Source organism: Papaver somniferum, chromosome 10, assembly GCF_003573695.1.
Source record: "Papaver somniferum cultivar HN1 chromosome 10, ASM357369v1, whole genome shotgun sequence".
Taxonomy (NCBI): Eukaryota; Viridiplantae; Streptophyta; class Magnoliopsida; order Ranunculales; family Papaveraceae; genus Papaver; species Papaver somniferum.
This window is the reverse complement of record NC_039367.1, coordinates 161495916-161568004: the sequence shown is the minus strand read 5'-3', so window position 1 is coordinate 161568004 and position 72089 is coordinate 161495916. Positions and strand designations below refer to the sequence as shown.

The window sequence follows — 72089 nt, the reverse complement described above, 5'->3', positions numbered from 1 at the left end:
TAATTACTAAGGGGTGACCCATTTCCAGACAGCTGCTAAAGGGACAACGGAGTGGATAGGGGGCACCCTTCTTCTTCACGTTTAAAACAGAATTTTGGCGGGAAATTGGTTTTCAACTCTGGCAGTTTAGGGTTCGAATTGTTGGACGTGTTTTATGGAGATTCAATTGCCAAACTCGATTGGGATGGACTTTAGTGGACCAAACAGGGTTTATGTGTGCGTTTGGGTCGAGCATATTGGGCTGAATCGTCGATATCAAGCAAAACAGAGGTGATGTTTTCACGGGTCTGCTGTGGAGATAATTTTGGAGATTACGTGGAGGATTAGGGAAGATATCTTCTCTTATTCGATTCCCTTATATCTTGGGAAAGTTTTGTAACAACAGAAGACGCGTACGAGAGTTTGGAAAGGGTCAGCAGCCGTGTAGAAAAGAAAAACCGTAACTTGGCAGGGAGAAAAAAAGAAAAATTTCTCGAGATTTATGGATCTGGGTAGTATATAAAGGAGGATACAAGTCTCATAAAGGGGGATGAAGAGTTAGGGGTCGATTGGGAGGCCAGCAGAGAGGCGCAGGAGGAGTTGCAGGAATTGTACCTGCTGCTGCTGCTGCCATTAACAAACCTTGAAGAACACGAAGAACGGACTGCTCAGAGCAGTCTTATTTTCTGCAGCGTCAACAGCAGCGATGGGTGTCGTTGTTTTACTGCAGCTCACTGGTATCGTTTCTTTCTGGACGAATTTTGTGGGTCACAGAACCACTGTTTTATATTTTTCACTCTTTTAATCATATTTTGAGCATCAAGTATGTATTTTGAGAACATGATTATTATGAGTAGCTAAACCCCAATACTGGGATGATGGAGGAAACCATTCTTTATGCATGAGTAATTTTATTTAATTCTTTTATGACTATTTGCACTATTATGAATGGAATTATGAATTTTATTGATTATTTTGATTTTGTCTGATGATGTATGCTTAATCCATGAGATTCTTGATGCATCATGCTTATGATTTACATATAATACTTACAAAATCTATTTTTGGCAAAGTAAGAGTCGATATTTGTTATCAATATAAGCTTTAATTGTCTAGAATTAATAATTGAATCGCATGAGTATAAGAATTGGTGAAATCCTGAGTCCCGGTATCTCTTGATCCTGTGACAATTTTGTATATATTTTTTTAAATCTATTCAAGACCGAGCATCGAATCCTTATTTACCGCAATCGAATACTACAACAAAATGGCGCCGCGACGCGGACTTGTATATAGATTTGTTTTTAGGTTTATTATTTTATTTATTTTTTTACTATTATTTGTTCCTTTTTACGTTTCTTTTTGTGTCTTTGATTTACAGGTTCGAAGTGGAATACTAAGGACTTGGGAACAAAAAGCTTAAAGCTAAAAGTTAAAAGCTAAAAGAGAAGAAGAAAAAGACATAATTTTTTTTTAGGATTTAATTTTTATTATTATTATTTTTTTTGTATATAGCTTTTATTTATTTATTTTAGAATTTGTAAATAGGCTTTATTTTTCATAATTTTTGTAATTTTGGACTTTTTATTTGGACTTTATTCTGGACTTTGGACATTATTTTTAAAACCCTACGGAAGGGTTAAAATAAAAAAAAATTAAAAAAAAAAATTAAATACAAACTGTTTGCAGGGAAGGACGACGATTACTATATCGTCTCGGCCCCTCGGGTTCGCACACGTCATAGGAGTCGTGGCCCGAGTCGACGATAACGGTTCATCGCCCGTCTGGTACGGGAGGTAAGTCCAATCGAAACACCCGCGAATCTCCTGCAAGCGGGTTACTGTCTGCCTTAAGGTGATAATTGTTTGAGGACGAACCGGACTGTTTTATTTTCCTAGTAAAGGGCAAGGCCTGGCCTAAACAAGATAAGGACTCGGATTTCATCACCGTTTCCTTTTGCCCGCCTTAGGAAAACGAAACCAAACGCGAACCTAAGCCTAAAATTTTGAATAGAACGAGACCAATAGGGTAACGAGCTTAATAGGAAACTCGTTCGAAAAATATTGGTTGCTCTTTAAGCACATTTCAAAGTTCATGATGGTTTCTGTGAGTTGAATGCGTGACTGCGCCGCCTTGTGATAGCGGTGAGGCCTTGGGTATCAAAGCTCCACTGAGCTTCCCTCGCCTCGATTCAACTTACATTAGCTCGGATTGATTCCAGAGGGGTGTGCTCAAATTGTAACGAATTCCTTTTCGAAGGAATAGAAGCTGGTCTAGAAAACAATCTAAGTGGAGCCATCATGCTTTTTGTTTGCTAGATTCTATAGGTTTGATTTGGTCGAGTCGGACTTGTTTGTGATTGCGTAGAATTCCCCTGCAATTAAGAATGTCGAACTGGTATGATAGAACCAATACAATGAATATCGACCTGAATTTGAATATGGACATCATCAGTATTATGACCATAGTGAGAATAGTGACTGGGGACGCCAACCTTTTCAAGGTTATGGTTCATACCATGGTGAGCCCAATTACTATCCGCACGCGCATCAGTCATACGAGCAAGAAGATTATAATACTAGTTCTTCGTCTTTAGAGGATACAATCAAACTTTTGAAAAGTAGTCCTTATTATGATCCTTCAGTTCCTATTCCTTCTCTAGAAGAGACTCTCAGGAATTTAGCTAAGTCATCACGTCAGTTAGCTGAATCGACGTATAAATTAGATGAGGTGAATAATGTAGTTATGGACGAAAGAACTGCAACAACAACTGAATCTGTAGAAGATATCCTCAATAGATTAACTCAAAACTTAGATCCTACACTAAGGGAACTTTCTTTGGAAGAGACCCTTGAGAGGATAGCTGAGTCGACACGTAGACTTGAGTTAGAGACGAATGAAAGTATTGCTCGAAATAACTTGAATTGCCAATATAGTGTATCCAATAATACCCTTGAGAATGAAGATACTTTTTCACATAATCAAGATAACGAGGTTATAATTGGTAACACTACTTATTTAGATAAGGTTCAATCATCTTCGTACTATTATGATGATGAGGATAGTAGTGATGAAGAATCTGAAACATGTAGGCATAGTAATCAGGAATCTAGTAATCCAATTGAGCTTTATAGTGATTATATTATTTCTACTTCAAATCCAAATAATTTTTATGATTATTCACCTATTCAAAAGGACGAGGATTTGATTAGGGATACCACCGTTTTAGACGATGTAGTTTTTCCTTTTGATTACGAAGCCGATAGTGGTTTAGAGGAACGGGTTCATTTCGAAAATACTGTTTTAGAGTCTAGCGACTTAGAAACAATAGTCTTGGAAGAAGAAGATAGACCCGTAGAGATGAGTAAAGATGCACTACCTGATAATAACTTAGAAGAATCTCTTGAATATTTTAAGGACTCTGAAGATACGGAAATTCAAGAAAAAATTAGAGGTCTATCTAGAGAAACTGAAAACTCTAAGTTTGGGGGTGATTATCACTTCCCTAGTGCCTTACCTTTAACTCTCAGAAAGTCCCCACACTTAGGACTTGACATCAATGCCTCAACCATTTTACAAGATTACTTTCATACTCGTTTTCCTGAACCTAGTGATGTCCATAAGGAAGTTCAGTTGTTAGAAACCCATCCTCTGGTTGATGAGGTTAGACCAGGCTATGATACTACGATCGACTTTGTTTTCCCACCAAATATTTTTCAAACAATTGTGGGAACGTATAAATTTCAAATGTGTCAATTATTAAGTTCTGAGACTAAACCTAATTACTTTAGGATATTAGAATCGACACATTTTCTTAAGAATGACCACTACTCTCACTGTGGTCAATTATGTAAGTCAAACCTGATTGACTTAGAGGATCCTCAATTATTTAGGTTATTATTTTGTGCTTCTAAGTTCTTATTTAAGTACTTACAGACTCTAGGACCTAATAATTCGGATCTCAATTTTGAGGAGTTGCATCCTAAAGAAATATATTTAGACCCTTTTATAGAACCTGAACCTGAACCACAATTAGATATAGATATCTTAATCAGGAAACTAGGTAAGGGCATGCTAGTCTTGTACATTTTCTTGGTTCACTGCAGTTTCCTTTTGTCAGCTCTTTTTGGTGTTAAAGACCCACAGTTATTCCGGCTACTGTTATACGGTTCGAGTTGACTAATACTTTTCTTAGTCTGGCTGAAGACTTTAAACTTAGCACTTCTTGGGAGGTAACCCAATCTCATGCAACCAGGTAATATCCTTCCGTAACTCTTTCATTTCAAATGGTAACAGTTTCTCCTTGTTCATGCTTTTAATTTCATCTTTAGAACATTGAGGACAATGTTAGGTTTAAGTTTGGGGGTATGGGAGAAACTTTTTAGTATGAATAAATAAACTCCAGAGCTTAGAAATTTATGCCTATTGAGGATTGCACTAACTAATCTAAGTGGATGGAAGCATTTTGATTGTAGGAGTTTGAGGAACCAATCTGATTAGATGGAAACATCTAAAGAGTCTATTCATAAAAGCACAGAGCTCAGGTGTTAGAAATAACATGATAGTTTCACCATATCTCGTTGAGTCCTTTTCACTTCTATTTTATTTTATTTTGTTTTTAAACTATGTTTCTCTAAGTGATAGGTGGGGCCCACGATTCAAGTTGTTACCAATGCTAGGGTGAATTAGAGTGATTGAGATACCATGAAAAAAAAAAAAAAAAAAAGTTGAAAAAGAAAAAGAGATGAAAAAAAAAAAGATGAAAAAAAAAATGGTAGTTACCAAAAAGTAAAAAAAAAAAAAAAAAAAAAAAAATTGAGACCAGACCATTTGACCAAAAGGAATAAATTCAATAAAGTCGACCACTGGTACCCTTGTATATGCCAGTTGTGTTGACCTAGAGTTAGGTTATCGACCACTGGTACCCTTGTATATGCCAGTGTGTTGATATTAGTCAGACTAGTATCTCAATCCATTAGGATAGGTTCATTTTGGCAGAGGCCTTCAGACAGATATGGGAAACGCCGTTCACTTAGTAAACATCAAAACCATCTATGTTTTTCTATATCCATCTCTTAATCTTTCCATGTGATTAGTTTGACTCCGAATATGATGTCCATAGTGCAACTATCTGAGTAGAGCTCTGTCACTTTATATGAATTTTAGTATGCTTGAGTGCAAACTCGTGTACAGCAATTGGAATTTCGCATCAGGGTACTTCTTCCTGTAGTCAATAAGTATGCCAACCAAGGAGATTCTTTAGTGCCTTCCAAGGTTCTGCGTAGATAGCTAAGGTCTGGATTACAGGTTTTGTGGGTAAATCTCTGGTAAGCCCTCCCGAGACTATAACTCGGCCACTAGGGCCACCTAGGGGTTTAAAGGCTTATTGCATACGCTAAATGCAATCGACGATGCCTGCGACAGTGAGTTAGGATTTTATTTTGTAGTTTTGATTTGCTCGGGACTAGCAAATAATAAGTTTGGGGGTATTTGATAGACGCATTTATGTGTCTAATATATCTCAATTGTATATAGTGTTAGTGCTCGATTCTATACTTATTTGGTTATTTTATTTATTTGTAGGTGTTTTTAGAAGAATAAGGTTTTGCGGCGAAATTGGCTGAAAATGCGGCGTTTGGACCTCCGTTGATAGAGTACCGGAAGCACCTCAGAAATACCTCGGAGGAACCCCAAAAAAGTGCGGAAAATGTCCCAGAAAACTCACTATACGGACCCTCAATTTTGGATAAGGGGTAACCTAATTACTAAGGGGTGACCCATTTCCAGACAGCTGCTAAAGGGACACCGGAGCTGGATAGGGGGGCACCCTTCTTCTTCTTCACGTTTAAAACAGAATTTTGGCGGGAAATTGGTTTTCAACTCTGGCAGTTTAGGGTTCGAATTGTTGGACGTGTTTTATGGAGATTCAATTGCCAAACTCGATTGGGATGGACTTTAGTGGACCAAACAGGGTTTATGTGTGCGTTTGGGTCGAGCATATTGGGCTGAATCGTCGATATCAAGCAAAACAGAGGTGATGTTTTCACGGGTCTGCTGTGGAGATAATTTTGGAGATTACGTGGAGGATTAGGGAAGATATCTTCTCTTATTCGATTCCCTTATATCTTGGGAAAGTTTTGTAACAACAGAAGACGCGTACGAGAGTTTGGAAAGGGTCAGCAGCCGTGTAGAAAAGAAAAACCGTAACTTGGCAGGGAGAAAAAAAGAAAAAGATTTCTCGAGATTTATGGATCTGGGTATTATATAAAGGAGGATACAAGTCTCATAAAGGGGGATGAAGAGTTAGGGGTCGATTGGGAGGCCAGCAGAGAGGCGCAGGAGGAGTTGCAGGAATTGTACCTGCTGCTGCTGCTGCCATTAACAAACCTTGAAGAACACGAAGAACGGACTGCTCAGAGCAGTCTTATTTTCTGCAGCGTCAACAGCAGCAGATGGGTGTCGTTGTTTTACTGCAGCTCACTGGTATCGTTTCTTTCTGGACGAATTTTGTGGGTCACAGAACCACTGTTTTATATTTTTCACTCTTTTAATCATATTTTGAGCATCAAGTATGTATTTTGAGAACATGATTATTATGAGTAGCTAAACCCCAATACTGGGATGATGGAGGAAACCATTCTTTATGCATGAGTAATTTTATTTAATTCTTTTATGACTATTTGCACTATTATGAATGGAATTATGAATTTTATTGATTATTTGTGATTTTGTCTGATGATGTATGCTTAATCCATGAGATTCTTGATGCATCATGCTTATGATTTACATATAATACTTACAAAATCTATTTTTGGCAAAGTAAGAGTCGATATTTGTTATCAATATATGCTTTAATTGTCTAGAATTAATAATTGAATCGCATGAGTATAAGAATTGGTGAAATCCTGAGTCCCGGTATCTCTTGATCCTGTGACAATTTTGTATATATTTTTGTTTATAAATCTATTCAAGACCGAGCATCGAATCCTTATTTACCGCAATCGAATTACTACAACAGACAACAATGTCCTTTTTACGGGCTTTAACATAATTGCCAAGATAGTCTTTTATCAATTTCTTAAGCAAGCATGTGGTTTCAACTTCGCGAAAATCAAACCACAACACAGTAAGACTTGGATATACTGTGTCTAACGTCGAAGAATTCATTGTTACCGTTGTAACAGTACATAAAGTCACACATTCTGCCTTGTGCATATCCCTTTCCCAATCTTGCTCCAAAACGTACACCAACGTTCGAAATCTGATAATCCGTCCTTCACACAAATACCGAATCACACACAACCATAATCTGAAAACTTTGGTAACTTCCTCAAGCTCCAAGCAATTCAAGACGATGTTGTGTTTATCTTCTCAAACAATGTAGAGAAAATAACTTGACGGAAACTATAACGTTGCTGAACCAAATTTCTCAAAAGAAATATTTACCTTCATCTCTACAGGCTCTGTCACTATTGAAATTAATTTCAATAACTGTAGCAGACGAGCAAACCCCCAAATATTATCATTGCTATAATGTAGCTCTCTCCAACAGAAAGTCTCACACCGATCATCAAGAAATCAAATAGCCAATGAAAATAAAAGGTTATGGGAAAAACACGCCGAAATTGTAGCCCTGTCAAATTCATGCACCGTGTTTTCTCCTAAGTAGTATGCGCTAGCTTCCATAGCCACACCATCACACATACTGTAGTATTGTATCTTTATTCTTTAAACTCTTGAAGTGTCCAAGCGATACCTTTTTAATTCCTCACAACGGGTCTTCACCAAAGTAGGAACGTATCCGCAACACAAATAGACCAACCTGTTTCTCACAACGGTCTTGCACTTCAACTAGCCCCGATCGACTTCAAATGATGTATAACAAAACAACTCTTCGACATAACGTCATCGACAAGTATCAAAAAGATCACAAACTATCTAGCTTCTACATCGGAAACAGTACGAGAGAAACTCCAGAAAACATTGTTTTACCCGACACAATGCCATACTCAACAAAGACAAACAAACCCTACAAACCGTGTCGAAAAACTTCTTCTTATATAAAATAATAAACCATAGCACCACCACAACCAATATCACATCTCATCCAACGATCAATGTCTTGCAACTATTTGTAGCCACGTGCTTCAAATACTCATACTGAAAATCAAACTCTTCACTTTTGGAACATATCAAATCCTGGCTAACGATCAATACTTCCAAAATAAACCTACTAAGAGATTTCCCAAATCCTTATTGTAACAAACAATTAAGGAAGAACGAGTATGAATTCATCTTCACATTCTTAAACTTCATGTTAAAGAAACTCAGCAACATGATCCAACTGATGACGATTGATATAACCAAATTATTGTTTCCCTTGGTTTGGAATAATAATGAGACTTTGACATGAGAATACATCTTCACTTCCACCAACATACAAACTTATATTTGTATCCAACTACGATATTCTTGCCTTCTTGTGTCTTGCCAAGCAAACACCGATTAATTGAAAAAAAATCTACGAAGGTCTTTCAAACAGTTCACAAGAATATGGTACGAATTATAGAGAATAAATAAACTTACTTGAATCCATGCATGGGGTTTCTTCTCCAATAAGTATCAATACCAAGTCTCCAATTTAGAGCACCACAAATATCAAGACCATACATCTTGATCATATCGAATGCAGATCACCTGATATAATCTCATTCCTTCAAAAGTACGCTTTACTTTGCTTTGTTTCAAAAACTGATGAAATCAAATCCTACACATACTTGATAACATCAAACTATGCATCTTCGGAAGCTATAACATCAAATCCTCACATACTTGATGAAACCAAATCCTTTGTCTTCAAAATTTTCTGCTGATCCAAAAAACCCAAAAAACTTCTCTCTTCAAACCTTTATTCCAGCCTAAAGCTCTGATACCATTTGATGGATCCTACAGACGTTACATAGTACCGATATTGTCCCTACTTTCACCACCTTTGGCCAGACAGGTGTGGGGTTTTAATCGAAAAGGCCTTGGTACTATGTAGGGAGATTCCACACCTTATTAGTTCCACCTAGAACTCCGCATATCCCATGTGGGACTAATCTCATGGGCTTGGGTCGAGCCAAATCCCCAACAAGCACAACCGTGGTATCCTCAATTCCATCTTTACTTTTATTTTATAATTTCTAAACTATTTCTGGTTACAAACCCTTCCTTAAAGCTTCATTTTGTATTAAAGAATTGTGATACATAGGAAATTTTTCCTATTTGAAATAACTGCCGAAGCGTGGATAAATCAAGCTGGCTCAACAACTCAAAAATCCAGAATTTTCAACGGTTTTTCAATTTCCTACGCGGTCTTAAAAATTCCTTAGCTAAGTATAATTCTGGAATCAGTATTAAGCAAATATAAAGTTCGAAAACATATTATTTGCTGTATTTGAACTAGGAGAATCAAGGGCTTCCGTTGTTTGCCTATTTCCTTTCTCGCATTTTATAATTAGAAGCTCATGTAAAGCATGTCTTTTATGATAGTGATCATATTAATGTTAATTAATCTCAGCACATTCTTTATGCATGAAAAAGCCTATTATAAAATGGTTTATCACTAGTTGGAAATTCTTTACATGTTTCCGGTTCATTCGAATTTTCAGAATCAACTTCGATGTATCAATTAAACTCGTTGGACAGGTTAAACTCCATGTTTGTTGGAAACTTAAGCCAACGATTCTAGCAGACAGAAAAGAAGAAACGACCATGAAAATGAAACTTAGTCGTCTATACACGAGCGGGGAGGACTTCGGAGAAGTTGCACGACGAGAAATCTGTTGGTGAAAATGAGTTTCTTTGAGTGAATGAATCTCTCTTTAGTCCCATGTTGGGTACAATAGAGAAGGAGTTCCGCTGTATAACCATATTCCTGTGTATATATTGACAAACGATGGTGGAAGGGGTGGGCTAAAATATACTTAGTCCAGACCATGCGCTATGCGCATGAACCACGCACCAAGCCTTGTGTCTACACAAATATTTTTGCAATTTTTCATTTAAGAGTTTTATTTATGGGAGGATCCTTTTACGCGTTTAATTGTTTTACAAGAAACAAAAAACTTGGTTCACAAGAAATCCGAAACCCTAGAGGTTAATTTTCTCGTACAAAAACTAAAGGTTTTCATAGTTGATAGACACACGAAGAGCAGCTTATTTTTCTGTCTTCTTTTCTTCATCTTCTTTATTTTTGCACGGCGTAGTTTTACTTCCATCCCTGTTGCTGAATTCAAGATTGGGTAACTTGCGTTCTGCTAACTCAAGTTATATCAGGCAGTCTTATTCTGGACATATCTTCGTTGTAATGGGTTTAGCATTACTCATCTCGAATATGCCCGCGAACTAATGTGTTAAAAGAAACTTGTTGAACCTATGATTCTGTCCTCATCAAGTTGTTTTGGTAGAGTTGTTTCGAATTAGTTCTTTACATGTTACTCTTGATACATCTAACGTTTTGTTCATTGTTGCAAGACTCCAACCAAAACTACCAAGGAAAGTACATTGTAGATCCAATTCAAGGGGAACGTAAATTAATTTTTTTCCTTTAATGAGTTAGATAAATCAGCACGTTTCCTAATGTATCCAATTTTTTTCGCATTTATATCTCACCAAAAGTGCTAGTAATGATGACCCAATTTGCCTCATGGACCCAAACGAACATGATAATGGAGGCTAACTAGTTGTAAAGATTTATATTTTTGAGGAATTTTAATTTTGATGCATCTATCAAAACAAGAGAAAAAAATTTCACTTATTACCAGCACTGTTTGATTCTGTTCCATGTATGCGAGTCTTTACAAGGTAAGAAACTTCTAAAAATAGTCGCGGCGCCCTAATCCAAATTAAGCAAAAAAAAAAAGTTATCCTTTTAATCGGAACTGAGTGAGATATTAGATAATATTGGTTATAATGCCTGAATAATAGCGTGCATCCCATCTCCGCATGTTTTCAATGGCAAATTGTCAACAATTTTCGGCAAAGATACAATCTTTATTTCCCCAGGATTCGAAACATATAACTGAGTCCAAGGGATTGAAGAAGATCAGGAGGTTGTTTCAACTCTTTTAGTCGTGAAATTGCAGATATTACTATTAACACTACCCAACCAGCAATGTTCGAGCCAAATCAAGGAGCCAACACCAATGCGAGCATAAAGTCTAAAGCGACGAGCCTCCCCAATGGGACGTTAAGTATCAAAAATAAAACCCTCTCTAAATCTCTTACTAGCCCTAGAAAGATGTTCGCCGAGAATCTAATAAATTTTGGTTCTATAGCGAGCTTACCCTCCTCGAAGGAAACTGAAAAAAAATGTTTGGTGATGTGGCGAAAAATCACAAGGTTCTTATCGTGGAAGAATTTGATGATAATCCTACTTAGATATAGCTTGTGCTATTGTTATAGTTCGCAAGTAAAAATGGTTGTTCAGTTTTTAAAGCATGTCAAGTGGCCTTTGATGCTTTTTGTTTATTCTTGGAACATTTTGGCTTTTAGTTTTCTTTGGGTTTTGGCTATGTTGGGGTTATTTTACCCTATATATTTGTTCACGCACAGCTTATGCGCTTCTTAATACAATTCCTTTTGATCGATCAAAAAAAAACATCCTTTCCTCTTACTCCCCATTTTCTTGTAGGATTTTGTAATTTTTATCTCTGGTGCACATTTCTTTATGACTTCCACATGTAGCATGGAATTGGAACCTAAAGATATTATATACAGTTCATACCGAGGAATTGATAATGGCTAACTCAGCTACTCAGTAATCTAGAATTTCGTTAGTGCTTCAATTCTTCAAACATCGAAAAATTCTCGTACTAAGTAAAACTTTACAGGTAGATAAAATGAGAGTTTAAAGGATTTCGGAGAGTTCTCAAATTTATTGTTGGCAAATATATATTTTAAGAAAGTCCCGTAATCTCCCTTGTTAGTGGATAAAGATTCTCTTAAAAAAATTTAATTCTCTAAAACTCCATGTTACTGGATTTGGATTTTCTAAGTGTAACTCAAGCACCCTTGTTATTGGATTTATATTTAGAAGTGTATTGATTTAGATTTTGGACCACTTTTGTTATGAACAAATCTTAGAATAATCCAATTTTTAATATATTATCAGAATAAAAAAGGTCACGTCATCCCTTATTCAATCATTTTCATGTGTAGCCCTAAGATCCAGAGGGCAGAAGATTCGCGGGTTACTAATTCTCCTCAATTCAGTGTGGTGGCATCAATATCTTATCCTTCGCTTTCTTTATCCCTTTTCTATTATTTGGCTTGAGATACTAATTCTTTTCTCTTCATCTCTTTCTGTCTTTTCTACTTAAACCAACAAAAACATATACGTTTTGGGAACCCTTCATTAAATCTTCCTTTTGTAGCAAGGAATTGCACTCTACCGTCAAAAAATTTAAAATCAATCTACCAAAACGGCTCCGCAATTAAGTATTTTATTTGTTTTTTAATTTCCTCTAACATCTCAAGAAAGTTCTAGCTTAAATATAATATAATACTGAAATCAACGTTTAACAATATCAAATACCAAGATTGAAAAGACACATTCTGTTATCTCCGAAAACCTTGAAAATAAACGGCTTTGTTATTCACCTTTTTTTCCCTTATCAACCCTCTTATAACCGGAAGCTCATAAAAATCATATGACTTAATTTTGGGGTTGCTTTTTTTATGATCCATTATAATGCGATAAAATATGATCATTTGAAAGTAAAACCCGACATCTTTATATATCTGTCATAGCGGTTCTACTTTTCAACTAGCTAAGTTAAATATCAGACCAAAGATGTCATACTATTTTACATTCATTCCCAACCGACAATGGAGAATTGACCCAATAATTTACTCAACCTAGCCGATTCAGGGTTGTTTAAGCAATATTTCATGAATTTTATGTGGTCTTTAACATATACTTATATAGTCTAACGATACGACGCTATCCCATCTCTCGGGACCCATTCCATACTGGCAAAAAAAAAAAAGTGTAACAGAAAATTAATTTGTTTAGTTTTACATAAAATAGATTTTATATAATGTTGTTTGCACGTCAGAAAACCATAGATTTCTAATAAGGGAGATGATGATGCACAAACCGAGAGCGGTAGATACCAATTTATCTCCTGCGTCTCACAAAATTATGGAAACGGCCACGTCGAAGTAGGACTAGAAAGTGCCTCAAGGAGAAACAATTTGGTCCATCATCCCAAACAAACGGGATATTATGAAGTCTGACTATTTTTAAAACTTATCAAGTTCTAGCATTATCTAATTCTAATGAATTTATTCGAACCAAAAAAGTTTCATCAGTTTTTCTTGCATAAGAATCAAATTAAGTAAGAATATTAACAAACACAACCGCCGTATCCTCCATTCCTTCTTTACTTTTATTTCATAATTTCTAAACCATTTCGGGTTGCGCCCCCTTCCTTAAAGCTTCATTTTGTATTAAAGATTGTGATACAGAGGAAATTCTGCCGATTTGAAAATAACTGCAGAAGCGTGAATAAATCAAGCTGGCTCAACAACTCAAAAATCCATAATTTTCATCGTTTTTTCAATTTCCTCCGCCATCTCAAAAATTCTGTAGCTAAGTATATTTTTGAAATCAGTATTAAGCAAATATAAAGTTTGAAAACAAATTATTTGTTGTATTTGAACTAGGAGAATCAAGGGCTTTCGTTGTTCGCCTATTTCCTTTCTCGGCGCATTTTATAATTAGAAGCTCATGTAAAGCATGTCTTTTATGATAGTGATCATATTAATGTTAATTAATCTCAGCACATTCCTTATGCATGAAAAATGCCTATTATAAAATGGTTGGTCAATGACTAGTAGTTGGAAATTCATTACATGTTTCCGGTTCATTCGAATTTTCAGAATCAACTTCGATGTATCAATTAAACTCGTTGGATGGGTTCAACTCCATGTTTGTTGGAAACTTATGCCAATGATTCTAGCGGACAGAAAAGAAGAAACGACCATGAAATGACACTTATTTAGTCGTCTATGCACGAGCAGGGAGGACATCCGAGAAGTTGCACGACGAGAAAACTACCAACGAAAGTACATTATAGATCCAATTCAAGGGGAATGTAACTTGCGTTTTTGGCTTTAATGAGATGGATGAATCAGACCGTTTTCCAGTATACCCAACTTTTTTGCACTTATATCGAGTGTAGCACAAATAAGGGTTTAAAAGGATAGTTTAAGTCTCGTCAGAAACTTAACTAAAATCTGATTCTAGGATCAAGATTCTAAGGTAAAAGATTGAAAATCAAAGTTGATAAAAATATTAATTAAGAGATGTGTGTTTAAACAAGAAGGCGTAGCCTTTAAATAGGTTCACATGAACCGACTAATCTTGAAAAGAAAAGGAAATCTAAGCAAACTAGGAAATAAAAGACTTGCAAAGCAAGTAAACCAATCAATTGTATGGGATCAACTGTCATAGTTGATACACGTACGAAGGATCAACTGTCATAGTTGATACACGCTTCAGGGATCAACTGTAATAGTTGATACGTAGAAAAGATGTACTACATCAGTTCCTGCTTCTTGAAAGAAACTCGCCCTCGAGTTAATGAATAGAAAGAACTTCATTCTCTCCATGAAGAGTAAAAATTTCTTGCACATTGAATATGTTAGATATGTTCCAATTTGATGGAAGATCAATAACATATGCATTATCACTAATTTTCTTCAAAATCTTGAATGGTCCATATTTCTTCATCTTGGTCTTGTTGTAAGTACCAGTAGGAAATATTTCTTTTCTGAGATGAATGAAAACCAATTCTCCTTCATCAAAAGTCTTAAATCTTCGATGTTGATTAGCATCCTCTTTATACTTGTTATTTGAAGCTTCAAGTTTTGACTTTACTTCTTGATGTATGAGTGAAGCTTTTTCAACAAAGTTATCTGCATTAGCATTTGGTTTACGTAGCTTGGGAAGCACCACGAAATCCAAAATATGATTAACAACTTTAGAATAAACAATCTCAAAAGGTGTCTTACATTTAGATCGATTGATTGAAGTGTTATAAGAAAATTCCATATTTGGAAGAAAATTATCCCATTGCTTCTCTTTCCCTCCAATAAGCTTGGCTCTAATCAAATTTCCTAAAAATCGATTGACCACTTCAGTTTGTCCATTTGTTTGAGGATAAGCAGTTGTGCCATACTGAAGTTTAGTTCCTAAACGCATCCATAAAGACTTCCAGAAATAACTCAAAAATTTAGTGTCTCTATCAGAAGTAATTGTCTTGGGAATTCCATGCAGACGTACCACTTCTTTGAAAAATAAGTAAGCAACATTGGAGGCATCTGTAGTTTTCTTGCAGGCTATAAAGTGAGCCATTTTTGAATAACGATCAACAACTACTAAAATAAAATCATTCCCCCTGGCAGTACGTGGTAAACCAAGCACAAAATCCATGCTAATATCTACCCAAGGAGCATCTGGAACTGGAGGTGGAGTATATAAACCTGTATTTTGAATATTTCCTTTAGACTGTTGGCAAACCATGCATTTGTGTACGTAGTTTTGAACATCACGTTTAAGAGAAGGACAAAAATAATGTTCTTCAACCAAAGCAATGGTTTTATCTTTTCCAAAATTTCCACCAAGTCCATTTCCATGCAATTCTTGTATAAGACGAAGACGTAAAGAACAATGTGGAATACATAATCTATTCCCTTTAAAAAGATAACCATCTTGAATAAGATAATCATCAACGCTGCCTGTTGAAGAACCACATTTTCCCCATAAACTCCTAAAATCATTGTCATCACCATAAAGATATTTCAAGAAATCAAAAGCTAAACTCTCATGTTTAAGAGTAACTAGAAGATGAACTCTTCTACTCAAAGCATCAACAACTTGATTAAGTTTTCCACTTTGATGTTTAATGGAGAATGTATATATATTGATTGATAGTTGATAACCACCTATCATGCATCCTATTGACCTTTGCTGAAGTTTTTAAAAATTTGAGAGCTTGATTATCAGTGTTAACAACAAACTCACTGTGAATAAGATAATGATGCCAATTATTAAGAGCTTGAACAAGAGCAATTAATTCCAACTCATAAGTTGACCACTTCTTCATTGTATCTGAATTCTTTTCTCTATAATATGCAACTGGATGTCCTTCTTGAGATAACACAACACCAATGCCAACAACAAAAGCATCACAATGAATCTCAAAAGTCTTATCAAAATTTGGCATGGCAATAACAGGGGCACTACATAATTTATATTTGAGTAAATTAAAACTCTTATCTGCTTCTTCAGTCCATTCAAAAGTATCATGCTTCAAACAATCTGTTAAACCAGCTGCAATGGTACTAAAATTCTTTACAAATCTTATATAGAATGAAGCTAAACCATGGAAACTATATACTTCACGTATAGAAGTTGGAACAGGCCAATCAAAAATTGATTTGATGTTAGAATCATCCACAGAAATACCAATATCTGACACAACATAGCCCAAAAAAGTAACTCTGTCGGTAAAGAATGTGCACTTCTTCAAGTTTACATTCAAAACATTTTCTTGTAAATCTGAAAAAACCTGAGACAAAAGCAAAAGATGCTCTTCTTCACTGTTGCTAAAAATAAATATGTCATCAAAATAGACAATGACAAATTTCCCAAGATAAGTTTGCAGAACTTGGTTCATTAGACGCATAAAAGTGCTGGGTGCATTAGATAAACCAAAAGGCATAATTAACCACTCATATAAACGTTCCTTTGTCTTGAAAGCTATTTTCCATTCATCACCTTCTTGAATACGTATTTGATGATATCCACTACGTAAATAAATCTTTGTAAACACTTTAGCACCAGAAAGCATATCAATCATATCATCAATTCTTGGTATAGGAAATCTATATGGAATAGTAACTCTATTTAAGGCTCTGCAATCTATACATATACGATGTCCACCATCTTTTTTGTCTTCTAAAAAGGCCGGACTAGCACAAGGACTCTTGCTAATTCGATTCAAACCTTTTTATAATAAATCCTCAACTTGACCTTGTAATATTTCACGCTCTTTAGGACTTAACCTATAATGAGGTATATTTGGAATAGAAGTTCCAAGTATAAAGTCTATTTGATGTTGCAAATCTCTTAGTGGAGGCAGAGTATTTGGTAATTCAGTAGGAAATAAATCACTAAAAGATGATAACAAAGGTTGTACCTTTTCTGGAATATCCACCATGGGTTTAGTATCTTTATGAGAGATCAGAGAATGAGTGTTCAAAGAATGAACAATTATAGCAACAAATGCAAAAGTCTTCTTATCTGTTGGTTCCTTGACTGAAGTAGAAGATCGTAAAGGCCATAAAACTTTAGTAAACCCTTCATGAACAAAGGTATAAGTATTCTCATAACAATTATGAACAACACGGGTGTCATATTTCCTTGGTCTTCCCAATAATAAGCTTGCTGCATTCATGTTAATAACATTACATAAAGCATAATCAAAATATCCAGGGAAAGAAAATTTCACCAAACATTGATGATTGATTTGTTGAGTGGAAGAGTTGTTTATCCAACCAACTGAATACAACTTTGGATGAAGAGTAACAGATTAACCAAGTTTCTCAACTAATTTTGCAAAAACATAGTTTTCTGTACTTCCACTGTCCATGATCATGTTGCAAAGCTTCTCTTCAATGAGACAATGAGATTTGAAAATACTATGTTTCTGAGTAGGACAAGGTTCAGTGATTAAAACTGGTCGAATTACTCCCAGAAAATCTGCATCAAAAGTCTCATGTTCTTGCAGATAATTAATTTCATCATCCCCAAGTGCATCTTCTTCTTGTGTATCCTCAGTAATTTCATTAATATAAGCATGAAACTTGCGACAATCACTAGAAATATGGCCAGTTTGTTTGAACTTGTTATATCTATCTCCTCGAAACTTTGAATAAGGATTAGATGGTTTAGTTAAGGGAGGAAATTGTTGTTGTTACCTATTACCTCTAGTATTGTGAGTAACATCTCGTTGTTGAGTAGCTTGAGCTGGATTAGCATATGGAATATGCATCATCGGAGCAGTTTCTGCAGGTAGAGATGGTTGACTGGAAAGATTTGGTGTTTGATGTTGCTGATAAGATGAACCATAACTTCTTTATTGTGGATCAACAACGACTATTGATCCTTTTGAATATGGATCAACAACGACAGTTGATCCCTTGTCACCTTGGTTACCATAGTAAGAGTTATATGGTTTCGCAGATTTATAATAATGTCGATAACGAGCTTTTCGAGGAGTTACAATCCTGGAAGAATTGAGTACACGCCTCTTTATCTTAATGGCTTGTTGGATAGCTTCAACCATTGTGAATACGGATTGTGTCTTTCCATGTTGAATTAAATTTTTTAAACCGTCTATAAAACGAGCAACTAATTGCTCTTCAGATTCATTTAACTGATTACGTGCTACGGAACTATAAAATTGAGCTACATACTCTTAAACAAGTCTAGCACCTTGTCTGCAGTTTTGTAGTTTGATAAATAGTTGCTGCATAAAATCTTTAGGTAAAAACTTATCTCTTAGTAAATCTTTCATTCTTTTCCAAGTACATATAGGAGGTTTATCATATTTACTACGATCGTCACAAAGTTTGTCCCACCAAGCTGCAGCTCCACCTTTTAATTTATATGCTACCAGTTTCACATTAGTAGAGTCAGGTACTTCCATGAAATTGAAGAATGAATCTACTTCATAAAACCAATCCAACAAATCTTCCATATGTAATCCACCATGAAAGTTGGGTATATCAGCTTTCAACTTATATTCTGGTAAAGTTCCATTGGGATTCATATCAGATTTTAATCTTCTTTCATCTTCCCACCTTTTTTCTTGTTCTGCTTCAATGTTGTCCTCATCTTCATCACTGTGAATATTCACAGTTGCAGACTTCTTATTAGGCTTGTTAAGAAAACTCTCAAATTTTTTTTGAACGTAAGAAGTTGTGAAATCTCCTCAGGAATAGAAGTATTCTGAAAAAAAAGAACTTTGTTTAACTTTCTTTGTTTCGTCTTCTGTCTTTTCTCCTTCTGTGTTTCTTCTGTATTGACATCCTTATCATCAATTAAATTAGGCATCTCCAAGTCACCAAAACCAACATGTTTCCATAATTTGTCTAAAAATTCTCCATGCATATCAAGTCTTGTTTTCAGAGAATTTGTAGCTGAATCAATCTTGGTTTCTAAGGAACTAAAGGACGTTTCATATTTGGTTTCAAGATTCTTAAAGGACTTCAAAATTTCGTCAAGATCAGCCATTGAAAAAAATGGTGAAATAGATGAAACTTTAGGGTTTTGAGTTTGCGGAAGCGGGTTTAAGGATCTGTTTCTGGATAAAAAAATCTAAAAACGTTGTATCTGATACCAACTAGTGTAGCACAGATAAGGGTTTAAAAGGATAGTTTAAGTTTCGTCAGAAACTTAATTAAAATCTGATTCTAGGGTAAAAGATTGAAAATCAAAGTTGATAATAATATTAATTAAGAGATGTGTGTTTAAACAAGAAGGCATAGCCTTTATATAGGTTCACAAGAAACGCTAATCTTGAAAAGAAAAGGAGATCTAAGTAAACTAGGAAAGAAAAGACTTATAAAGCAAGTAAACCAATCGGCTGTATGGGATCAACTGTCATAGTTGATACACGTACGAAGGATCAACTGTCATAGTTGATACACGCTTCATGGATCAACTGCCATAGTTGATACATGTACGAAGGATCAACTATCGTAGTTGATAAAGGCTTCAGGGATCCACTGTAATAGTTGATACGTATAGAAAATGTACTACATCAATATCCCACTGGAAGTGCTAGTAATGATCACCCAATTTGCCTCAAGGACCCAAATGAACATGATATTGGAGGATAACTAGTTGTAAAGATTTACGTTTTCGAAGAATTTTAAATTTGATTCATCTATCAAAAGAAGAAAAAAGACTTTCACTTATTAGCAGCACTGTTTGATTCCGTTCCATATATGCGAGTCTTTATAAGGTAAGAAAAAATATTCGGGGCGTCCTAATCCAAATTAAGCAAAATAAAAATATAAAAAAATAGTTATTCTTTTAATCGGAACTGGTATGTATATTGGTTATAAATCCTGAATAATGATAATATTGCATCTCATCTCCCCATGTTTTCAATGGAAAATATTCAATGATTTTCCGCAAAGATATAAATCCTTATTTCCCCCAGGACTCAAAACATATAACCGAGTCCAAAAGATCAAAGAGGATCAAGAGGTTTCTTCAACTCTTTTAGTCATGGAAATTGCATATATTAGCATTACCAACCAAGATATGTTCGAGCCAATTCAAGGAGGAAACACCAATGCGAGCATAAAGTCTAAAGTGACGAGCCTCCCCAATGGGACGTTAAGTACCAAAAATAAAACCCTATTCTAAATATCTTAGAAGAGAGTGAGATTAAGGCACGTGCTTTCTTTTTTCCTCATTACTTGCCTCCTTTCTATATCTCTACACTTTATGTTTATTCTTTCGACTATAAATTAATCTTTCTTTATAAAGCCACGTCAGCAGTAACTCCATGTCATCGTTGTGTGGGTAAAATACCCGACGCCCACTTGTCAACATCTCAAGGGATGAATACATGATAATACGATGAGATGAGAGCACCGAATCATCCTTTAAAAAGGAGGGTTTGTCTGAATCGAGGCAACTGCACAAGCGTCGCATGAACGACGTGTGTAACGAAAGGTCTAATCTGCTCAGACGGTCAAGTCTAAAAAGCAAGACCGCATTTAATGAAGGATAAGAACAAGACGTGGGGAAACCTGCATCGTGACGGAAGACTCGGAAGATCTGCACAACGACCCAGAGGTGATAGAGTACGAGGTTCTCCATATAAGAGCAGCACGAGGCGAGGAAGAGCGAGACCACTCGGAGGGAGAACCATATGAGCCATCACGAGGGATAGTGTAGAGCCAGTCCGAGGCAGCCAGGATGATGGAAGACAGCTCACCAAACTCGGACGATCAGGACACCATGAGTTTATTCTGCCTATAAATACCAGTCCATGTAGAATGAGATGGACAACTTATGTAATCTTAGATGGTCTTTCTACAAAGAATTCCTGAGAGAGATCTAGATAGAGGGAAAGTGAGAAATCTAGAAGAGATTTTTAACTCCTTCAAGGGTAAGACCTTATAATCAATAAAAAAACATATTTTTTCCCGTAGATGTAGGTCTTCATGGCCGAACCACGTTATATGCTTGTGTCAATCTTTAAATTTCATTCTCTTTACATCTTGTTCATAGTTGAATCTTGTATGTTTTAGTAGTTTTTAGTCTTTCATTTCACTTGGATGTAGTCATCAGAAAAGATGCAACTACATTTTGGCACTAGAAATAGGGAGGTATGAAGATCTAATCTACCTCCCTAATAACAGCTCTATATTGCTTTCATAATCTCCATGAGAGAAGTGTTGTTTCACACTACAAAGTAGATTTCTGTTGAGATGAATGAGTGGATCTCGGAATCAAACATGATCTTCACGATCTGAGAAGTCCAGAAGAACCTCAAGATTAACAGATCTGCGTTTTTCACTGATTTTCTTTAAGATTTCTTGTTATTTCAAAGATTTTTTATACCTTCCTCAAGGAGCTCAGGAGAGTTGCAGATCAGAGTAAAAATGAAGTCTCAAACACTTCGGTGCTCAAACGATCTCCTCCATGAGAGAGCTGGGAAGAGATACTAATCAGTAAGCTACATAAGGGAGATATCACCTTATGAGAGTTGAAACGACAAATTTTTCACGATGTTCTTCATCAAACTCAACAAAGTCCAAGATCTCGTTCTTAAGAACCTAAATATAAGTCAAGGGGAAGGATTAATGAGTACATAAGCATTCATCAAACTCAAAGTTTGTTCAAAATCAAAAGCTAAAAGATGATGAGAGATAGTTCCTAGAATGGGAAAATATGCTCAATCGTCATAATTTTATTTTTTTCCCTAAAAGAGGTATAACGTGTCGAAAGAGGTATTTCTCTCGAAAAGAGGGAACTGATAAAACACCTTTTCTTCATTATTAACATCTCGTGCAAAGAGCGAATGTTTTGACATTTTCACATGTCTCCAAAATTTACTGCAAAGTCTCCCTGTACTAAACTGTCCAGTCTGAACTATGACTTAGTAATTGCACGTGACCTGCAAATTTAGGGTCCCACTTTTCTGAAGAAAAGGAAAATTAAGTGTTATTGCAGATATTGCAGGGAAGGTAATTGTGACGCGACGATCTACTCGAAGGAGCCAAGGTGAAAACGGTGGAGGCCAATCAGAAGGACTCGACGATATGGAGCCAGACAAGGATCTGATGAATGACGAGGTCCCATGAGAGGGAAAACCCAATGACCAGTATCGGGAAGGACTAACTGACAATTCTAGCTCCGAAGGCGAGGGAAACCCCTTCGAGATGCATGATGACGTCCATCTGACTCAACCAGGAGGGTTGAACCGTTTGCTAAGGCAAACGACAAACAATAAGGCCAATAAGGGCAACCCTTTAGACCTCGGCGATGCCAATGCTGCCATCGCAGCCATCCTGAAATCCCAGGAAGCTCAGGGTGAGAGAATGAAGAAAATGGAAAGGCGAAACAGAAGGATTGAGCGGAGAAACCGTAAGCTTAAGGGAAAAACAAAAAAGAAGGTGCCACTCGCTGCTGTCGAAGAGATCTTAGAGGAGGAAAATCCCTTTGAAAATTTACAAGATGACGAATGAATTAACATCCCTGACACCTCCAACGAGGAAATAGCGGATCGCTTTCCCAAGGGAAGCAGAGGTGCACTCGACCGCGAGGATAGCTCATCCGAGGGATCGTCGGATATTGATCCCAAACATGGGCGAGACAGAAACCAGATCCACGAAGTTAAAACCAATTGTGAGGCCGAGAACCTCGCATCCCCAAACCCCAAGTGAGGGGAGACCTCAAGGTCAACTCGTTCTAAGATTGTATCATATGCCGAACAATCAGGAGATAACTCAAGGCGATCAAGTCATCGCTATCATGAACCATCTTTGTCACCCGAGAGAGCTTTGGGAAGGAAAAAATAAGGCCGAAACAAGGCGAAACGATGACCAACTCCAGGCCCGACTCAACCGGCTTGAGGCAGTGTACAGAGAAGCTACAGGAAAGCAGGAGAACAAGAAGCTCGCGGTAGTCATGCAAGAAGCAAGACAATCCCCCTTCTCTGAAAATCTGTTAATATTACCATTTCCAAAGAAATGCTCTCTACCGATGTTCACATCCCCGTTCACCGGAACGGGAGACGCAATTGAGCATCTTAAAAATTATCGTATGACGCTAACCCAATGGGACCATTATGACGTGGTATTGTGTAAATTTTTCCCTTCCAGTCTGAGGGATGAAGCCCCAATGTGGCTCAACAACCTACCTAAAGGCTCAGTTAAATCGTTCGAGCACCTATCCGAGCTATTTTTATAAACGTACATTCACAATAGCAGGGTCCGACTAGAGGTCGAAGTGTTGTTCCAAATGTCTCGAGGGACAAACGAGTCACTCCGCTCCCTGGTGACACGGTGGAGGAAGTTATGTGCTGAGATCGGAAAGGTCCCCGAGGACTATGTGATCTTGGGCTTTAAAAACAGTCTCATAAAGACAGACCCTCTCTTTGTCCGCATGTATGAAGCTATTCTAAAGAACTTGGGCAAACTAAGAGAAATCCAAGAAGATTACGTGGCCTTGGAGGAACTCCAAGACGGAACTTGTGACAAGATGGCAAAAGGAACTAGTAGAGGAGCAAATGTGGTAGAGCCACAGAACCCACAGGTGCCATCCCAAGGAGCGGGGCGATCCAACAACGGATCAACCCAGTTCGACAAGCATCGGACTGGAGGATGGGGAGGGCGAGATCAGACCCAACAAAAGAAGGGAAAGTTCGTAGACCCTTTTTACACGAAACTCAACACCCCCATATCCGAGATTCTCAAAAAGATTGACGGACAACATAAAATCACTTACCCATGGAACAGAGGTCAACATCCAGAGCGAACTAAAAATAGAACCGACTTCTGCGAGTTCCATCAATATCACAGCCACACGACAGACTCGTATAGAGACTTGAAGAAAATGCTGCAAGATATGATCAATGAGGGGAAGCTCCAAGAAGACATCGCGCAACCAACAACTCCACCTACCGCTGGGTGATAGACACATTTTTGTGTCTAAGTTGTCATCAGTTTTCTCTATGTTGGTACTCGATTTTGTACTTATTGTGGTGTTTTGTGTGTTTGTAGGTATTTTTGAGAAATAAACATTTTTGGAAAAATCGGCTCGAAAAGTTGCCCGGGGAACCCTTGGAGGACACGTGTTATTCGGACTCTCACCGTTGGTTAAGGGGCACCTCAATTACTAAGGGGCACCTTCTTTTCTATTCACGCCCCAGCTGTTGGATAAGGGACAACCCTTTCTTCTTCGTTTAAATTTGTTTTGGCGGGAAATTTTCATTCTCAAACTGTGGATTTTTCGATCGGAATTTGGAGGGGTTAGAGGTTAACTCAATCGCTGAAACTTCATGGGTAGACGTGATATGACAATAGAAAGCTGGTATTGGTGTTCGTTTGAATCAAATTTGGCTAGATAATCGTGTGGAAGAAAATAGGGCAGTCCGTGCATGGGAGAGTTATTTCACGGGATTGCATGAGTTTGAACGATTTCTCAGCATGTGTTGTTGACTCGAGCAACAGTTTGGAGCATGTCAGAGGTAAATAAGGTAGATTCAACAGCAGCAGACGTGTAGGAGAAGGATTTTTGGAAAGAAAATATTCCGAGAATATTTGATGAGTGCCAAATATTGTATATATTTATCCCTTTTTGTTGGCATTTTAACTCATCTTTTGTGCATTAATTCTACATATTATCCCATATTCTGTATTTTCATTGTTTTCAAGAATAAATATTTTTATTAATTAATTTTGCATTTTTAGGTAGTAAATAAAGTTCGGATGAGTCGTGGAGCGAAAAGAGCAGAAAAGTAGTGAAAAGCCGGGAGAAATTACGCAAGGAAGCCGCGAAGAATGGTGCGCACAACCTCATTTTCTACACACAAAAGCGCCTCCGTTCTCAGCCATCAGATCAGTTCTCGGGAGCATCCGACGGTCGCTCCTTCATAGAGCATCTAAATCTGATGTTTCTGCCGAGCACCACAGCGCTGAAATTCCAAGCCTTCAGATTAGATGGTAGTTGAATCCGACGGTCGCTCCTATGCCTGTGCATCAACTCCCGATGATTCCGCCTTACACTACAGTACCTAACTCCATCTGGTGCCGTTAACTTCGTTGCACCTCAGAATCCGACGGTCGCTTCACACATCCTTCCATCTATCCGTTCGATTCCACTCAGATCCAATGATCCAACATCTCAGATTCGCCAACATCTAAATTTGATATCCCGCCTCACACAGTAGCAGCCTATACCTATACCCTGACCCGACCCATTCTTCTCCTCTTTCTTTCTTCTCCTCCACCCGACAGTAGCTCTGCAACTGCAACTGCACCTCCCCTCTCTGCCATGCCGCTGTCGCTTACACCACCATCACCTCCACAGTTCTGCCACCACCACCAGTTCCATCACTGCCACTACCATCCCCAACACCCTAGCCTAGCTATTTTCTTCATCTCACAACCTCTGAAACCCTAGGTTTTGGGGTGAGTAAAATAGCTAGAAATTAGGGGACAATAGGAGAAGGAGAAGAGCAGAGGGGACATACCCAAAGCATGGGTCGAGTCTAATTGCATCAGAGGGTGAGTTAATTTCATTATTTCTCGAAACCCTAATTGTACTGTTGAGTTAAGATATTTGGGGAAAATGGGTGTAAACCCTAATTTGCTAATTTGGGTATAAAAGGGGATGTGTATGAGATGTTAAAACTTGTTCTTGGACTAGCCAAGTTTCCACCCAATTTGGGTTAGGTTAATTCCAATGTTAAATTGCACTGTTAGTTTTTGATGCTCCTGTTAACTTTCATTGCCCCTGTTAGTTGCATTTTCACTCTTAATTGCATTTGTTGTTATGTTAGTTTGCAATGTTATGTTAGTTTACTCACTGTTAATCACTGTTATGCTCAATGTTAGTTTGCCTTGTTACTCACTGTTACTCACTGTTATGCTGTTTGTCATGTTCTAAACTATCATGCTAGGGACTTGATGAATCTCTAATGTCTTATTGTGTAGTACACTGATCACATTGCTTTAGAAGGTTAAGCAGGTTTAGGAAAAACTTGAACTTAGTTCATCATCACCTCACTTTCACAATGTATGCCAAGTATACTTTGTAGTTAGGTTCATGAGCTGTTGAGAAGCTGCAACTCAAGCTGAATTCATAATCCCTTGACTAGTTGTGCTGTAGAAAGACAATTAGTGCTTTGGAAAGAATACCATAGTTGTGTTTAACTTTCTATAGGAGAATACATAATAAAAGTCAGAGTGAATTCAACCCCTAGTTCCCATCCATAATCAACCTTCCCTGTCATCCATAAATCCATCTTCAACTGTTAGTCTTGTTTTCTTTCACTTGTTTGTTTTACCTGCATTTTCTGTTTTGCATTTTCTTTACTACTTGCTTCCCCTCCTGCCACTTCTGTTGCATTTCTTCTACTGTTGCAATTGCTGCTGCAGCACTTGTGCTGTTGTGCTTTCCCTTGCTGCTGCCACTTCTTCTGTTGCTGCTGTAGCTTCCTCTGCTGCTGCTGCCTTTCTGCAGCTGCTGCTGCCACTCCTTGCCCTGTAGCTGCTGTTGCCTCCTGCATCTGAGCCTCTGCAGCTGCTGCTGCCAATCCACTTCTGTGGCTGTTGCATTGCTGCTGCTTGCTTTGCTCTCCAAGGCTCACTTCACTCCTGAGCCCAAGTCCAATTCAGTGAAACCAAAGGCTAAAGGCCTAACCAACTGAGCCCAAAGTTCAGTTCACTTCCAAAGCCCAGTTCACTACTAAGCCCAACTCACAAGTGGACTGTTAAGCCCAACTCACAAGTGAACTGTTAAGCCCAAGTCATAGTTGAACTGTTGAGCCCAAAGCTCAATCCAGTTTCTAGAACCAAAGCCCATTTGCACTTCAAAGATAACTGAGCCCAAGCTCAGTTCATTTATCTTTAACAACCCACTAAGCCCAATTCATTCAAAGGGCATTCAAACCCATTAGTACTCAAAGCCCAATCTAAGCCAAAAGGCTTCTAAGTCCAAAGCAAACTAGAAACCCATTAGCTAAAACACTTCCGAAACACACCCGATCTCTGTGGATCGACCCGTACTTGCATGAGCTACAACTGACGACCGTGCACTTGCGGTATTTACTGTAGGCCCGTTTTTATCGCATCATTTTTATACACTCTTCCGGACCTGCCAGTTTTTGGCGCCGCTGCCGGGGATTGGTGCTGTGTTTTATCTGTGTTTTTCTTAGCTATTTTGCATTTCATTTCATAGCATTTGCATCTGCATCTGCTTCATTTCATTTGCTATTGGACCTGCTGATTCTGAACCTGTTTTTCCTCTGCTGGGACGCCACTAAGGAAAAGAACCAAAACCCAACTGGGTTTTTGCAACAATATCAGAGCAGCTGGGCTGTGCTAAAAAGGTAAGCCTAAACCCATTCAATTGAGAACCCAACCTGTGGGCTTCCAATTTTTTATTTGTGGGCTTGTAATAATTAACCCAATTTTTTGGGCTTTTTATTTTTTCTATTTTGGGTTTGTAATAATTTATGTGTGGGCTTGTTGTTTAATTTGTGGGCTTGTATTTATTTTGTGTGGGCTTGTTTAAATTTTTCCATTGGACTTGTATTTTGGACTCTGGGTTTAAACCCAGCTGATAACCGATTGTGGGCCGCAGCCTTCCTTCCATTTCATTAGAGGCTTGCACAGTGGGCTTGCTCCCATTCAAAAACCAAATTTTATTTTTTTTAATTTTTTTTCTTTAAAAAAAAAAAAAAAAAAAAATATTTCTACTTTGCTCCCAATTTTAAAACCAAATTTTTACTTGCTCCCATCTTAAACCAAATTTTTATTTTTACTCCCATTTTAAACCAAATTTTCAAATGTCTCCCACCAAAACCAAATTTTTCCCAAAATCCAAACCCTTTAAAAACCAAATTCTGAGCTTTGTAACATAGTTACTTAGCTTTTGAGCCAATCATGTCTGGATATTGGTCTGCTCCTGGGGATGGAAATAAAACTCTTAGAGAACTTGCTTATGGGCATATGCCACGTTATGAACCTTCCACGGACCATGATGTCAATAGTCATAGGAATTATTATGGACATTTCAAAGTCCCGAGCCGCAATACATGAACCCTAATGACTATTCATACATGCATCATTCGCCACAACGTGAAAATGAACATTTTGCTAGTGCCTCACTCACACAATCATCACTTATGGATCAAATAGAAGCTCGAATCACAGCTTTAGAAATGCAATCACATGAGGAATCTGTCACATCTAATTTTCTTAGGCAACCTGAAATCTATGCATGTCCCGCATGTGGTAGTTTAGACCACCCTGTTGAGAATTGTCATATTTTGCATAATTTTAGGCAATCTAGAGAAAATCCAAGGTATGAAATGCCCATAAATTGTGAGAATGGTAGTCATTGGGACCATAATCAATCCTTTGAGGGTTGCGATCATCTTTTATAAACCCTAATGACCATGCACACATGTACCAATCACCACAATTTGAACATGAAGAATTTTGTACTCCCATGAATTTAGACTCCACCACAGAAGCTTTCAGACTTAGTGAGCAAAACTTCGATAGATCTACATCACGAATTCAGGCATATTAGATCAGATTTTGCTTCACCTACAAAAGGAGGAAATTCATGAGGAAATGTATGTTGTCCCTAATGAAGTGTCTAGTCCCATTCATATAAATAATGTTGAATATGAACCTAATTTAGAGGAACATGAATCGACTAACGACACCACCACTTTTAATGAGGACCAATATGCATGCTACCATGATGATGATATGATGATTATGATGATGTGTTAGAGAACATGAAAATATTGTGGAACCTGTTGGTTCAATAACATATGGCTTCTCGCCCTCGACCTTCATGAATGTTGTTTTTTCTAATACTCATTGTAATTCATATGATTTTGATATTGACATGGGATTCGTACAATTATTCTGTGAAGATGAGCATGACATAGGAATAGTTGAATCTTCTGTAGACACTAATATGCATGAAAATATATTTGATGTGTCTGATTCTCTACCTAGGTCACATTGTGATATTTCTCCTGATTTGCCGATGCATGAGAATGAATCTGTTGATGATGTTGATGATTCTAAGTGTGAACTTGCCAATGTGAGTGATGATTGTGAGCATGATGTGACATGTGTAGATGAGTTAGAAGATTTTGATTTGATTGATAATGATATGCCTATTCTTCTACCTAAGTCACAATCTGATGGCCTTCCACCCAACCTAGATTTGGTTTGTACCAATATTATAAAACCAATTTCTCTGAGAATGCCCAACCTAGGTTTGGAACTGTGTGCTTCCCAAGTCCTCTTGGACTATTTTGCTTCCAAATATAATACATTTGAGGAACCACAGTTGGAATAGCATGTTTGCCCGTCCCTAGCACAGTTCATTTCGAGCTAGACCTTTTGCATGATGAACCCCCGAAACTGCGCGATTTTGTTTTCAAAATATCTTCTGTAAAATCCAGGTTTGGGGGTAGCTCATTTTGTTTCACAGTTTCACTTGCGTTTCTTTCCTGTTATTATGTGTGAAGCTGTTGAAATGTCTACACTTCGTCTTTTGGGTTGATCCTCACTCTTTAGATTGTTAGTGTATGGTGAATTTTTTGTTATAATCCAGTAGATAAAATTTTTAAAAAAACCCTTTTGTTCCTTTTGTATATTTTGCTAATCCAATATGATCTCGGCTGAGATATGTCGGATTTTTGCCTTGAATAACGGAGTTTTAATTCTGCTTTCGCCGAAATCGGGTATTCTCTCTCCTTTTACTCTACTCAGCATGTCCCTTTCCATATGTTGCATTTTAATTCTTTCCATTTTGAAACATTGAGGACAATGTTTAGTTTAGGTTTGGGGGTATAGAGTAGATACCATGATAATATGCTATAATTGAAAACGAACTCCTTCTTCTTTTGAAAAATTCAAAAAATTCAAAAAAAAAATTAAAAAATGAAAAAATCATAAAAAATGGAGCTCATTTACCTTGAAATGTTGACTCTTGTGCAAATATGTATTATATTAGGAGTCTTAGTCTAGATATTTAGGCACCCTGATTCTAGCACAATTCACATAGTGATAAGAAATTTGCACGCGCACGATCTACCAATACATGTATGGCCTCGATCTTCAAGGTGTTGGATAGGAAGTTACGATTGCCAATCACTTTAGAATACTGAACGAAACTGGACTAGCTTGTTCTTTGGTTGGTTGGGATAGAAGGTGGAGGTTACATTAAGAAAGACAACCATCGAATTTAACTGGGTGCATCAAAAAGGGCTACCTCTTGCAAAGTGTCATGTAATTTTGTTTCTTTTGTTATGTATCAAAAGTGTTTCCTTGTTCAAAAAAAAAAAAAAAAAAAAAAAAAAAAAAAAAAAAAAAAAAAAAAACGATGTATATATTCAGAAAAAAAAAAAAAAAAAAAAAATATCAAAAAATACAAAAAAATCAAGTATTTATCAATTCCATCATCTCTTGTTCCAAAAAAAAAGAGATTTGTCAATGTAAATAAGAGTCATGTAAATAGTCATTTTGTTGTTTCTTTGTAATAAGCAAGGAGGGTGTATGCCATTGATGTACAACGCGAGAAATTGTGAAATACCTCCAACTCATTCACAATTCTCGTAAAGTCCGGACAGCTAGCTAGATTTCGACCTCAGTTCTTAGCCTGAGAAACTATCTCTTGGTGATTAGTAGTCATAACTTCAGATCTTTCTTTACACATGTGTAGATACACTTTACACTCTTATCACATGTCTTATTTGTTATCAGTGCTAGGATTGTGCCTTCGATAGCTAGATTGACATCTCCATTTTGCTGTGAGCTTAAACTGTTTTGCACATGTCACATTTGATGGAATATGAGCTTATATTTTGTCCTTAGGTTTTGTAGGCACACCTCTGGTAAACCTTCACGAGACTTCAACTCGTCCACTAGGGACACTTAGTGGTTTAAAAGGCTTAGTGCATACGCTAAATGCATTCGAGAGACCAGCGACAGTGGTATAGGTAGGATTTCCTTAGTTTTGTTTTACTTGAGGACAAGTAAAATTCAGGTTTGGGGGTATTTGATGAGTGCCAAATATTGTTATATTTATCCCTTTTTGTTGGCATTTAACTCATCTTTTGTGCATTAATTCTACATTTATCCCATATTCTGTATTTTCATTGTTTTCAAGAATAAATATTTTTATTAATTAATTTTGCATTTTTAGGTAATAAATAAAGTTCGGATGAGTCGTGGAGCGAAAAGAGCAGAAAAGTAGTGAAAAGCCGGGAGAAATTACGCAAGGAAGCCGCGAAGAATGGTGCGCACAACCTCATTTTCTACACACAAAAGCGCCTCCGTTCTCAGCCATCAGATCAGTTCTCGGGAGCATCCGACGGTCGCTCCTTCATAGAGCATAAATCTGATGTTCTGCCGAGCACCACAGCGCTGAAATTCCAAGCCTTCAGATTAGATGGTAGTTGAATCCGACGGTCGCTCCTATGCCTGTGCATCAACTCCCGATGATTCCGCCTTACACTACAGTACCTAACTCCATCTGGTGCCGTTAACTTCGTTGCACCTCAGAATCCGACGGTCGCTTCACACATCCTTCCATCTATCCGTTCGATTCCACTCAGATCCAATGATCCAACATCTCAGATTCGCCAACATCTAAATTTGATATCCCGCCTCACACAGTAGCAGCCTATACCTATACCCTGACCCGACCCATTCTTCTCCTCTTTCTTTCTTCTCCTCCACCCGACAGTAGCTCTGCAACTGCAACTGCACCTCCCCTCTCTGCCATGCCGCTGTCGCTTACACCACCATCACCTCCACAGTTCTGCCACCACCACCAGTTCCATCACTGCCACTACCATCCCCAACACCCTAGCCTAGCTATTTTCTTCATCTCACAACCTCTGAAACCCTAGGTTTTGGGGTGAGTAAAATAGCTAGAAATTAGGGGACAATAGGAGAAGGAGAAGAGCAGAGGGGACATACCCAAAGCATGGGTCGAGTCTAATTGCATCAGAGGGTGAGTTAATTTCATTATTTCTCGAAACCCTAATTGTACTGTTGAGTTAAGATATTTGGGGAAAATGGGTGTAAACCCTAATTTGCTAATTTGGGTATAAAAGGGGATGTGTATGAGATTAAAACTTGTTCTTGGACTAGCCAAGTTTCCCCCAATTTGGGTTAGGTTAATTCCAATGTTAAATTGCACTGTTAGTTTTTGATGCTCCTGTTAACTTTCATTGCCCCTGTTAGTTGCATTTTCACTCTTAATTGCATTTGTTGTTATGTTAGTTTGCAATGTTATGTTAGTTTACTCACTGTTAATCACTGTTATGCTCAATGTTAGTTTGCCTTGTTACTCACTGTTACTCACTGTTATGCTGTTTGTCATGTTCTAAACTATCATGCTAGGGACTTGATGAATCTCTAATGTCTTATTGTGTAGTACACTGATCACATTGCTTTAGAAGGTTAAGCAGGTTTAGGAAAAACTTGAACTTAGTTCATCATCACCTCACTTTCACAATGTATGCCAAGTATACTTTGTAGTTAGGTTCATGAGCTGTTGAGAAGCTGCAACTCAAGCTGAATTCATAATCCCTTGACTAGTTGTGCTGTAGAAAGACAATTAGTGCTTTGGAAAGAATACCATAGTTGTGTTTAACTTTCTATAGGAGAATACATAATAAAAGTCAGAGTGAATTCAACCCCTAGTTCCCATCCATAATCAACCTTCCCTGTCATCCATAAATCCATCTTCAACTGTTAGTCTTGTTTTCTTTCACTTGTTTGTTTTACCTGCATTTTCTGTTTTGCATTTTCTTTACTACTTGCTTCCCCTCCTGCCACTTCTGTTGCATTTCTTCTACTGTTGCAATTGCTGCTGCAGCACTTGTGCTGTTGTGCTTTCCCTTGCTGCTGCCACTTCTTCTGTTGCTGCTGTAGCTTCCTCTGCTGCTGCTGCCTTTCTGCAGCTGCTGCTGCCACTCCTTGCCCTGTAGCTGCTGTTGCCTCCTGCATCTGAGCCTCTGCAGCTGCTGCTGCCAATCCACTTCTGTGGCTGTTGCATTGCTGCTGCTTGCTTTGCTCTCCAAGGCTCACTTCACTCCTGAGCCCAAGTCCAATTCAGTGAAACCAAAGGCTAAAGGCCTAACCAACTGAGCCCAAAGTTCAGTTCACTTCCAAAGCCCAGTTCACTACTAAGCCCAACTCACAAGTGGACTGTTAAGCCCAACTCACAAGTGAACTGTTAAGCCCAAGTCATAGTTGAACTGTTGAGCCCAAAGCTCAATCCAGTTTCTAGAACCAAAGCCCATTTGCACTTCAAAGATAACTGAGCCCAAGCTCAGTTCATTTTATCTTTAACAAACCCACTAAGCCCAATTCATTCAAAGGGCATTCAAACCCATTAGTACTCAAAGCCCAATCTAAGCCAAAAGGCTTCTAAGTCCAAAGCAAACTAGAAACCCAATTAGCTAAAACACTTCCGAAACACACCCGATCTCTGTGGATCGACCCGTACTTGCATGAGCTACAACTGACGACCGTGCACTTGCGGTATTACTGTAGGCCCGTTTTTATCGCATCATTTTTATACACTCTTCCGGACCTGCCAATATTACCCTTCACTGCCGAATAAAGAGAGATTACTGTGAGTTATTACGCAGGATTTTCTTCGCCTGTTGAGTATAAATATCATCCTGGGGTAGCATAGAAGCGGACGGAGAGTTTGGGAGTGAAATAGAGCACCACAGAGTCGAAACACCAAGTTGCAGAGAGACCTGCTGCTGCTGCCATTGAAGAACACGAAGAACGGACCATCCAAGACCGTCGTTTTCCAACAGTAACAACGACTCAAATCTGTGGGTCGTACATCAGAGGCATACTTATTTGCAAGTGTTTGCGACACAGAGCCGTGGGTCTTAGAGCAACAGTAACAGCGACACATCCTCTGTAACTTTTTTTTTGGTTTGTAACAAACATAATTGTTACAAAACCCGGTTTTGAATTATTTCTCCATTTTCATCATTTGTAAACACCCTTTGAGCAATAATAATGATTTTTGAGCGTGTTTCCAACATGATGAGCGTCTAATTTTCCCACAACCAAGGCAATGAGGAAGCTATTTACGCATGAATAATTGGTAACTATTTTATTTTCTCTAATATTTAATTATAATTCACTCAATCACTGCTTTTGCAGAGTTTTAAATTGTTTGCGTAATTTTCCTAATAAGTTGTGATTCAATTAGATAGGTTATGCTTTGTTTAGATAATCTATGCTTAAGGAATACAATTGATGTTTGAGAATTTGCTTGATTATTAGTGAGTTAAGATATAAAGGACTTAAAATATAATTAGAGTTTTGGATTATTTACCATCATTAATGAAGTCTTGGTTATTTTCTAATATCTTGAAGTCAATTTTGTAATAAGTTTTGTATGTTTTTAAATTTTTACTAAGTCTAAACTTCATTGCCTTCACAAGTCTTAAAACAACCCTTTTATCGCTATCTACAACAGCTTTGAGTTACATCACTGGGGAACCATACATCGTGAGGAGATCCCCCGCGAGGCACAATAATTAGGGTGTAATACTATATCACACTCGGCGATTACCACACCTATACGAGAAGGAAACATTACAGGACGAATTCACAAACGAAACTTCCACGGTGATGAAGTTTTCAGTGTTTCCAGAGAGCCCTCGATTGATCAATGGATGAAATTACCCATTAGCTTTTCATCCTCGGAGGCCCCTGACGGAGGACGAAACCATAACGATCCACTGGTGGTCACGATGGCCATTGCACTCCCTGAGTACGAAGGCAAGGAAGGAAAGCCTAAAGTGATACCATGGTCAATGCCCAAAATCTTAATTGACTGAGGTAGTTCAGTTGAAATTTTGTTATATGAAACATTCAAACAAATGGGTCTTAGAGACGAGTGTCTCATACCCTCCACTTATAACATATTTGGCTTCAATGGGTCATCAACCCGCCCAAGGGGCGAGGTAACGTTAGAAATCCGGGTTGGAAAAATCCTCACCCTAACCACTTTATGTGTGGTAGATGTAATATCACCCTATACATCCATTGTCGGGCGATCCTGGGTCCACGGGATCAAAGAGGTAGCCTCGACTTACCATCAAAGGCTCAGATTCCTACGCCTAATGGAGTGGCAGAAATCATTGGAGACTCGGGCGAGGCGAAATATTGTTACAAAATGGAGTTTCAGAATGGTGAGAACAAAGTAAACTCCACCAGAGCAAAAAAGAATAGAGCTAAGAATGCCAAGAATCAGGCAGAGATTGATGCATATATAGCTAGCACCAATGAGGCAAGACGCTCGAACAACGAACCCATAACGGAGGAAAATCCCCCATCGGACTCACCCATGGGACCCATACATAACATTTCCGACATAGGAGAACTCAAATCAAACTTTTCAGCCTCGGATCCGACCAAAGAGGTAAACATACGAACACCCGAAAATCCGGGTATGGTAAAAATATGAACTCTCCTCAACAAGGAAGAGGAAGAAAAGCTAATACAAGTACTAAAAGAATATTCCGATGTCTTTGCGTGGTGCATGGAAGACATTCCAGGGATAGATCCAGAAATATGATATCATCACCTCAAAATCGACCGGAAGCACAAGCCCATGCGGCAAAAGATGCGCAAGGTGGCATCAGAATACCATGAAGCTATCCAAAAGGAGCTGAAGAAGATGGAGTCCTCCGGGGTAATACGTGAAGTACAGTATCCAACATGGATATCTAACATGGTAATAGTGCCTAAAAAATGGGGGAGTAAGAATTTGTATCGACTTTAGCGATCTTAATAAGGCATGTCCCAAGGACAGCTTCCCGCTCCCTAACATTGACCAACTCGTAGAGGCAACTTCTGGATACGGATTGCTATTTCTCATGGACGGATACTCTGGATATAACCAGATCCCCCTCGCCGAGGAAGATCAAGAGCACACTGCCTTCTTCACTCCTCGTGGTCTATACTGCTACACTAAAATGCCATTTGGGTTAAAAAACGCAGGGTCAATGTACCAAAGAATGGTGGAAAAGATGTTTGATGGATGGATACATAAGACCCTAGAGGTATATGTAGACGACATGCTTGTCAAAAGTAAACTCCCACAAGATCATGCAAGTGATCTCAAGGAAATCTTCGCACAAATGAGGAAATTCAATATGAAAATCAACCCGGCAAAATGCGCCTTCGGAGTAACCTCAGGGAAATTCTTGGGATATTTGGTCACCAAACGAGGAATCGAGGTTGACCCCGAGAAGGTGCAAGCTATACTAGAGATGCCCTCCCCAGCAACGGTCAAAGACGTGCAAAGACTAAATGGTCGACTAGCAGCCTTGGGAAGGTTCATCACTAGATCTTCCGACAAATAAAGAGACTTCTTTAATACCTTTAAAAAGGGTGAGAAATTTTCATGGACCAGTGACTGTGAAGAAGCTTTTCAAAAAATCAAAGAAAATTTGGCAACTTGCCAATCCTTAAGAAGCCAGACCCAGGAGAAAACCTCTGTATCTATCCATCAGTGACCAATACTTCGATTAGTGCAGTACTTACTTGCATAGACAAAGAATTAGAACAACCAATTTAATTCATCAGCAAAACTCTGACGTCAGCAGAGAGGAACTATTCTAAAATCGAAAAGATGGTGTTGTCTCTGGTCTACGCAACATAGAAGTTCTGCACTTACTTACATGCACACACTGTGACAGTCATCACGAAGGCCCCAATAGAGTCTGTACTCGATCATGCCGACAGAGCAGGAAGGATCTCTAAATGGGGATCCCAAATCTAGCAATTTGGTGTGAAGTATCAAGCCCAAACGACAATTAAGACGCAAGCGGTTGCGGATTTCCTGGACGATTTCCCATTAGATAACACCGACAATATCGAGAAAATCCACGGAATGGAAGACGAGCTCGAAGACCCACCCGAGATACTTCGCTCAAAAGATCCAAGCCGATGGGAAGTCTTTGTAGACGGGTCATGTCACTCGGAAGGATCTGGCATCAGAATGGTTTTCACAACCCCAACTGGCCGAAGAATCGTCTACAGTCTGAGACTCGAATTTCCCACTACAAAGAATATAACCGAGTAGGAGGCAGTGATACACGCCATCCGAGTCATCATCGCACTAGGAATCAGTGACGTTCGACTCACAAGTGACTCGCAACTCATCATCCGCCAGATAGATGGAGTGTACCAAGCCTCAGACCCATATTTGCAGCGATATCTCCAACTCGCCAGACATTACATGCAACAAATACCAAACATCACGTTCCGCCATCTAAACAGAACCAATAACAGATATGCTGATGCCTTAGAATTCATAGCCTCTATGGCAAGAGAGCCCGAGGCCACAAATGTCAGAATCGAAAGGGTTCTCCTCCCTTTTATCCCCATAGAAGGAAATATGGACATCCTCGATGTTGACTCAGTAACACAAGAAGAGAGTCTACCCGAGGATGACTGGAGGACACCAATCATAAAATACCTAACTAATGGGCATCTCCCGGAGACCAACTCGTTGCACATAAGATAATATCAAGGTCTGGGAATTATCAGCTCCGAGATGGTGTTTTATACAAAAAATCCTACCTAGGAACTCTTCTTAGGTGTCTCTCATTCACAGAAGGCCATAGCATACTGAAAGAAATACACTATGGATACGCAGGAAATCATAGTGGAGGACAATCTGTCGCTCACAAAGCGAGACTCCAAGGATACTTTTGGCCTCGCATGAACGAAGATTCAAAACAAATGGAAAAAACTTGTATCGAATGTCAAAAATTTGGTAAGAGAAGGCATGCACCTTCAATGGACTTAAAGTCTGTCCTAAGCCCTTGGCCATTCGCCAAATGGGGAGTCGATATTGTTGGACCCCTGAGAGCCGGTACCGGACAAAGAAAATATTTAATTGTGGCCACGGATTACTTCACTAAATGGGTAGAAGCATCGGCTCTAAGACACATCAGAGACCACGATGTCTTTAAATTCCTATTCGAGCATATAATATGCCGCTTCGGTATCCCAGCCGCCATTGTATCAGACAACGGGGCCCAACTCCGCGGGAAAAACATTGATATTCTCTTCAATTGTTTAAAAATTAGAAAAAATAAATCTACGCCCATCTATCCTGAAAGCAATGGTCAGGCAGAAGCCACAAATAAAACCATCGCCGACATATTCAAAAAGAAACTGGATGGATATGGAGCAAGCTGGTGTGAACAACTACACAATGTCCTGTGGGCCTATTGGACCACCAGGAGGGAAGCAACATGGATGTCTCCCTTCGCCCTCACATACGACACAGAGGCGATCATACCAACAAAAGCCATGATCCCCACAACCAAGACTGAGGCATGAGAGTAAAACCTGATCTCAGACATGATACTCACCAAGTTGGACGATTTTGAAGAAAACAGAGAGATCGCTCTCCAAACAATAGAAAACTATCACAGAAGATTGGCTCGGGAATACAACAGGCGTGTTCACCAGAGACATTTCATCCCAGGCGATAAGATTTGGCGCGAGATCCCTCCCTACCAATGCGAGTCAGGAAAATTTGCACCCGTATGGGAAGGCCCACTTACAGTCCTAGCTAAGGCAGGAGATGGAGCATACAGATTGCTCAAAGCTGATGGCGAAGAACTTGAATGCCCATGGAACATCAAGTACCTAAAATCCTACACTGCTTAACAGGACCAATCAAAAAGTCCTAGAATAGGGCACGATCCCTACTTGTACGCAGGACATAGAACCTTGCTAGAATGTACCAAGAGTTTATCAAACTCTCTTTTGAAGATAATAAAATTCCTCCTTCTGTTAAAAGATAATAAACTCTTTTTTAACAAAATAAAGCTAGGGTTGGATGACCGACTGCAAATGTACGGTGTCAAGGACGTCACAATAACAAGTAGGGTTGGTTGGCGCAAGGTGCGAGATTAATATTAATTAAATTTTTCGTAAAAACTCTATATTTATCTTTTCTTTGTTAATTACTTGCCTTTTCAATTCAAGATTCCGAAACTTTTCCTGGTCACACACCCTTAATTCCTTAAAACTTCATTTTATATTACGGAATGAGAACATAAAGATAATTTATAAAGACTTGAAATAACCTTGGAACCGATAGCAAAGAATCCAACTGATATTAATCCTTGAACAGCAAAAAGTGTGACAGTTAGAATTGATAACAAAGCCTCGTATGGAGCTTGATGTGGAAAGTTAGATTTGCCGAAATCGGAATGTGTAGAGGAATAACCAGAAGACTCATGGAGAAAGAATAACACAACACACACACACTTACGAATTGGCTAAAGAAAATAGATCTTGGCGAAGCAAGGGCTAAGTAACCTCTCTTGAAATCGTGCATCCGATCTGATGCTTTCCATCGTAAATCATCATAACACCATCCAGCTAGACCAGTTCTAACTCCTCCATTGCTTAAACCAACCAAGGCACACAATACGAAAACTATCTCAACAACTCAGAAATCCCGAATTTCATCCATATTTCATTTTCCTCTACCATCTCAAAAAAGTCTCTAGCTAAGTATATCTTCAAATAAAGTAATGAACAAATAACAAGTTGAAAAGACATTAGATGTTATATTTAAAGTAAAAGATAACCTTAAACTATCTAAGGCTCCATTGTTCGCCTATTTCCATTCTCGACGCCTTTTCTAATTACAAGATCATATAAAACATCTTTCTTTTATGATAGTCAGATTGTTGAGCTTACATTCTTTATTCATAAAAAAAGGCTTTTCCGCACTTACAAAATGGTTTATTGGTGACTAGTAGTTGGGAATTCTTTAAGGGTTATTTGTTCATTCACTTTCAGATTTAATTTCGATGTATTAATTAAATTCGTTGGATGCTTCAACTCCATGTTTGTTGAAAATTGATTCCAATGGTCTTAGCGGACATAAAAATAAATTTGATAGGCCAATGTCTGCATTAAAAGCATAGGAGTATGTTTTATGAACACAAAAAGAAAGAGTGTCTGTTTAATGTCACTTACTTGACTATACTGGTAGCTAGTTTTGGCACGACTTCTTGAAAGAATAGGTCACACATACATGGCCTTTTGACATGTTTTATAAATGTTGCAATATAGATTCACCGAAAAACTGCCATGAAATTGTTGCTAAATTAAGTCGTCTTTGTATGAAAGTTTAGGGAAGCACAGTGGGAAGGGACTTCTTAGATGTTGCACAACAAAAGTTATCAAAGATTGTTGAGGGAGCCATATTTTGATGAAGTTAACACTCTTTTTAGTGATAACTCGAATCTCATTGTGCATTCAGGGAGACAAATTTAATTCTGGCATGACATATGGTCTGGTAATACAAGGCTTGCTACTTCTTTTCCTAATATCTATAAGATCAGTAAGAACAAGAATGAATCGCTGATATGGTTTCATCTAATGGTGGTTGGCATTTTGTTTTTCAAAAGAATTCAGACAAATATGGAAACTACTGAACTGGAAAATCTTTCTGTATCAATTGGTGTTGGTGATTATCTTCCTAATCTTGAACCTGACAGTAGAAGATGGGGGTTGAATAGCTCGGGTATGTCCCAGTCAAGTCTTTATATGCTCAGATAATAGCTATTGCTTTTCTTGACAACTTCCCTAATACTTCTATCTGGAACACCGGTATACCTCTGAAAGTCAATTTTCTTATTTGGTGCCTAGTCCATGGCAAGCTCAACACCATTGAAAATTTGCAGCAAAAGGGTATCCACCGTACAACTTTTGAGGGGGAAAAGTGAAAGATTTTTCACAAAACTACTGCTATTTTTTGCAAGAACAACCATTCTATTCATCTTTCTCCTCCTTTTCCAATCTTTTTCTTGAGTGCAGGCCCTTCTTTAAAACTTACTTTAGTAGTGTGGAGTTGCCACCCGGGAAGCTAGCGGAACGACTCAATAATACAGAATTCCACTCGTTCTGCAATTTTCTCAAACATCTCAAGAATGATCTCGCTAGGTATAATTTTGACATCAAATTTGAACAATAACAAGTTCAAAAGACATTAATTGTTGTATTGAAAGGAAGAAGCACTTAAGCTATATCAACAACATTTATGTTCATTGTTTCCCTTTCTCAACCCGTTTTATACTTAGGAGGAGCTCATTTAAATCGTCTCTCTGGAAATAGTCAGTTCGTTGGATTCTGTTTCCATGTAGTAGGCACTATCTTCAAGTTTAAAGTAATCCCATCCACCATTCTCTATGAACTTCTCGGGAAAATCTGCTCTTCCTTTCACTATTGATTTCCAATCTGGTTTTTCAGCATTCACATAGTACTGCACGTGACAAATGGTTTGTGCTATGCCAGCAAACGACTCTAGGGGAATTGAATTGATTTCAATCGCATCCTCCTTGAAGTCCTGCAATACGACTGTCATATCAATTTCTACTGGTAATCTCAATTTCATGCAGTGGGACGACAAGGAAAGGTGTTTCTACAAGCACAATTAGGGAAAATATAGTCAGGGCAAAGGCGGCGGGTGCCTTCGAGGGAAGAACCCCATAAAATTCATAATCTTTCTCTATCTTTTCAAAAAAATAAGATGATTCATAGGAACTCCGTCGATCTTCAACTTTGACGACAAAGTTCTTTAAATCCCCGTTACGGCCCCCATCCCTGATTTGCTCTTCTTTCTCAATTTTATCTGAATAATGACCAGATCTCTTCTGTCCCGCAGGGCACTGCACCAATTGGAACTGGATATCTTTTGTCGTTTCTTCCCCTATAATGATGGAGTCCTGCAAGTGGAATTGTACGAGAGGCGGCATCCTCTTATCTCCAAGTCGGAAGAGAGATGTTTTAATATTGTTAAGAAAAAATTGCATGCGGAAACTGGAGGCCGCGTATATGAATCCGTTTACATGAGCTTCAAGGGTTCCAACAATAGTTTCTCCCCCTACCTTGGGAAGGATCGTAAAATCAGTTCGGCTTATTACCCTGTGTTTTTCTTCCATCTGCAGCTTCAACGGAGCAGGAGCAGAAGCCGGATCAGGAGATTGTTTTATGTCTCTCGAAACAAATCCCGTCCCATACTTTTTGTTAGAACTATCTGCTTTGATAAAATGTCTTAGTTTCACGAAATTGTGGTGGGGGCGTGAAGCAGATATGTCCTAAGATTTTCTTATCTTACGAATCAATTCAAGTTCAGTAAAAGTATTTACAAAAAGCAACAACTATGCTAAGCTAACCCACAGAGATAATTGTTAGAGAACCGTTTTGAACCACTGGTTCCAATAAAACATAATAATTTATTTTAAAATATTTTTATACTCCCTCCATCCCATTATTAAGTGATCTAGTTTAAATTTGAACAATTTTTAAGGCAAGCAAGGGGAAAATGTATTTGTAAGCACTTTTTACAATTATACCTTCTGGATAATAAATAGTGAAATTTTGAAATGATTTATCTCTCAAACTACACCACGGATGTTCGCAAACTTCGTACCATTAAAAAGCATTTTAAAACACCTACATAACGAATATAAACATGGCTATCAAATTATGCATATTTCTTATATTTCTTATAATCAATTAAAAGAATAATTTTAGAAATATCTCCTTGTTTAGTGATAAAGGTCACTTAATAGTAAGACAAAATCAAATAGTAACTAGGTCACTTATTAGTGGGACGGAGGGAGTATCATTTTAAATGTTGAAACCCGCTAATAAGAACACAATTTCCATCTATGAAAAATACCAAGCACTTCCTTGAAACTTACTTACGCAGTATAGAGTTGAACCAAAGTAGGCATAGATTAAAGATTTGGTTTAACGTCTTAGAATTCTCTAACCCGGTAAAATTTTAAAATCAATACTAAACATTGACAATTTGAAAGGATATTATTTGTTATATTTTAACCTTGAAGTATCAAGGCCTTCATGGTTTGCCTTTTCCTTTTTCAGCTTTTTTATATATTCAACTAGGTAACCTAACATTACAAAAAAACCAATTTGTCATAGATAACGCATTCTTATGAATGAAAAATCAATCGTAGGTAAACACATTTGATGGCCTCGACTTCTAATATTATTTATTTAATCCAGACTGCTACCCAACAACTTCAACTTTTTATTAAAAAACAAAAATCATAGTATTTTCAATTAGCTGGATCTACTGATTAGCGTCAAAAATATACTCCCTATGTTTAGTGTCATTTTATGATATTAACTTTGTTGTTGTAACTTGTATGCTTGTAACAACGATATTGATAATGCGGCTGAAAGAGAAAAATTGTGTGAAATTTGTAATTTCTCAAACCGGTCGTCTTCCTCTTTTATCCTTTCTTGGAATTGATTCCTTGAAAACAAATGGAAATTGAATAAATACCCCTTATTCTCACGGGTCTTCACAATACACCTAAGGGATATATATATAAGTTTTGAGTTTTTGAGTAATCTAATGTTTGATGAAAATCAAAATCCACTCATCACAGCTTGAATCATTTCCGTGTGGGGCTATCAGAGCTAGAGGGCAGAAGCTTCACGAATTTGAGGGCAAGCCGTAATGCCTGGCGCAAGTAAGAACCTTTTTGTTTCATATACTCTTTTGTGAAGAAAGATACTTAAAAGTAATCGAGCCCCAAGATAAATGTATTTATAAACACAACATAATGTAATTCGCATCTTTGCAAATTAGCTCATTTCTTATGTCTTCACTTTGCTTTATCTTTATACATCATACTCTTCAAACATCCACTTACTTCTCTGATATGGAATTGCAACCTACATATAGTGTATACAAGCTCGAAATACTTTAGACTTAATAGCATGCTTTTTAAATCAAAAGGGGGAATTCGGTGAAGAAAAGAATGCACAAAGCTCTATACGAGAGCTAGAAGAAAAGGAAAAAATAAAATAAACGGCTAATTAAGTAAATATAAAATCACAGTTGACAACAAAGAATATTTTAAAAGTATTTTATTACAGTTTTTACATCTTTTGCTAAGGACCAATAGATTGCAGTTGGTTTCAAGTCCCAAATAAACTTACCAAAGCAAGATAAGAAATTGTAACACAAACTCTTAGACAGTGAATACATTGTACTGGCCAACACCCATGTTAACTCTTAAGTTGAACTTAATAGGCATGGGACCTCAACTAAAAAGTACCAAGTCGTTTCATTTGTTCTTCAATTTCCTCTAACATTTCAAGAAATCTCTAACCAAGTAAGATTTTAAAATCAGCATTGAACAATTTTAAAATCAGCATTGAACAATTGCAAGTTTGAAAACATATTCTTTGTTAAAATCAGTTTCGTTATTTCTTAAACTAACAATGCCTTTCTTTGTCAGCCGAGGTCATACAAAACATCGCTTTAGCTATATATTCCGTTTGTTAACCATATATCACGTAAGACCTATTCGTCATACGCAACACATTCTCAGGCATAAAAACTTCAGTGATCGGGATAATAAAATTTGGGTTACACCGTGTTTACACCAAATACTCCCGTTTCAGGTGGAAAAAACTCCCATCATACAATGGAAAAGTTTGCCTAAACAAATCACGTCAATAAGAAAGTCAGCTTTTCCTAATTGTTTTTCCTTACCGCATGTATTTACTTATTTTCCCAATTTTCTGGAACCAAGAAATAAATTACACACGAACCTGCCTATTATTTTAAAACGGAAGGAGTACTAATTAGAAATTGGGAATTCATATGCGTTTTGGGGAAAATGGAGCGAGATATGAGAAAGTGAGAGCAGTTACCCTACTGGCCAGCTGCCTCATAATGACCAACATACTAGCTACTGCACCATATATAGATAGATGGTACACAAAAAATGTTTAGGTGCTAGGTATAAACGTACAGTTGAGTGGGTCAGGACTAGGATGAACATCGGTTACGTGGTTGGAAGGTTGCGGTCAAAAATGCAAAAAGCTTAGTAATGTATAATTCATGCTTCAAAACAAGAAAAGAAGAGACCATGCAGTATCTTAATTTTATTAAGAGATTTTCTTTGAGCAATCCTCATAAAATTCCTAAGATTTCAGTTTTGCTTCACTGACAGATAACTTTTGAGTCAACCTTAGTTGACGGATAAAATCGGTTGTCCGTCCATATATTTGAAGTTTGGTTTTTTCTTTTCTACTTTTGCCCATCAGTCCTTACCCATAGTTAATATATGCTGGTATTGGTTAATCCTTGAATTAATATGGAAGATTAAAATAAATCTCTCTAACAGAAGCATGTTCCCCCATCAATATTATTCCCATTGATCAGCAAATCACCGATCTCCGCAGCACTCCAATTCAATTGTTTGTTATTGCGATGCCATGGTTAGCAATTGATGGAGAAACCCTAGTGCAATGCTTTAATTCCTCCTTACTGCGATCTTGTGTAGATGAAGACAATAGATAAAGTGTATGGATGGCTAATTGATTTTGGGTGGTTTGGTTTCTTATGAACTAAAGGTATTTTATAGACCATTTAAGAAATTTTTTGAGTCTTGGAGTAATCTATTATATGAGCTGATAAGTGGTTTGTTATATCTGTTTGTTTGTAAGCGTGGATTTGAGGTCATCCAAAATTGAACTTGAGATTATGTAGAATCAGGTATGTCGGGGTTTACTTTACGCAAGCCAAAATCTAACACTCCAGCTCTTTCTGTCCTGATCTTTTAGTGTTCCTTCAGATATGTCGGTCTATTTGCTTTGAGTGATTATTGACAATTTTTACACCTATTTGACAACATGAATTAGGAATTTGATGTTTAATACAACATTAATTGGGTATTCTTCTATTGATGTCGCATTAAATAAATTGGGTGAAAAATACAAGGATCCTATAAAATAAATTGGGTAAACAACAGAAAGATCGTATAAAATAATTTGGGCCAACTAGTCTATGGGTGTATTAACTTATTTGGATTTCTTTGGTGAATAGAGATAATTGGAAATTTTGTGAGCGAAATGGGGAGTTGAAATTTGCGCAAATTATCTTCTATAATGTATTGTAGTAGTTCAGTTGGGATTACAACAACAGATGCAATACTACTGATAGTCTGCTTGTTTTCATGCTTATTATCATTAAAACTACTGACAATGATTGTCCACAATTAGATAGCAATGTTGTCTTCTTCAATAAAACATATATGTTGTAGGCCTTTGTAGTTGCATCTTTTCTAATGACTACACCCAAGTAAATCTAAAGGTTATAAACTACTAAATCATTCAAGATTCAAGATGAACAAGATGTAAAGAGCATGGAAAGAAAAGATTAACATAAGCATATAACGTGGTTCGGCGATGAAGACCTACATCCACGGGAAAGAAGATGTTTTCTTTATTGATTATAAGTTCTTACCCTTGAAAGAGCTACAAATATCACTTAGATTTCTTACTCTCTCAGTGTCTAGATCTCTCTCTTAGGAATTCTTTGTAGAAAGACCATATATTGTTACATAAGTTTTCCATCTCCTTGTACATGGACTGGTGGAGCTATCATATATCATCTTCGTTGCTTCAGACAAGTTTTATACTATCCCTCGTGATGGCTTTCTTTGTCTCCTTCCGATTTGTCTCTCTCTGCTCGCCATCGTATAGCTTCGTCCTTAGAGAACCTCGTGCTGTATCACCTCTGGGTCGTAGTATATAGATCGCCCGAGCCTTTCGTTACGATATAGATCCGCTCTCATCTCTTCTTATCCTTCATTAAATGCAGTGCTTCTTTTTAGACTTGACCGTTTGAGCAGAGTAGACTACTCCTCACACGCTTCGTTCATGCGATGTTGTAGCAGGCGTCTCGATTCAGACAAACTCACCTTTTTGGAGTATGATTTGATGCTCTTATCTCATCATTCCATCATAGACTCATCCCTTGGGATATTGACACGTGGCCATTGGGTAATTCACCCTCACAGCCTTTTTTCTAGTAGTAGCTTCTCTTATGCTCATTTCCACATTGTACGTAGTTTGGTTCTGATAACGTATCACCATTAGTTCTCTGCACAAGAGTGTCTCCTTGTTGGTTTCTTTCATAGTAATTCAGTACATTTGTAACTTGATCAATGTTCTGAACCATACATGCATAGTTTCATCTTCTATTAACTTATGTGATGTTTTATTCGTAATTTGTGAAAATTGCCGACGTAGGAGTAGGAAGGGAGGGAAAATATGAGCATGTCCAGTTCTGTGACAACTGTTACTTGTCAAAGTCTCCGAGTAACGTCCATTGATAAAACTAACATCACTGACAAAAGAGACCGTGCTTCTGTTGAACAAGTTAGCGCATTAATTCGTCGCATGCGATTCTTCTTTATAGTGTTGTTTTGGCATATTTAAAATTTTTATTCCCTATTGAAATATCTATATTCATATCCTGAAGATGTAAGCTTAATTCTTTTAGCCTAGGTTGAAATCTAATATTTACTTAGGATTTGTTCAGTCTATATATCCAAGAACTTGTACAGTGTTGTTCAAAATGCTGAATCGTGCTATTTGATGACATTAATGGCTGCATTTCTACTGGGAAAGAAGTTGTTTTCATATACTATCAACTCGTTCTTGCCGACTGTTTGTTTTTTCAGATTCTTTCATCTCTCTTGATGTTTCTAGATCTGATTTCAGTTCCATGTTGACATTGTTTTGATTTCTTGATCCCACATTTGAGACCTTGTTTTTTTAGATTTCTTACTTTCTTGATTTCATGAACTTCTTGGTACTCCCTTGGTTTTTCTCGTGTTTGTTTTATGCCAACATATAATCTACAGTGAATCTGGTTCATCTAGTTGTGTGAGTATGGTGATTCATTTCTTCAGATCTTGTTGGTTCTGGTCCGTTCGGGTGTTTGATGTTGCACTTGTGTACAGCCGCGGTTCTATGCCTATTGCAGAGCTCTATTGGATACAATTCACCTGTTTGTTTTTAAACCTCAAGATGTAAGGTTGTTTGTTCACAAATAAATGCAAGATAAGGAGCAATCTTGCTAGTTTCCTTCAACTGCTAGGTTTGTTTAGCCTATGTATGAATAAAAACTAAATGATTTGAATGGTTTTAGTCCTGGCGGGTCATGCATTGGTAACTTATGGTTGATCATAGGAAATACCATTTAGGATAATTGGTGAATTACTTTTGAATTGAAGTTTCGTTTGGATTTGTTTGGTGTTTCTAGGAGCAATCTTGCTAGTTTCCTTCAACTGCTGGGTTTATTTACCCTATGTATGAATAAAACTAAATGATGATGTTATTCAATTGTTGGTGGTGTATGAGATCTTTCCGCTGTTGGTACGTCAAGCCCGAGTATACATATTGAATTTGAAATGGTGATGGTACTTGTTGCAAGAGATGTGGTTTATATGGATTTTCAATAATCAGGTTCATTGTTGCCAAGGGTGTGAACATTTTTATCTGCTAGTCTTGCTTTGCAACCAGATTCTCTTGTGCCTCATATATCATTAACCTTTTGTCTGCTACTGTGAGTATTGTATTGTGTCACCACTGCTCTAGATGCTCACTCTACTTCGTATACTTCTGCTGTATGGATATAGTATGATTCTACTACAGATTCAGCAGGTGTAGCCATCAGTGTCCTGGCCAGTTATGGTGTTATTTGCTTTCCCAGTTGTCTGATCCAACTGTTAGTTTGTCTTCGATTTCATTATGCTGATGTCACTTATGCTATTTGGAGTCTCACTATATAAATATTTCTCTCATCTTACTTGTTTGGCCTCGCAACTGTTATTTTGTCTTCGTACGAGATTATTGCAGGTATGATTATCTACTCCTTCACGTTCTGTGGTGATTATTTTGGTGCTGCTGCTACTTTTGTTCCTCCAGTACATCAACTGCCTTTGCATTTTCTACTTTTGCTAGGAGATCGGCCCTGTTGTATAGAGTGAATGTGTACGTGCGAGAGAGATGAGAGATCAGTCCTGTAATGTGTACTCTCAAGTGTCTTTTACGGACACCTTGAGAATGAGGGGGAGTAATAGAGTGAATGTGTATGTGTGAGAGAGCAGAGAGCTCAGTATTGTAAGCGTGTGGTTAACACGTGAGTGCGTCGGTACAAGAGTTGAGAGTCGTGCCTGTCCGAGTATATATACTCGTGTAAGAACTCAGATGTAAATGAACCATTCAATCAATTCAATTCATCTGTATCTCATTGTAGATATCCTACTTTCTTCACATAGAACATTATATTTAGGTCACCTGAATTCGATTTCCTTTACATCGCATCACTGCAGATTCAACCCAATTGAGGAGAAGAAGAAAACTGATCGAGGACGAACGAAGATACAGGCATGCAGAAAATGGGCAAGGAAGTTAGGTATGGGTTCATTTTCCGGGTATGGCTTAATTGCTTTACTCACAAGGGGAAATTAGGCTCAGGCCCAACCCATGGATAACCCATAATATGAGACCCTTAATTAAAAAAAGTTTAAATCTAGGCCCCGAGTTTTTAAAAGACCTTGATACCCTTATGCATATTGTCAAGCCCATAATTAAATAAAATTTAAATTTAGGCCCAAAATTATTAAATCTAGGCCCGGAATTATTAAAATACAGTGCGAAGGTGTAAACAGAAGTTACACATGCATATGGCATGTGTAACCAGAAGTTACACATCCTTATGATATGTGTAATGCAAAGTTACACTTGTATATATATGCAAATAAATAGACATAAAAAAAAAACACAAAAAAAAAGTTATTACTTTAATATTCATTTACAATAATTTCTTAGCATGTGTAACTAGAAGTTACACACGCATCTGTTTAGCATGTGTCTATCTAGTGTAACTGAGAGTTACACATGCATCTGACTTGTGTATTCAGCGTCAACTCCAATTCCAGCGAGACCATTACCACGTTTAAGCAATTAGCTTTTATGAAGTTATCTAAAACCTGAAATATAACAACAAGCAATCAGTATTTATACGATTAAAATGAACAGTACATAAAACAATGTATATTTCAGTTTCACAAGCATCTGACTAGTGTAGCTAGCGGTTACACATGCATCTGAATTGTGTAACTGAGAGTTACACATGCATATAACATGTGTAACTAGGAGATACACATTCATCTGGCTAGTGTAGCTAGCAGTTACACATGCATATGACTAGTGTAACTAGGAGTTACACATACATATTGATATGTGTACCCAAAATCAGTATGTGTAAGTAAAAGTTACAAATCTAATTAACATGTGTAACTTGCAGATACACATGCATCTGAATTATGTAACTAGGAGTTACACATGCATCTGACTTAGATATGTCAACATAAAATCAGTAAATCCATCTCTAAATGAATAACACTAGCAAAAACGAGAGGTGACTATCAAGCAATTACCAGTCATAAAATAATACAGTTAACCTTGCAAGTGAATGAGAAGCTCTTAATTAAGATATCACTGCTTCAGCAGAAAGACGTTGTTAGCACTGTATTAACAGAAAGACGTTTTACAGCGCTAGTCTAGATGTACCTAAGCCATTTTCATATTATCGATGACGAAGGACATTTTAAGCAACAGAAAGTAAAGCTTCAGACAGTAATTATACTGGCAGAATAATACAAACACCTGGGAACCTTGTGCTAGCACATTAATATCGCAAAAAATGATCACACAACTGATTCAGTAGGGTATAAATATGAACCCAGGAAAACAAAATGCATGTGTAATCAGTAGTTACACATGTAAACAATAGTTACACATGCATATTAGCATAAGTTACACATACAATCATCATGTGTAACTAGAAATTACACATCTAATTATTATGTGTAACTATAAGTATAACCTGCATCTAATTAGTCTAATCTGCATCCACTACTACTCCCTACTACTAGGACTTGATGTTCTTTTCTCAATTTCATAAATATAACCACTATAACATATCCCATCAAATTAGCATGTGTAACTATAAGTTACATATGCATATCCCATCAAATTAGCATGTGTAACTATAAGTTAGACATCTAATTTGCATGTGTAACTAGTAGATACACATTTATTTGGCTTGTGTACCTAGAAGTTACATATTTAATTAGCATGTGTAACTACTAGTTACACATCCATAGTCTGCCAATGCTAGTTAAACGTGCAAATTGTCATGCATATGGCTTGTGTGATGTGCAGTTAAACAGATGTATGAGTTAAGTGAAACCATTCCAGACCTATATCCATATACTACCTTTCAAGAAAAAGAAGTAGCTAGTCGTAAGTAATCAAGAAGGCTTACTTGATAACGGTGTTCACTTTATCTGTCTGGATGTTTTACATCTTCTTGAAAGCATCCTTGTTTTCTTCTTCTTGTTGTCTTCAATCTTCTTCATTGCGGACTCGGTGGTGAGTGGGTATTTCAGGATCTGGTAATGGTCCAGCTTGTTCCTTGGTAGTGCACTAATATATTGGTACTTGGGATTCCTTTCCTTCTGCAATGTCTTTGGCCTGTGAAATATGACTGATGTGCAGATATTCTTAGCCTTCTTCTTAATGGTTGATGCTCCAGCTTTGACAGCCTTGGAAGCTTTGTTAGCCATTCTTAGCATGTGTATCTATAAGTTACACATCTAATTGGCATGTGTAACTCGTAGCTGCACATCCATTTAGCTTGTGTACCTAGAAGTTACACATCTAATTAGCATGTGTAACTAATAGTTACACATCCAAAAAAAGTCAGATAACTTACAAAAGAAGACAGTAACCAACCTGATTAAACTCCGGCAAGTCCCCAGCTTCTAGATCAAAACCCCTTAAGGCAGAAACAGAGATTAGCAGAGCACGGTCGCTGAAAGAAAAACTCAGGGATGTCAAAAATATTTGTTGCAATATTTTCAACATACAGAGGCACAAATGACGAAGCTTCAGTTGTATTTATTGCTTTGTTTCCAATGCTTTTGCAGTCATACCATACTAAGCACATTGCAGCAAATAGGTTGTTTATGGTAAATGGTATATAAAATAATTTAGGCATGAATCCAGTATATTTACTGCTTATTGTAGCATGATAATAAGTAGTAAGGATACAAGGTAAAATGAATTTGTGTATACAGATGGTGCTAAGTTTCACATAAAGTGAAGAAAGAAGAAGAGTAAGCTTTTTTTTGTTCACCTTGTAAGGCGTCCAACGCAGTTGCTGCCTGTGCAGGATTGATAAAATCAACAAAACACAGGACAAGTGGATCTCCTCCAGACTGTAACAAACAAAATTATCCTGAGACCACGAGTACGAAAATAAAAACTTAACTATGTATAAGGATACTGGATTCACTTACATGAAGAGACTCATTGCTCACAAGTCTCACTTCTTTAAAACCTACAAAAGGACGAAAGATATTTGCAAGCCCAAGTGAAGGTCTAACAACTGACGACAAGATGAAAAAAAACGTAACAAAGAAATACATGAAGATATAGTCTGCAGATAAAAGGATACGAGACACTTCGAGTCGTGTACAATTTGCAGGCAACCCTTCCACAAATAAAGTGTTAGATGCATCTGGAGGAAGTGGAATCTCTTGTTTGATGCTTGGAAGTCCCATATCCCTGCTCTTAGGAGGAACCATGCATGGATCAAAGCTCCGAAGACCAAACATACGTAGATCATCCATCTGATGACCAAGCATTCCTCCACCACCTAAAAATCTACCAGATTCTCCACCACTAAACGACGGAGCTTGCTGAATGAAAATTCAAAACCATACAACTCAGTACTATACCGAATATCCAAAAAACACTCTTTTGTAATATAATGTGATTTACTTACTCCTCCACTCCGCAAGTAACGATCATAAGCTGAGCCAATGGGCTCAGTATCATTTTAGAGTACCTAGTTTATGTAAGTTCATCAAGCATATAATACTGCATAAACGAGTATTTCTAATCTAAACAGCAAATCCAAACTAAAAACATAACCAGGTAAACAAACCTTGTACTTAGCCACTTCCTCACTGACTTCCTTCAAATCTCCCTTAGTGAAGATCAATCCAACATTTCCCTACATACCCAATCAACAAATCAAAACTAAATCTCAAAAATCACTGTTAAACATATTAATGAATCAAAAAGATACTTACAACAAGGAGAGGAATGAGGTTAACGAAAGCCTGGTTTCCAGTCTTTTCAGCATAAAGTCTAACAGAACGCTTCATCATAGTGTTTTTTCCCATCAATACAACAGAATCACCACGTAGACCTTTACGGATACCCTGTAACTGTTTGGATCCAACTTGCTTAATAGTTCACCAAGCATTCAACATAGTATTCATAGATATAAGTGCTTAGTAATCTATATCAAACGGCAGGCACACATACCATAAAATCTATCAGATTCTTAGCTGATAAACACAATAACATAGTATAATTTCTAGTTTAACCAACACCAATATCAGATTAAACCTACTAATAATCTGAACTGAGAATCATTTCAAAGATTCGCAATACCAAAAAATTGAAATTAAACCTAAAATTAGATCGAAATTTAGATAAACTTACTTCTGATTCTGAATAGTATGACTCATGTAATCAAATAATTGAACCACGGATCCCTTAAGAATATCGCCATTGAACAGTTTCTCATTCAACTGAGTTTCTAACACAGCATAATGAGTCGAATCTGAGTCAGAAACAAGTAATCAAAGCCGATCTTGTGATATTACCAGTAGATTTTATATCTAAATACTTGAACTAGAGGTTTTAAGTTTGTATCGCCTCAAAGAATTGCTGAAATCGCATTATTAGTTCATTTCACAGACATTTTCAAATTGAAATGTAAACAACAACGAATAACAACATCAACAATAACAAACAAAATCGTGCCTGGATTCAATTTACTTATTTCTTCACCACTCATACTACCTACATCAACAACACCACCACCAGCTCAAAAATCCTTCTCTAAATCCTTCGCCTTAACTAAATTCCTACCACCATTTCATGTATTTTATCATGTATAAATGAAAATCAAAAAATAAAAGTGAATAAAATTCAAATCAAACCTATGGGTAATAGAGAGGATGATTCACTGATATCGAATCTCAAATCAGTTATTAGATCGAAGATAAAAATAGAGGTATACAACAATTTTGACGATGAACAGATCGAAAATTTTTGTTCAATTTTTTTTCGAAAACTCTACATCAAAACAACCAGAGTAAGTAGATGATTGTGAATCTAAGCTCTGATTTCGATTCAGATAAGTCGATTGAAAAGCATCTGAAGATTTAGGTTTTGAAATACTTTTCTGAAATTTGAATCCAAAATAAATCAGCTAAAATCTCTAAACCGAAGCATCATCACAAAGAGAAGAGGATACTTACCTGTATAATTAGCTTGTTGATGAATCTGAGTTGAATCTGCAGATTAGTTGATTGAAATCTTCTCTCGGATTCGTTTATTCTACTGCAAAATTATACAATAAAATTAGAAGAAACGTTGAATTAAACGTCATCAGCGGATATCGATGGAGCGAGAGTGTTTTCTTGCTCTCTGCAATCTTTTTCTTTCGGCATGATCAAAAAACCCTAATTTTCTTCAGAGTAGAGACGAGAGAGAAGTGGGAGAAACTGAAAATGAAAATGAATCTGGAAATGAAACCTATAGCCTATTTCATTAGGTATATATAGTAAAGGGCATTTTTGGTATTACGAATTTCCCCCAAACCCTAAACTTTATTACCAAACCCTGAAATCTAAAGTTTTGGGCCTAGAAATATTAAAAAGTGAAAGTATGGAGTTGATAGTGAATGATCCATTTTGTGGGGCTTCTATATATTGAACCCATATAGTAGGGGGTTCTAGTATTTTTCACTACTCACAATCAGTTTGGTTAACAATTTAAGGGTCTATAATGTCATTTCATGCGGATTATCTACCAACTAGCTCCGCTGAGTTGACTTCGTCTGTCAGCATAGCAAAACTCAAACCCTGTCTTTCTTAAAAGGAAAACTAGAAATCTTTGGATTTCTATGAGGATTGCGCATTTTCTTTCCTATCCAAAAAGGAAAAAAAGAAATTTTTTTAAGAAAGGCAATTTATTGGAAATGCACCAGCAGGCTTGGGCTAGATAGTCTAAAGAGCAATAAGCCCAATTATATATGTGCCGAATTAGCCGTCTCACAAAATGGAGCTCCTTTTCTTCTGGCTTGGCCATATTTCCCTGTCAACTGCATGAACAATATATGCACTAAAAATTGAGGCAAAGATAAAACGCAAAGGGAATGATCCTCTAGAAGAAGAACCTTTAGGCCGAGGAAACAAGCATTGGATTATTATGAAGGGTGAGCACAGGTGAGGTCTGATTGGATTGAAACCTGAGTTGCCTTTTTGCTTTTACGGCTTGAATCGGTTCCATGTGCGGCTTTAAGATCTTGAGATGGCAGAAGCTTCGAGGATTTGAGACAAGGCATGATGCCTACAAATCATAACTTTTTCCATGCACACCTTTTTTTTTCTTTCATAAAGAAAGATTATGGAGACACAAGGTAAATGTATTTATACAAACAAGTATATGAAATAATTATGCAAATTAACACATTCCTTAATTCTTTAGATTACTTGTCTTTACGCGGCCAACTTCCACAAAAAGAGTTTTTTTCTTCGCTGGCTTTTCTTTAACTTGATGTTCTAGTATGGCATTGCACCCTACATAAAATGTATACTACTTTAATTGTTTCATTTGTTTTTCAGTTTCATAAGACATCATAAGAAATATCTAGTGCGGTATAATTTTGAAGTGGTAAGTTTGTAAACACATTATTTGTCAAATTTGAAGTGGAAGATAACCTTAAAATAAAACGCTCTCACTGTCCTCCCTTTTTTCCATTCCAAACCCCTTTTACAGTTACGAACTCATGTAGAACATCTATTTTACAACAAAATCAGTTGGATACACCTTATATCATGGAAGCCTTACTTTTCATAAGTAACACATTCTCAGGCATAAAAAAAAATAAAAACTTTTTTCACCTGCTAGTCCTTCTGTCGGCGCGCTCACACTCATAGTAACTCAAGCTTGTTCTTGTTCCGAAGAAGTAAAAGCCATTGCTTCAATTAGCTATATCCGGTTATCATTAACAGACCCTGCTCCTCCATCTTCAAATTAGATATACAAAAACATTAGTCTACCATAACCATTTGGTACTTCAAAATTTATCGATCGGTCTTATTTTAAAACTAAAAATTAAATCTAGAAATTGAATTTAACAATAAACAAACTTAGTGCATTCGCTATTCTCGAAAAATAGCGCATATGTATTCTTCTACCATGGTTCAAATATAACTCGAACAATTTGAATCCCGTGGTTTCTAGGTTATACAAAATATAAATGCCACACAACAATATCTTCAGAGTCTATCTTTAACAAAAGGAGAAGGTATTTAAATTCCAATCGGTACTCAGGCTGTCCACCTCTTAAATTGACTGAATTAACTCGTTCTGGATAGTTAGATATATACACATGGACACCACAACCAACTTATTGTCTAACATTTTGAAATTCATATTCTATTCTGCTCATAGTTAATCCACTCATTAAGGTACTGGTTGATCGCCTAACTTTGTTATTTCTTTTTCTCTTGTTTTGTCAATTGTGAAGAAAAATTTAATACACCAAAAATTCAAGAGCAATGGGATCCTAATTTTTTTTTATATGCGAAAGATAATTGATTTTAGTGATTTAAATAATGTCACTGTGACATAAACCAGCGATCAAGGTCTCTGATGAGCCCAAAACACATCAATCAAATATCAATGGTGAAATGAGACGAATCAACAGATGAGGAGAGACGAAATCGGACAAGGATTAGAAGAATTCATTAGAATCAAGAGAGGACAGCAGACACAGGGATACTTTTGCTTCAGTATATTCATTCCATTATCTGATAACAACGTCCATTACATATATATAAGACACCTAAATAACTACCATCACAATAACTGCCTAATTATTACAACAGTACGTTATTATCTAACATGTGAGGGCATATCATTCCCACCCCCTTCAGAACAACCTTGTCCTCAAGGTTGTGTACAAACTATCTAGTAATGCTGCAAAGACAATATTACAAGGGAACAACAAAATGCAGAATGTTTGGATCTTGGCCACCTGATTAACGGAACAAGAAATGATATACCAAAGAAGCACAACGATTCGTCCACGGATTCTTCCAGCATACGTGCTGCACCTGAATTCCAAAAGGAAGTAAACTTTTGTTTCATCAATGGAAGCAAAGAACAGTATGTAGGGTTCTTCATCTTGTGGCTTATGAGCGGGCACTTCAGTCTCTTTAGAATCTTCAGTGAAAACTAGACAGAAATCACCAATGTTGGAATCAGAAGAATCAACTTGATTTTCAGCAAACATGACACAATCTTCTTCTTCAATTGTTGCTGAGATTTTCGATGAGATGCGTGAAACAATGGTCTTAATTTCATCCATTATTTCTTTTATTTCTCCATTAAGAATTTGATTTCACGGTTGAGAGCTACCCGGTCTTCATGTTGCTCTAAAGATTAGAAACCACAATTTTGATATTTTCTCTAACATCATTACGCAGATCCATTTGTATATGGCAGGAACCGTCCGACAAGATCGAACGGCTCTGATACCAATTGATAGGCCCACGTTGTAACAAGAAGATTAAGAAGAAGTTTACAGTAAAGAAGAGAAGGAAAAAGATACTAGCATATAAGAAATAAGAGTTCAGTAGAGAAGAAACAGATACAGGAACATCATATTCATTTCATCCATGATAATCTAATACATATGTTACATACTTATAGCCAATCTTGTTAATTTTTCACAACCACTTAGACAACTTCCCCTAACTTCCCTAACTTCTTAATACAATCCAGATTAGTAAACAGAGATCCTAATTAAACATAACTTGTACAATTACTAACTACTATCAGACTATGCTGACTTATAAACCAGATCCTATCATTCCCACACACTTGAAAACAACCTTGTCCTCAAGGTTGTGCATAAGACAGTCAAATAGGGTACGCATAAGAGATCGCAAGAGATGATTCTCCACTGGTATTACCTTTAGGCAAATTCCTCTAAGTGATTTTGGTCTTGTTCAATCTCTGGCAAGCTACCTTGTATTAGGAAAAGTCGTGGGTTCTTGCAAGTATGCCCATGAACGTACTTTTCAGCGCAATGATAGCATAATCCTTTTGCTCTCCTCTCCTTCATGTCTGCAGCAGAAATCCGTTGCACCGGGGGCAAGGACTGAGGAGGTGTGCCTAATAAGCTGGGTAAATTTTCTGGTGACGGTTTATGTGTGTGAGGCTTGGTTGCAGAATACTTCAATTGAGGAATAACTTCCTTGGGGAGTGAAATCTGCCCCATTGACCATAGTTGTTCCTCTTGTAAACGAGCAAGTCCCATAACAGTGATAAGGTCCTTTGGATTGAACATACGAACCCCTGGTTGAATTTTTTCTCGTAATCCACTGATAAGACAACTTACTAAAAATTCCTCGGATAATCCATGCACAAGGTTAGATAATTTTTCAAACTCATTTTGATAATCAGAAACAGACCCAACCTTTCTAAGTTTGACGAGAGAACTTGCTGGATCCTCAATAGAAGAAGGGCCAAAGCGTCGAAAAATCCCCGTAGTAAGATCATTCCAAGTGAGAACACCACGAGCCTTATGAAGCCAACGGTAAAATTGAAGTGCTTCTCCTTCAAAGTGAATTGAAGCAATCACAACCCATGTGTTTGTTTCAATGCGATTAATTAGCAAAAAAAAATTGTTCTGCACGATAAACCCAAGCCCCGGAAATTTTTTGAAATTCAACAATCCCAGACGATCTATTATTAGGTGGTGCTGAATTCTGATATAAGGATTCACCAACATATTGTTTAGGGGGAACAGAACCACTACTAGGGAATATTGGTGTGAACTCTGGCGTTTCATTGTTTTTTTCCGTAAGAACATTGGTGGGTGAGACTAACATTCTATTGAGGATTTCTGTCAAGGAGTTGGATATTGTTTCACCTTGCTTATCTTGTTTTTCCATTTGCTTTTCATATTTCTCCACCAATTTTCCAAGGACTTCTGTCAAACCTTTGATATCATCCGATTGTTTTTCTTGTTTCTCCATCCTATCTGCCAATGCTTTCATATTCTCATCCAATGTCTTCAACCGAGTACCATCTACCATGACTGGCTCTAGATACCAATTGATGAGCCCAAAACTCATCAGTTAAATATCAATGGTGAAATGAGACGAATCAACAGATGAGGAGAGACGAAATCGGACAAGAATTAGAAGAATTCATTAGAATCAAGAGAGGACAGCAGACACAAGGATACTTTACTTCAATATATTCATTCCATTATCTGATAACAACATCCATTACATATGTATAAGACACCTAAATAACTACCATCACAATAACTGCCTAATTATTACATCCGTACGTTATTATCTAACATGTGAGGGCATATCAGTCTCTCGCTGGCTATATCTTTTAAGTCGTTCGATATCTTCTCTGTTGCTCCATACTTTCCGGTAGTGGTGTGGCTAGTTTGCTAGGCCATGTGGGATGCCGAATGAAAAAGTATAATAGCTCCCATGAGAATCGGCCTTGACCCAATGACCCTTACCATCCAAATACCCTATTCGCTTCCACAGTCCTCCTAAATTTAAACCGTTTCTTCTGCTGTCGCCTGTCGCTCATAGAGTCATACTCACTGCGCACATAAAATTAAACGGGTGCTATGGTAACCAAGATCTTCTCCTTCCAAGCAGAAGCAATCGCTTGCAAATACAATATCATTTCACTTTTAACAATGTCGAGGATCCGAAGCGTCATCATCCATAATGTACACGTAAATCATTAATGTGCCCTGTAATACTCTCTCACATTGTGGTCAAGACATGTCAATTGTCTAGAATTGAAAAATAGCAGGATAATTTCACATGACTGTAATTTCAGATAGGCTTTTTCACCAGGAAAATTTGAAATGCGGTACAAGGCTTGGTTGAGACAGTCCAAATAGCAGTAGGCACATTGGTAAGTTAGCGGTGCCTCTGACAAATTTCGCAGTGACTTCCGACAGTGGATTTCTTTTTCTTCTCGCGTAGCATCTTTCCGTGACACTCGAACTGCGATCTTTATTATACTTCACAGCAAGTTTGACACAAGTGGCACACCCTTAGTTCCGACTCTTGATAAACTGCAGATACACGATCGTCTTCAAGAAGAACCTTAGGCCAAGCAAGCAAGCATTGGATTATATATGCGGGATGGACGTTGGATCTACGTATCACCAAAGAAAATAGAAATCCAATTCGATTGAAACCTCACTTGCTTTTTCTGCTTTTAAGCTTTTATGGATCATCAGCACTTCTCTAGTGGTTTATATCAACGAAATTTTACCCCACCCATAGAGATATTACCAGCATGTGCAATCAATTTCTTGGTGCATTCATTATGCAGTCCTGTACGTCATCATTTCAGGGAAATACACAGTATTTTTTTGGGGTTGTGCTTTGCCTTTTTGCTCGTACTTTCTTATTTCGGAGTTTACGAGGATTTTTGTGAACAAGAAATTTCACTGTTTTTAAAGTCCCCTCCCGACAATATTTAGTTTTGGAAGTTAAATAACGAGAATCAGAATTCTAGACATAGATGATAGAGGAGACGTCCTGAACTAATCAACCAACCAAATTAACCTATCAAATATAGGCTATTCAGAGGAGTGTCGCGAAACTGGACTCAGAAACATGGTACAGAGCCATGGAGGCCGACTTATTTGCAATATTTATTAACTTTTAGAATAATCTACTTTTTTCATGATATTACAGAAGATAATAAACAGTGGTCTCGTATATACCGTTCCTATAGACCACTGCAGAACCACATAGAAACATGAATAGTACGTCCCGCTATGGAGTTTGATTGTGCCTATGCGGTTGTCTTGTGGTATGTATGGACGGTTTGTCCAGAATTTTCAGATAATAATTCACTTTATCACTGCCAATAATTTACATGTTTGACTTTAAGGGCTAGAGGGCTGAAACTTCGCGGAGATGAGGCAATGCAGGATCGGTGCCGGAATGTCATAAATTTTTCCTTTCATACTTCTTCTACACAGGAAGATAGTTACAAGAACCGAGAACCAGGGTGAATGTATATATGAAAACGACCATACAAGCTATGGTATAATTTTTTTTTTTTTTTTTTTGATTTTTCCTTGTGCACTGCAAACGAGATATACCAACTCTCAACAAGGTTAAGTTTATATACAACTAAAAGCTATTGGCTCACCAAAAATAGTAATACATGATACCTAGTCTTAGGATGATGTATTTGAACCTCAAAAAATGATTATTATTGGGAAAGGTTTTTTTCTAAATCCACCTTGAAATAGCTTTCCCTCTAATAAATATGGCTTTTCCCCCAACAATTATCATTTTTAACTATAAACGTTTTCATTATTCACCTGGTTTCCCTCTCAACCCATTTTATGATCAGTAGCTCGTATAAACCATCTTTCTCACGGTATCACGGACTCGGAGAACCAATATGTCATAATTAATACACTCTAAGGCACAATCAAAATCAGCTCTTTTTGCCCCTCACAAATCAAAGGTTTCCTTTTCGGTAACGTCCAAAATATAAGATGTAGGAAATACCAATAGGTCCTAGAAATAATATATTAGAGAGAGTCTAGTCCAGTTGACCCAGTCAACTGTCTGTTTTGTCCTATTTGGAAATATAAATTATAGTTTGGTCCTAAAAATTATGGTTTGGTCCTAGGATGATGTCATGGATGATGTAATTGTCATTGTGTGGTGCCAGAAATACCCTTTTGGGACCACATATATATACAAAAACCCTAGAAAATATCTTATTTTCAGATTTACTTTCTCTCTCCACCTGTTTTCAGATCTAGTTTCTTTTCTCTCAATTTCTTTTTTCTTTTTCTTTCTGCTACTGTTTTTGTTGTTGTTGATGATGATGATGAAGAAGAAGAAATCGATGACGATGATTTTCATGGATCTGTTGTTGTTTTTGATGTCGTTGTTGAAGAAGAAGAAGAAAACGATTGCGACGATTTCATGGATATGCTACTGTTTTTGATGTTTGTTATTGATGATGATGAAGAAGAAAACGATGACGACGATTTCATGGATCTGCTGCTGTTTTTGATATCATTTGTTGATGATGAAGATGAACTCGTGTTTGAAGACGATGATGTTTTGCTTCTGCTGTAGCTTGAAGACGACGAAGATGATGTTGCTGCTGGTGTCTGAAGACGACGATGTTGTTGGTGGTGTTTGAAGACGTCGAAGAAGATGAAGATGATGATGTTTTTCATTTTTAGGTTTTTATATGGAGTTCATTTCTGGAATGAACTCTGTTTTTTTAGGTTTTTATAAGGAGTTCATTTCTGGAATGAACTCTGTTTTTTTTTAGGTTTTTATATGGAGTTCATTTCTGGAATGAACTCTGTTTTTTTAGGTTTTATATGGAGTTCATTTCTGGAATGAACTTGGTTTTTTTAGGTTTTTATATGGAGTTCATTTTCTGGAATGAACCCTGGTTTTTTAGGTGATTTCTGAAAAAATAAGTAGAATTAACAGGAGTTGCTACAAAAAAATAAGTAGAAATTAACACGGAAGGGTACTTTTGTCCATTTAATATTTTTAAATAATTATGGACCAAACAGTAAAGGCATTTTCCCAAAGCACCACACTGACATGAGCCCACCTAAAAAAGGACCAAACGATATTTTTCCCAGATAAGATAGTGTCTGATTATCTGGATCTTGAACTACATACCACGTGCTCTATAAAATTAATATATCAAATCAACACTCTCTCATAGTGTGATGAGGAAATGTCAAATATCAAGAATTTGCTTTGTGCTATGTCATTCCTTTCGTTTATGCTTTGACCCGTATAAGGATAATTGGTGTTTAGTACTCAGGTTTTGGCCAACACTAGGCTTTGGTCTAACATTTGTCCAACGTTAGTGCTTGGTATCTAGAATGGACGTTGGCTTGAATTGACTCAGTTAGATATTAACCTTTGTTTATAAATTAATTTAAAATAAATTAAAATGAAATTGTTAGTTGAATTTACTATATTACCCCTTCACTTTCCATTACCCTTAACCTAACTCTTTCTATTCTTCACTCTTCTTCTTCCGCCCGCCTCCACTGTTAGAAGTTGAGCAACAGAGTCTATACAAATTATCCAAATCTCCACCTCCATCGTCTTCTTCTTGTATAACATCATCATATACCCCATCACTGTCACCTTCATATCATCATAATCCATCTCTAAACTATAACCCTTGATAGATTCTCTCCTCAATTAACATTTCCACTTGTAGAAAAGAGAGAATTGAGTGATGGTAACGATTCTGAAATTGCAGATGAAGAAAAAGGAAGTATTGATGGGTTTTAATGCTTGTGATTTGAGGGGTTCACATCAATTTTGAGGGGTTGCAGGAAATTATCAGATTTATATGGAAGAACATCTATTGATGCTGGTGATTTGAGGGGTTGGAGGAAATTTATGGTGATAATAAGCTTTAAAAGGAGAATGAAAATAGGGTTTACATCAATTTTGGGTTCTAATCTAGTTATGAGAAGATTGTGAAATTAGGGTTCTTAAACAGAGAGGAGTAATGGGTTCTACTCAAATTTGAACTGAAGATGGTGGGTGATTTAATGGTCGATTTTATTAAGGGAGCCAAGAGGACGAGTTCAGTCTTCTTGATGCACAGAAGAACATGAATTGCAGATTTAGATGTATGATAGGACAGGTATTGTGAAGATGAAGATGCAGATGCAGTCTTGAACTGAAAATTTTTTGATGGTGGAAGTGACAATATGAGACGAATTTCCTTATCCTCATCATTAACAGTTACTTCTAACGCTTCCAGTTCAGAAACAATTTTGAATTCAAAACACTGAGATGATTAGCAATAGATGTACCTTCAGCCATCTTCAACGTATTAAATTGCTCTTTCAAGTACAAGTTTACTCCACAAATCCTTTGTTGTAGTAATATTTCAGACATTAGCCAAAACATTTTTTGCTAATAATAGTCGTATTTGACTTGCAACTCTTAAATCAACATCTTCCCAGTCTTCAGGTTTGACACCGCTTTCAGCTTGTCCTTTCAGCGCCTTGACTAATCCCGATTGTATCAAAACATCTTTAACTTGGATTTGCTACAAACCGAAGTTAATAGAACCATCGAACTTCTCTACCTCGAACCGCGTAGAACCCGCAGAAACCTTTGTCGTCATCTTGTTTTTCCCCTATACCTAGCTCTTGATGCCAATTGTTGGGAATTTCACCACAACACTTTGATCTTTGAGATTAAACGAAAAAGAAAACAAACTACCAAGAGAACAACGATAACGATAAACAATCACAAAAGACAAGGATTTACGAGGAAAACTCCAAACTGGGTAAAAACCACGGACAAGAACACGATTTATTCAATTAACCGTAAAGGTGATTACAAAGAGAACTCTTACCTTCTCAAACAGCTCTCACCCTTTATCGAAACCAAGAAGCTCACAAAGAAACCGAAAACCCTAGGTTTCACCCTTTAGAAGAACTCTTATGAGAATAATAACAAGCACTACCAAGAATCCCTATTTATAGTAGTTAGCTAGCTAAGTATTACATACACAGTTTGCTTGGCCGACTACAAAACAATTCCTACAAGTTAGGAATTCATGACCGACTGTGTTGAGATAAATACAAAGGCCACCGACCTTGCTTTCTCACACGGTTTTGGAGTTCCACTCTCACTCAAAACCGTGTAAGCATTTCATTCCCACATATATTTACCTATTTTTACCTTACGTTGGGACAAAGAAATGAATACTTAGTGAGTTATTGGGAATTCTTACACAATCATGGGGAAATGGGGGCAGTTGCTCCTGCTGACTACTGCAACGTTAAATGGATGTGGTACACAAAAGTTGTTTAATTGCTTGCTAGGTACAGTTGAATGGTATACTAGTTAAAACTAGGATGGGCAATTACAGCTAGAGGGATTTTCTGTTTTGGACAATTTGAATCACGTGAACACGTAGTAAAAGATCGAAAATGTAGACTGAAGAAGGAATAGAACAGAAGAGAGTACCTCCTCTAAGTCAACATGATTCCAAGAATATCAGCTTGTGGTAGAAAAAAATGGAGACCAAAATGGAAAAATCCAACAACAGTAGTTTCGAGAGATAGAGGAGAAAATGAGCCGAAGACTATGAAACAAAATCCGGCACATGATTTACGAAGCGATTGGTGTGATTCTGAATGGGGTATAAGTTGTTTTATTTTTTCATGACTAACCGACTCATCTGACTCCGATCCACATCTGAATCCGGCTCATCAAATCTGATTCAAAAATTATCAAGTTGTAAAAAATTTAGATACGATTAGAGCAACTCCAAGAGAAGGTGCAAAAAAATCTATGTGGATTTTTTATTTAGTCCTTTTATTTATGGGGTTTACACATAGAATAAATATAGGACCCCATATCTAAAAAACCATCTCCAACATAGAGTAAATCTATTCCTAAATGATTCTATTGTGTTTTTATGATGGGTTATTTTGTTTTTGGTACTCAGGTTTTGTCCAACTTTTGAGTTTGGTCTAACATTTGTCCAGCTTGGTATTTGGTACTTGGAAATCACGTTGACCCAGGTTGACCATCTTATATGTTGTCTTCTGTTAACAATTTATTTAAAAGATTTACATAAAATGGAATTATTAAATAAATTTACTATTACACCCTTATTCATTCATCAACCCTAATTCTTTCAAAAGAAAGAAATCCCAATTCTTCTTATCCTAACTCTTCACCGCCGCACCACCATCACTTTCTTTCTCTCTAACCAGAGAAACACTGTCACGATCGCTTTCTCACTTTCTTCGTTTATTTTTCCTTGCCAAGCCCTTTTCTATTCTTTCTACAAGAAATCAACGTGGTTTGAATTGATGTTGTTAGATAAGCTGGGAAGAAATAATAAGTTTGGGTTGAGTCTGCTGGTGAAGAATTTGAAGCCAAAAAGAAGAAGATTGAGTTAAATGAAGTCAGGGATTGAGTTGAAGAAGAAATGAAACAGCTAGATGGGAGTCTGTTGAAATTGCGAAGAATGAGTTTTGTTTGGATTTGATTTTGAACTGAGAAAGAAGATGTTGTTGTTAAGAATGGAAATTAGGGTTTGACAATGGCTAAGTTCAATGAAGGATTAGGGCTTGTGGTTGTTCAATTCAGGGTTTCAATTGAAGAATTTATAGAGAACTAGTTAAAGAAGAAGATGGCTATTGGCTGTTGCTGTTATATGGAAGAGAATTAGGATGAAGTTCATTGTGCAGTAGTGCGGTACAAGCCAATTAAGATGGCTATTCCATTTTAAGACATAATTGAGTCAGTCTGATATGTTTGATCCTCGTTTACAGGCTAAAATTTTGAATTTTGTGGATGTCTCTTATGGTGGTGAAAATGGCTTCAATTAGGCGATTGAACTATCTTCAGAAATTCTTGCCAATGTGAAGTTTTTCCAAAAGAAGCGGTTGATTGGGAAGTACTTTGAGGACATGTATTGCTTCGTTTTTAGCTTCATCACCTCAATCATTATCAATAAAGTTTGCTCATGTTGATTGTGATAGTGGGAGATGTAGATTAGAGAATGATCAGAGTCCTTGAAGAATCAGGAGAAGTGGGTTTGTTTTGGAATCCAAATTGACAGCACAGACAAGAAGTATGAAGCGAATCGATTGATTTTTTTGGGAGAAGTCATTAACGGAATGGTTGTTGCGATTGATTCTTGGGCAACGAATGTGATTGATATTTTTTGGTCTAACCATTATCCTACTGCTCATAATCGTTAGGTAAGACTTTATTTCTCAGATTGATTTAAACGGGGATTTTGGGGTTTTAATTTGAGCATCAATTTACTGAAGTGTAAAGTGTTGCTGCGGATTTAGGTTGTTTTTCAAAGTACAATGGGTTTTGGTGGAGGTGACGGACGGTGACAGAAATCAAGAGACGGACATTTCCAAACATAATATTTTTCGTCAATATTTGTAAACTGGAAGGATATTACAGTAAATTTGTATATTAATTAAATTTTATATAATATTTTTAATAATTACTAAACAGAAGTCAAAAATTAACCGAGTCAATGCGGGTCAACGTCTTTTCCAAGTACCAAACACCAAGCTGGACAAATGTTAGACCAAACTCAAAAATTGGATAAAACTTGAGTACCAAAAACAAAATAACCCTTTTATGATTCTATTGTATTTTATGATTCTATGAGGTTTACACATAGACTAAATCTATTCCTAAATGATTCTATATTGTGTTTTTATGCCAAACCGGGGTCTAAAATCATATGTGTCACAAAAAATAAATAAATCTGTCCTCTATTAGAGATGCTCTTAGATATGTCAATAGTGAGTCGAGTATCATTTTTTAGAGTTAGCCTCGAGTCAGATTTATAACCCGAGTTAATTATTACAACCGACTCATGCCGGATTCAAATTCACGGGTCAGACCTTTTACCAAAAATATAAGCTATGAGTCTATGTATGACACTGTAGTTTTACTTTGAGGATTGGGTATTACTTGTTGGCAGCGCTTCAATCAGAAATGGGGTTCAAGCAGGCTTAGTGAAAGGTAAGTTATTTATTTGCCTAGCATTTCAAAATGATAGGAAAAAGAAAAAGAAAAGGAAACTTTGCATGTTTCAAGACTTAAATACACATTTCCGCAATAATATCCCACTTGTCTAAAGCCAATATTTTCAAAAGGAATATCACTGATTTTCTCACCAAAAATAGACTACTAAACAAGTCTGCTGATACGTTGTCCAAGTTTCTCTATTTGTGAGTTTCTCCTTTACAGTTGGGAATCCTTAATTTCACGAAATGATGCACCCCTAGGGTGAGAGTGACTGCCACATCAAGATCTTCATTTGGACTGACCTTTATGGTCTACTTCTCAAGGTCGTTTTCTCACCGTGTATCTTCTGTACATATACAGTACCAACTTCAATATATTATTCTGTACCAACTTCAATTACTGCAAGGTACAAGCTGAACTCTGACGAAGCCTAGTCTGGAGACATGCCTGAGCATAGAGAGATGATAATAAGGTAAATCTGAGCCGTTATTTCTGGTATTATCAAACCACTGCAAAATCATCTGACCGCCATAGAACTACGTGGCCCACATTTTTTTGAGAGATCTTTTTCTCGTGAATGTTTCCAACTAGTTAATTAGTTTTCAAGAACCGCAAAGGGAAAAATGAAAGAGTGTTGACTTTCAAGCCTCATCCTCTTCATAAAAGATAATCCAATAACGCTTCAATTAGAAATGGGTTCACTGCACCTTTCTTTACTTTGAGGATTAAGTTAAGGTTTCTTCAATAATGTGTTCAAGCAGGCTCAATCAAGTAAGTTATTTATTGGCATAGAAATTTCAAATTGGTAAGAAAAAGAAAATGAGAAGAAAACTTTGCATGTGCTCTTTTTGCTATATGTTGAGTTATTCGGGGTGATGGCAACAGAAAGATAAGGCACACAAAAGTGCTAGACATATATCAAGTACATTTTCATACAAAAGTGCTAGACGTATATCAAGTACATTTTCATTCATGTGCAATTGGATACAAAGTTTGGTAAAATAAAAACATCAGTAAGTGAATATTGTGATTAGTAAATCGTAAAATCCTCATCAACTGAATGGCAAATGTAATCATCCCATATCTTTTCTTTGATCAGCATAAACGTGAATATCTTGAACATCAAAGTATCACTAAGACTCTTCCATGGATACTTTAATGGAACTTTTCTTATGGACAAAAAAATATGATATCAATCAGGTTATGCTGACATTAATCAGGTTGTTTAAAGGAGTATGTTCTCTTTAATTTGTAATAACTGACATCCTTTTTCGAGTAAGATATAATATAATCAGATAAATATGGTAGGATAGGTGAGCGTTACAAGACAGATGTCTTCCACATATTGGTGTGGAACTCTACATGAACAAGTGATCAAACAAAAAAAACAAAAACAAATGGAGGAGTGTATATGACACTCCTATAACCCAGAAGGCAGTTCAAAGTCATTTATTACTATCACTCTAACGGCCATCTAGATTTTTGTGAGATAGAACGATTAACTTTTCATGTAATTCGGAGTTTGAGCACTAAAAAATCTAAGAATAAAGGCCTAATGGCAAGTCATTAGCTAAGGTACACACTCACAGAGCTTCATTTGGATCCAGCAAGGGCTCGATTAGAAGTAATCAAAATTCTAAAGGCAATTAAGCTAATTCGATGTTTTGGATGAGAAAATCTCTTAGTTCGGATTGCATAGCTGTTTAGTTATAATACACCAAAAAATTCTTTCCGTTCACAGATGTTAAGTTTGGAATTTCCTGATTAATGAAATTTCCATACTAGGATCAGAAGCAGGTTGGAAATTATGTGGAATTCCTCACAGATGTGATAGTTAAGTTTAACTGCCCAAACATCTTTAATACCACGCAGTGGAAATCCTCGTATCCCAAATTGATGATTAAAATGTGGGTCCAGATCTTCTGTACCACGACTCCCATGCAACTACTTTACTCTTCCTATTACATCTCTGTCATGGTATCATGAGGAACGGTTCTGATCCTCTAGGAAAATCTCGTTTAGGGTTTGTTTTTATGCCACATAATATATCATTTCTACCATTTCATTACACACCAAATGCAACATAATTTGTAATTAACACACTACTCAGATATTGAATATTTATAAGAGTGCACCAACCTTCTGTCCATGAGTCTTTGTTCACCATCAATTTTGGAGACTCTCCGCCCAAAAATGATCTCCTACTAATCTCAAGGGAGTGGGTCCACTTTGCATGTGAACTCAAAGTTTAATGCCTTTAGGTCTTGGACTCTTGGATCTGTGAGAAACCAAAAATTACGACATACGTACCGGCAGTGTACTTAAGTATGTAGCAGTAGGTGCGGTACTACTACTTTTGGAATCTATAAAGTTCCAATACTTAACCCTCTTGAGATAGTACTTATGTAGTAGTACTACTACTTTTGGAATCAACCAAAAACTAGAGCTTTGGTTTACCTTTGCATGGTTTGGTCCTCTAATTGTTAAGATCACCGTTCACTGATTGATGAGTGCCAAATATTGTATATATTTATCCCTTTTTGTTGGCATTTAACTCATCTTTTGCGCATTAATTCTACATTTTATCCCATATTCTGTATTTTCATTGTTTTCAAGAATAAATATTTTTATTAATTAATTTTGCATTTTTAGGTAATAAATAAAGTTCGGATGAGTCGCGGAGCGAAAAGAGCAGAAAAGTAGTGAAAAGCCGGGAGAAATTACGCAAGGAAGCCGCGAAGAATGGTGCGCACAACCTCATTTTCTACACACAAAAGCGCCTCCGTTCTCAGCCATCAGATCAGTTCTCAGAAGCATCCGACGGTCGCTCCTTCATTGATCATCAAAATCCGAAGTCTCTGCCGAGCACCACAGCGCTGAAATTCCAAACCTTCAGATTAGATGGTAGTTGAATCCAACGGTCGCTCCCTTGCTGTGCATCGAAGTTTGATATCTCCGCCTTACACTACAGCACCAAACCTAATCTAGCACCGTTCGTTTCGTTGTATCTCCTCATCCAACGGTCGCTCATCGCTTGCCTCCGCATCACCGTCCGATCTACCTACCAGCTCCACATCCCACGGCTCATCCTCGCTGTTCATCCAATTTGATGAAGCCGCCTAACACCCTAGCAACCGAACCCTACCACCTAACCAAACACCCCCCTTCTCTCCCAAACCATCGAGCCCTTCTCCTCCACCCACTCCTCTGCAGAAACCACCATACACCACCACCTTCTCCACCTCTGTCACCACCTGCTCCGCCACCAACTCTCTGTCACCACGTCCATCAAAGTAACCAATACCATCTGTTTCCCTTCTCCTTAGCAACCTATTTTCTCAATTTTTGCACGTTCTCTATCAGAAACCCTAGCGTGCAAAATTGGTAAATTAGGTCGAAAGTGAGAAGCAATTGAAGACACGGAGAGGTAGAGGAGGACAAATAGAGTAATGGGTCGAGTTCAATTTGATGTTGCTACATCAAATTAGGTGAGTAATCACCAACCCTAGCTACTGTTATTTTGGGTGAAAATGGGTAGAACCCTAATTGTCTGTGGGTATAAATATGGGTGTGGGGGTTGTGTTAAAAACTATGCTTGGAATAGCCAGCATCCAGGACTTTCATGTCCTGTTAATGTTTTAAATTTCAGTTCAGTTTCATGTTCATGTCTACTATGTTCTGTTGATGTTACTGTTAATCCTTTTGCTTCCTGTTAGTGTTAGTTTATCATGTTAGGTTAAATTAATTCCTGTTAGTGTTTCTGTTAATGTGTTCATTGTTAATTTCAGTTGGTTATGTTAATGTTAAATGTTGTAATGCTCCTGTTGATGTTTGTTAATGTTCACTGTCATGTTTAAACTGCTGTCACAATTGATGGAATGCTAGGCTAGATATCTGTGAAGCATTGATTTGATTGTGTAATGGAAGAAATCAGTGCTCATAGCAAGCTGATTATCTTGCCATTCCTTTTGTATGCTTAGGTGCATTGTGTTGATTGAATAGTGGGGAGAAACTAGTGCTCACTAGTGACAATGAGCAAGCTAGTTCTCTTCCCACTCTAGAAGAATGCCTTAG

At 37.2% G+C, this 72089-nt stretch overlaps 1 protein-coding gene across 1 annotated transcript; it reads right to left on the bottom strand.

Moving 5' to 3' along the window:
- Positions 1-52397: 52397 nt before the first annotated feature.
- LOC113316738 (protein MATERNALLY EXPRESSED GENE 5-like) lies at positions 52398-53154 on the bottom strand. Its single transcript, XM_026564884.1, has 4 exons — positions 53122-53154; positions 52772-53015; positions 52614-52675; positions 52398-52532 (listed from the first exon to the last, which is right to left on the bottom strand). Exons 1-4 carry the CDS (start codon positions 53152-53154, stop codon positions 52398-52400), a joined length of 474 nt encoding a protein of 157 aa, XP_026420669.1.
- Between the last annotated feature and the right edge of the window lie 18935 nt (positions 53155-72089).

Excerpts from the sequence above, each read along its gene's own strand:
- LOC113316738 (XM_026564884.1), bottom strand. The coding sequence starts at position 53,154 with ATGATACTGAGCCCATTGGCTCAGCTTATGATC. Across the intron at positions 53,016-53,121 it reads CATTGGCTCAGCTTATGATC|CAAGCTCCGTCGTTTAGTGG; the intron begins GTTACTTGCGGA and ends ATTTTCATTCAG. Across the intron at positions 52,676-52,771 it reads TACACGACTCGAAGTGTCTC|ATATCTTTCGTCCTTTTGTA; the intron begins GTATCCTTTTAT and ends TTGGGCTTGCAA.